The sequence below is a fragment of the Narcine bancroftii genome, chromosome 13, assembly GCF_036971445.1.
Source record: "Narcine bancroftii isolate sNarBan1 chromosome 13, sNarBan1.hap1, whole genome shotgun sequence".
Classification (NCBI taxonomy): Eukaryota; Metazoa; Chordata; class Chondrichthyes; order Torpediniformes; family Narcinidae; genus Narcine; species Narcine bancroftii.
In genome coordinates, this window is record NC_091481.1 from 76899453 (window position 1) to 76971140 (window position 71688).

Sequence of the window (71688 nt, forward strand, 5' to 3'; positions counted from 1 at the left end):
AATTTAGATCAATTTTAATTTAGACATACAGCACGATAACAGGCCCTTCTGGCCCTCGAGCCCATGATGCCCAATTGCACCCAATTGACCTACAAACCCCGTATGTATTTGAAGGGTAGGAGGAATCTGGAGCACCTAGAGGAAACCCACATAGGCACGGGAAGATGTCCTTATAGACAGTGGTGGATTAGAACCTGGGGCGCTGGCGCTTTTATAGAGTTAAGCTAACCGTACTTGTCTGGAAAAAGCTTTCCATGAAGGATAGCTGGCAAACTTCAGCTGACTGGGACATTGCCCAGCAATGGGGCTAGACCCCCCACCCCTGTAGAACCTCAGCACATGGTGACACTTGTTGCCCAATGCTCTGACCAATGAAGGCAAGAATACCACAATTATGTATTAATGATTTATATTATGAAATGAAGGGTTTTGCAGCCGAGTTTGCAGATAATACAATGGTCGGTGGAGGAGCAGAGAGGGTAAAGGAAGCATAGAGACTACAGAAGGTCTTGGACAGATTAGGAGAATGGGCAGAGAGGTGGCAAATTAAATATAATGTTGGAAAGTGTACGGTCATGCACTTTGGTAGAAAAAATAAATGAGCAGACTTTGTTTTAAATGGGGAGAAAATTGAAAATACCCTGACACAACGGGACCTGGGAGGCCTCATGCCTGAAGGTAAACTTGCAGGTTGAGTCGGCGGTGAAGAAGTTAAATGCAACTTATTGGCAGTCATTTCAAGAGGAATAGAATACAAGAGCAAGGATGTGATGTTGAGGCTCTAAATGACACAGGTGCTGACTCATGTATTCCTTAAAAAAAAGTACTAAACCCTCCCTACCCCATAACCCTCTATTTTTCTTTTATCCATGTGCCTGTCGTAGAGCGCGTCGAAAGAATCAAAGGCTTGTTGATCCAAACCAAGGCTTTTATTAACTAGAAGACTGGAGCATATCACATGTAGGTCAACCAGTCCAGAATGACCTGGTCTGGCTAAAAACAACTCTTTAAGACCTGCCAGTAGGCGTGGCTACACTCTCAGCCAATCACAGTCATCCTACACTACAATCTGTACATATACACATTGGTGATAGAATCTGTACTATCACACCTGTTTAAGAGTCTCTTAAATGCTCCTCATGCTTCAGCCTCCACCACCATCTCTGGCAAGTGTGATGCAATATTTGTAGATGTATTTGGGAGATAAATTGGTAAAATTAGAGTAGGTTACATACACATTTTTAAAAAGATCTTATTTGAAATACTGAAGAATTCATATTCAGTGACTTTACAGAAACTATGGAGAATGCTATGCACATTTCACAGGTAGGTGCTAATTGAAAAGGACTGGAAACACGTCGTCTGTGTTGAACATTTTTACAAGACTTCTGACCTTTCTGCAATGTGCTCACTCAAAGGTCACTCCTGGGTTCTTGTTTACCTGAAAACAAAAGATAGGAGCAGAAAGACTAACTCTTAATGTTTTCTGGAGAAGGAGGGGGTTTTGCAAGTGAGAGGGAGAGAGAGAAGGACATGTGGCTGGGAGTGGGAATGGGAGATGGAGAGAGAGAGTCACCGCTGAAACAAGCAGGAGAAGCCTGTTGGAACTGAAACAGAAGCTCCAGAGTGGCGGATGGCTGGAAGTGCTATCTGTCTGATGTTTCTCTTGGAATAAGAAGAACAGAAAGGAACTTGGTGATAGCCTGAAAGAAAGAGGTTATCATCTGGAAAACCCTGATGGGGCAAGTTTCATCAGCGAGGCATTGAGGTGACTAATGGTGGTACCTCAGTTGTGGAAATCCTGGAACAAAAAATCTCTCTCTGCAAACCTACAAAGAACCTTCCTGAACGGTAAACATTTACCTTTTGAGCACCAAAGCCTGGTGAACATTATACATGTTAAATTCTGTACACAGCGAACTTAGAAGAATGAGAAGTGAGATTGAACTGTGAACCAAAGAACTTAAATTTATACACACATTACATACATGTGCGCTTAGAATTAGAAGGGGGTTAAGTTGGGATAGTTAAGTTAATAGAGATAAGTTAAAGTTTGATTCTGTTTTCATGTTTAAAGATAATTAAAAACAACTTTTGTTTAAGTAACTACTTGTCTTGGTGAATGTCTATTGCTACTGGGTTTTGGGGTCCTTTGTGCTAGTAATACAAGGCATTCCAGGAACCCACAAGTCTCTGTGTAAATAACGTATCCCTGATGTCTCCCCTCCCTTCACTTTGTACACGGTTACTATTCTTGCCCTGGAAAATAGGTGTTGCCTGTCCTCCTGTGCCTCTCATAACCTCTATTAAGCCTCCTCTCATCCTTCTACACTCCAAAGAGGAAACCTTGCCTCATAAGACTTGGTGCATTGGGAGCCTTTTTGTTCTCCTCATTTAAGAAAGGATGTGCTGATGTTGGAGAGGGTTCAGAGGAGCTTCACATAGATGGTTCCAGGAATGAAAGGGTGATCATATGAGGAGTGATTGACAGCTCTTGGCCTGCAATCGTTGGAATCTAGGAGAATGAGAGGGGATCTCATTGAAACATTTCAAATGTTGAACAAAATAGAGGTTGCTTTCCATGGTGGGAGAGTCTAGCACGAGAGGGCATCTGCTTAGAGCAGAGGTGCGGAGAAGTTTCTTCAATCAGAGGGTGGTAAATCAGTGGAATTTGTTGCCACAGGGTGATGGAGGAGGCTAGGTCATTGGGTGTATTTAAGGCAGAGATTGATAAGTTCTCGGTTAGCCTGGGGATCAAAGGGAGAAGCCCGGGCAGTGAGGCTGAGTGGGAAAATGGAACAGTTTATGATTGAATGGTGGGGCATGCTCATTGGGCTGAATGGCCTATTTCTGCTCCAACATCTTATGGTCTTACAATGCACCTTCTTTACCAAGGGGCTGTGAATCTGGACCCCAGATCTCTCTGCCCATCAACGTGCAGAATTTGGTTGCTGTGCCTCCTGCGTCACAGAATGTCCACCAGGGCCAGATTCAGACTTGGTAAGGATAAAAGGTGCCATTATTGTCAAGCAATACTACATTTACAATGTAACATACATGAAATTCTTTAACTTTTGTCTACAGGAAGGCAGACAGAGAGTCACCACTTTGACCAGCGCCCCTCGCAGAAACACACAGCACCTGGTGTTCCTAGGCTGCCTCCCCTCCAATCCTGGTTAGCTTCCGAGATCAGACAATCTCAAACGTATTAGATGATGGTCCCAAGCTCTATAAAGTTTCGAGGCCCCTCTCTTTTTTCTATTGAAAAAAATTTCCAACATGTTTTACAGTGTTATGTTTGTTGAACCCTTTCGGGGGAATTAACGTCTACAATTCTGTAGTACCTTTTACATTTTTTTCTTAATTATAACGAATGATAGAGTAACAAAATTTAATGGTATATTAACTATGTTGAATGTAATAAAGAGATTTTGAAAAGAAAGAAAAATTACAATACATATTATTTTCAAATGAATGCATTTACTGATTATATAATTTATCATGTGGTTGGCTTGATCTCAATCATAGATTATTATAGTATAGCCTGGAAACAATACTTAAATGTAATTTTTAAAATAGTTTTAACATACATTAATATAAGTTTGAGGGTTCTGCCGATTGTGAGGCCCTAAGCTGTAGTTTGTTTAATTTATGCCTAAATCCGGCACTGATGTCCACACAAATATCCTTGGGAAAAAGTTTATGAAAAACAAACTCAACTTCATTCAACATCAGTTCCAACCCTCAAACCTCAGGCTGGTCACTTTTGCAACTTTCTATTGGTCCTATCTCACGTCAATCAAACAATCAGGCGGGCATTTGTACGATTGGTAAAGGCAGTGTCCGTCAGGATTAATGGGCGGCGACGGCCGTCCGGATTGGCCCGTGTGGGAAGAGGAGGAGCTGCAGGTTCTGTTTGCCGATTGGAGGAGAGGGACGTCAGTCAGCGGCGGAACGGATGAGGCCTGGTGCAGCTGGGCTGGCAGTGCAGGTAAGGGCGGGGAGGTCGCATTCACTGGGACCCCCCCACCTTGCTCGCATTCACTGGGGACACCCCCACCTTGCTCGCATTCACTGGGGACCCCCCCACCTTGCTCGCATTCACTGGGGACACCCCCACCTTGCTCGCATTCACTGGGACCCCCTCCCACCTTGCTCGCATTCACTGGGGACCCCCCCACCTTGCTCGCATTCACTGGGGACCCCCCCACCTTGCTCGCATTCACTGGGACCCCCTCCCACCTTGCTCGCATTCACTGGGGACCCCTCCCACCTTGCTCGCATTCACTGGGGACCCCCCCACCTTGCTCGCATTCACTGGGACCCCCTCCCACCTTGCTCGCATTCACTGGGGACCCCCCCACCTTGCTCGCATTCACTGGGGACCCCCCCACCTTGCTCGCATTCACTGGGGACCCCCCCACCTTGCTCGCATTCACTGGGGACCCCCCCACCTTGCTCGCATTCACTGGGGACCCCCCCACCTTGCTCGCATTCACTGGGGACCCCCCCACCTTGCTCGCATTCACTGGGACCCCCTCCCACCTTGCTCGCATTCACTGGGGACCCCCCCACCTTGCTCGCATTCACTGGGGACCCCCCCACCTTGCTCGCATTCACTGGGGACCCCCCCACCTTGCTCGCATTCACTGGGGACCCCCCCACCTTGCTCGCATTCACTGGGGACCCCCCCACCTTGCTCGCATTCACTGGGGACCCCCCCCACCTTGCTCGCATTCACTGGGGACCCCCCCACCTTGCTCGCATTCACTGGGGACCCCCCCACCTTGCTCGCATTCACTGGGGACACCCCCACCTTGCTCGCATTCACTGGGGACCCCCCCACCTTGCTCGCATTCACTGGGGACCCCCCCACCTTGCTCGCATTCACTGGGGACCCTCCCACCTTGCTCGCATTCACTGGGGACCCCCCCACCTTGCTCGCATTCACTGGGACCCCTCCCACCTTGCTCGCATTCACTGGGGACCCCCCCACCTTGCTCGCATTCACTGGGGACCCCTCCCACCTTGCTCGCATTCACTGGGGACCCCTCCCACCTTGCTCGCATTCACTGGGGACCCCCCCACCTTGCTCGCATTCACTGGGACCCCTCCCTCCTTGCTCGCATTCACTGGGGACCCCCCCACCTTGCTCGCATTCACTGGGGACCCCCCCACCTTGCTCGCATTCACTGGGGACCCCCCCACCTTGCTCGCATTCACTGGGACCCCCCCCACCTTGCTCGCATTCACTGGGGACCCCCCACCTTGCTCGCATTCACTGGGGACCCCTCCACCTTGCTCGCATTCACTGGGGACCCCTCCACCTTGCTCGCATTCACTGGGGACCCCCCCACCTTGCTCGCATTCACTGGGACCCCTCCCACCTTGCTCGCATTCACTGGGGACCCCCCCACCTTGCTCGCATTCACTGGGACCCCTCCCACCTTGCTCGCATTCACTGGGGACCCTCCCACCTTGCTCGCATTCACTGTGGACCCCCCCCCCACCTTGCTCGCATTCACTGGGCACATTCTCTGACTCCTTTCTAATAAGCGCTTGCTGTTTGCCTACAGAGATGTGGAGTGAGGTAATCGGTGTGCTGCGGGGTGCTGCCCTGGTGGGGAAGGCTTTTGTCGAGACCCAGGGGGATCAGTTGCGGCTGGTTGCCTGCAACTCTATCCTGGGCTCCGGGCTGAAGAAGGTGCAGGTATCCACTGAACAATGCATCAGCTCTCTCCTCGTGGAACAGAAGGTAACAACCTGAATGATCCTTCTCGTGCTTGGCCAAGGCCACTGTAGAGCTGGAATTTCTTGGATTGAGTGTGTAATGCAGCTTCTGTGCCTTTTTTTCCGAGATTTGGATGGTTGTTTAATTATCAAGTTTGACAATCTACAATGGCCCACCCGGTGCAGGATTGAGGGGGCACGTCAGAACTGCTGCACCTCCATCATGATTCACCACTACAAACATCTTTGAACATAAGAAATCGACGCAAGAGCCTGTCGAATCTGCTCCGCCGTTCAATCAAATCATGGCTGATCTAACGATAGGCTCATCTCCACCTCCCTGCCTTTTCCCCATATCCCTTAATTCCACTACTACGTCAAAAATCTATCCAACCTCGTCTCCACTGCTTCAATGGGCAGCAAGTCCCACAGATTCACTACTCTCTTCCCCTCCCCTCTCTGCATTCTGTAGGGACTGCTCCCTCTGTGACTCCTCCGTCCACTTATCCCTTCCCACGAATCGCCCCCTTGGCATCTTCCCCTGTGGCCGCAGGAAGGGCCACACTTACGTCCACACCTCCTCCTTCACCACCATTTGGGACCCCAAGCAGTCCTTCCAAATGAAGCAATACTTCACTTGTGAATCTGCAGGAGCCATCTACTGCATCCGGCGCTCCTGCCGTAGCCTTCTCTACTTTGTAGAGACTGGGCGCAGATTGGGAGATTGCTCTGTTGAGCACCTTTGCTCTGTCGGCATCAATGACAGGGATCTCCCAGTGGTCAATCATTTCAATTCTGCGCCCCACTCCTGCGCTGACATCTCTGCCTGTGCACTGCCAAACCAAGGCCCTCTGGAAATTGGAGGAGAACACATAATTTTCTGTCTGGGTGCTCCCCAACTGGATGGCATTAACATCGACATCTCTGGCCTCTGCTGGCCCACTCCATGTTTTCCCTCCCTTCCCCATCCCTCTGTCTTCTTTCCTCCAGCTCTCCATCCCCTTCCCTCTCCACTCACAGAGCCACCCCCCCCCCCCCCATGTGCCCACCTTCCCTTATCCACCTATTACCTCCTGCCAGTGGGGACTCTGCCCCTTCCCCACCACCCATCGTTTTGTTTGGGTGTTTGCTGACTTTGCTTGTATCTCAAGCCCAAAATGTTGATTCTGTATCTTCACCTTTGCTATATAAGTACACTGTTTGCCCTGCTGAGTTTCTCCAGCATTGTTTTTACTGTCAGAACTGCTCTTGTTTTGATTGAATTCCCTCTGACCATGAATGATTGTGAGGTGACACACATTGATCCCACGGGGAGGCTCCATTGGTGCTGTTGCTTCTCAACACCCTTCTGCCTCAGGTGCTGTGTGAGTGGAGTTTGTACTATCTCCATTTGACCACCTGGCTTCCTCTGGGTGTTCCAGTTCTCTCGGGTTGGTCAAACACAGGGAAATCTGAAGAGTATATGGGGAAAATAAATAAAACTCGAATTCATGTAGTATTAGAGTGAATGAATGGCTAGTTGCCAGCACTGTCTTGGTGGGCCGAAGGGCCTTTTCCAAGCTAGATCTCCCTGACATGGCACTGATTCAAAGTGAAGTAGGGGGCTTTCCTTGGATCTTGAAATCAATATTTAACTTCTTGCACTGATGTGAGCCATTTTAGTCATTATTGCATTGCAGGTGTGAAGCTTTGTGTGATCATCTACTGAGTTTCCTGCATTATAGTGGAAATTGAGCATCGGGTGGTTGTAAAGTGCATAATTAATTAATTTGTAGAGTCAGAAGAAAGTGAGAAAGATTGTTCTGCTAAAACCTGTTCTCCAGCGATTGACCTTAGAACATTCCAGTGCAAAAAAAGAGGCACTTTGACCCTTCTAGTCTGTGCAGAACTATTGTTCACCTAGTCTATAGCCCTCCAACCATGTACCTGTCCAAGATTTTCTTAATGTTAAAAACAGCACGGTTAGCCTAGCGGTTAGCGTAATGCCTTTACAGCACCAGCGAATCCTGCGCTGTCTGTAAGGAGTTTGTACATTCTCCCTGTGTCGGTGTGGGTTTTCTCCGGGGGCTCTGGTTTCCTCCCACCCTTCAAAAATGTACTGGGGTATAAATTGGGTGGTATAGGCTGTTATAGTGCTGGGTCTAAATTTATTCACCACTTCAGCTGGCTGTTCCTCACCACCACCACGATGTATGTAAGGAAATTACCTCTAATGTTCTTAAACTTCTTCCCTTTCATATTTAACCTACCCTCAGTGGAAAAAGCCGACCTGCGTTTACTCTGTCCATCCCTCTCATAATTTTGTATCCCTCTATCAAATTATTTGCTTCAGGGAATAACCTGTTTAACCTTTCCCTGGAACTCAGTGCCTCAAGCCCCAGCAACATTCCAGTAAATCTCCTCTGGACTCTTTTAATCTTGTTTAACATCTTTCCTGTAGTTGGGTAACCAACTAAATTTGGCCTTGCCAATGTCTTGTACAACTTTTCCAAAATCCTATACTCAATACTTTGATTTACGAAGGTCGATGTGCCAAAAGCTCTCTTTACGACCATGTGGCGCCACATTCAGGGAATCGTGTCTCTGTATTCCCAGATCCCTCTGTTCTATTTGCACTCCTCAGTGCCCGACTATTTACTGTGTATGACCCTTCCAAAATGCAACACCTCACACTTGTTTGCATTAAACTCCATCTGCCATTTTGTAGCCCAGTTTTCCAGCTGCAGGCTTTGAAAACCTTCCTCGCTGTCCTCTACACCTACAATCTCCGTGTCTTCTGGAAACTTGCTGATCCAATTTACCACATTATCATCTAGATCAGTGATATAGATGACGGTCCTAGGGGTAAATCTCAAAAATCTGTAGACAACATGGTAACCACTCTGTCTACTGTGATGCTCTGTAGGTTTAATTGGACAGCATGGGTTTGTAGGGCAAAAGGGCCTGCTGCTGTGCTGATAATTTGTAAATGACAAAAAGTGGAATGAACTGTGATCAATATCCAGGGGATGAGTGGCTGAATACTGCTGTTAGTTTCTAACATGGCGTCCCAAATTTTCAGACTATGGTAATGAGTTGTATAAAGGAAAGAGATGAGTCAACATACAGGATGAAGATTGAAAACTTGGTTGAATGGTGCACCAACAACAGCCTTGCATGCAATGTCCACCAAAACTAAAAGGAGCTGATTGTTGACTTCAGGACGGGAAAGCCAGGGGTGTACAATCCAGTGATCATTGGGGGATCAGAGGTGGGGAGGGTGAGCAAATTTAGGTTCTTGGGAGTCACTATCTCGGAGGATCTTTCCTGGACCCTACACACCAATTGCATCTTGAAGAAAGTCCGACAGCACCTTTACTTCCTCAGATGATTGTGGAGGTTTGGTATGACATCAGAAACCCTGGTAGATTTCTAGAGGTGCGGTGGAAAGTGTGCTGACTGGCTGCATCGTGGTCTGGCATGGGAACACCAATACCCCTGAGCAAGCCTTCCCAAAGGTAATGGACGCAGCCCGGGACACCACAGGCAAAACCCTCCCCACTATTGAGTACACCTACAGGGAATGCTGCCGTTGGAGGGCAGGAGCGACCATCAGAGACCCTCACCGCCGAGCACACACTCTGTTCTCGCTGCTGCCATCAGGAAAGAGATAGAGGTGCTGTAAGACTCGAACCACCAGGTTCAGGAACAGCTGCTCCCCCTCCACCATCAGACTCCTCAATGACAAACTCAGTCAGGGACTCACTGAAGGATTCTTACTTGTGCACTTGATTGATTTTCTTTGCTCTCCTTGTATTGCACCGTCAGTTTGTTTACATCTGTTATCTGTTTACAGGTCTTTTATTTGTTTACACGTTTATGCTGTGTACAGTTTATTTTTTTGCAATACCAATAAATGGTGATTGTGCTGTATCCGCAGTTTTTGTGATGTCATGCATGTTCTCTGACAATAAATCTGAACATAGGAACAGGCCCTTTGCTCTTCTGACTGCCCTGACCAACAGCATTCACAGAACATAGAACAGTACAGCACAGGAGCAGACCCTTTGGCCCACAATATCTTGCTGGATATGATGCCAGATTGAACTAAATCTCTGCATATGATCCATCTCCCTCTATTCCACACATATCGAGAGGCCACTTAATTTACTTGCAGTAATCTGACACTAATTCTATTTTATTCTCCTCACATTCTCATCAACTCTTTTCCCCACCACCCCCCCCCCCCCCCCCCCAGCCCCCAGGATTCTTCTGCTCAACTACACATGGCTTTACAGTGGCCATTTAACCCATTGTCTGCACATCTTTGGCATGTAAAGAGGAAATAGGAGCCCCCGGAGGACACGCACACAGTCAGAAGGCAGACAACACCGGAGGTCAGGATTGAACCGGAGTCAAGGTGAGGTAGCAGGCTCTCCTGTAGGGAGCTGCCACTCTGAGGTTGTCAAAGACACTAAGTTGACAAAGTACAAAGCACACACTTTAAAAAAAAAAATGCCTAGGGCCACGATTGTTTAAAAGTTGCCTCAGTGGTGTAGGAACCATCTGCTTGGAGATCGGCATCAGCGTAAGATTAAAACCCAGCCTGAAGGCAGAGAAGCTCACAGTGAAGTCAAGGACAAGGCCTTGCTATGATGCATGCGCCTTGCGTATAAACTATGTAGGAACTACAGGGAGCCCTTGTGTAACCAAAATTTGCCACAAATCACCACTCAAAATTTTGTGATACAGAATAAAATTTGCCCTCGTAAAACTTGTGTGAGAAAAGATAATTAAACAATACTTTAACAAAAGTGGTCAGTGTAACACCGTTGCAGTGACGGGGATTTGAATTCATCGCTATCTTCTGTAAGGAGTTTGCATGTTCTCCCTGTGTCTGTGTGGGTTTTCTCCGGTGTTCTGGTTTCCTCACATTCTTTAAAATGTCCCGTAGGTTGGAGGTCAATTGGGTGTAACTGGGCGGCATGGGCTCATGGGCTGACAGGGGCCTGTTTCATGCTGGGCGTCTAAATTTTTAAAAATTGTGTACTTCATTCTGCTCGCGTTAGCGAATGCTTTGCATACAGAAAATCTCAGTGTGGACCGTTTGCTAGGAATGAAGTCCCCCATAATGCAGCTGCACTCTGCAGGTTACCCTGACCTGGGGAGGATTTACTGGGTTGGCACAGCCTATGTCTGCCTAAGCGTTCTCTTAGGCAGTAGACGAACCTGTCAACGTCGCGTCGTCCAGTCACGCAGGGTCAGGTAACTAAGCTGTGCTCGCCTTTTGTCACATGTCCTGTTTCTCTTAATTTGCAGCAAGGAGTTCGAGAATTTAAAGAGGAGCCTAGTCCAGACGAAGGAGAAGACAGCGCTTCGCAGTGGATCTTTGCGTCGGAAATGGCTCCAGAATATTCTGCCGGAGACGCAGCAGGAAGGCAGCAAGGGCTGTCAGACACTCTTCGGGATGAGAGCTCATCCGGCACTGGGGCTGCACAGAGACCGAATGTCGCCCCTCCCCTAGGCAGAGGATTCAAGGGCAACAGCAGAGACTTGACAGGGCCTGGTGGGGGGCAGACCCGGTCATTCCACGAGGAGACTTCAGTGAGGGGCCTTACAGCGGAAGACATTGCCAAAGCCAGGGACACCAAACAAAGCAGAGAGAAGTGGGGTCAGCGCAGAGGACCAAGGCAAACAGTAAGGCTTCTGTGTAATGGTCCCCATGTTAGAACTGGGTGGTAGCAAGGGAAGGTCCCGGTTCCTAAGGTCATTGAGTAAATACAGTAAAATCCCTGTTATCAAGCAACCGGCAGCCTCAAGCAACTAGCAGGAAAAAAATTGCAGAAAATAAATTCCTGTAGGTAAAAAAAAATTAAAGTTTAAAATTGGCGCGCCTCGTCCTTAGTTCACCAATCTTATAACAGGCAATTTCAGACAACCGGAAAATTCACTTATCCGGCATCTATAGTACATTTCCGATTATCTGAAACGCTTGGGACTGGTTACCTGCATTTTTCAGATAACTGAGAAATGGCTTTAAGTAGCCCAGTAGCATCAGCAAAAGACTTGTATCAGCTGTGGCTGGACCAGCCCAAGAGCCCAAGGGTCCCCCCCCTCCAATCCCCAATGCCTTCCCACCACCATCGCCGATCCTGCCCGGGAGCCTGAGGTCCCTGCTTCTGCCACCATCGCCAATCCCCAAAACCTCCCCACTGCCATCACCAAACCTGCCTGGGAGCCCGAGGTCCCAGCCTAAAACAACAACAAAGAACAAGGGAAGATTTTTCAAGCATGAAATAAAAGTTTAATTCTTACCTTGAGTACACGAGAGCTCCATTGGATTCAAAATGCGTCAAAGTCCCTAACCCTAGGAATCTGGCGCTGTCTGTAAGGAGTTTGTATGTTCTCCCCATGTCTGCGTGTGTTTCCTCCCTCCATTCGAAAAACGTATAGGGTTTGTTGGTTAATGAGTGGCGCGGCCTGGAAGAGTGGCTAAATTTGATTTTTTTTTATAAAATGCAAAGAAAGCCTTGACTGCCTCAGCACCTTCAAAGCAAAAGAAAGTCTCAGAGATAACCAGTGACCAGTGTGTTCAGACTCTTGACCTATTATTATTCTTTCACTGATCTTTATTTAGTTGAGTGAGCGAGCTTGTGAAAGGAAAGTTCCGTCTTCACGAATCGGTCGTCTGGCCAACTTTGGAGGTAAGCCACACGTGTAGTAAGACTGCTGGAGTATTTCAGTCCTGGAGCACTGAACCCAGTCCCTTGTATTCTGCAGAGAACAAGCATCGAGTTACGTCCCTGTGCTTCTTTCGACAGGTTTGGCAGTGAGCTTGGGCATCGGTGCCTTGGCAGAAGTGGCCAGAAATTCATTGAATGGGAGACAGAAGTCGAACGGTGAGCTCGGAGTAAATTGTTGTAGCTGCTGACAAGCAAGTCTCCAGGTCCTCTGGGACTTCATCCTGGATTCGTAGAAATGGCTAGTGAGGTAGCAGATGTACTGCTTTTAATTTTATACCAGTTCTGGACTGGAGAAAGTATTGGAAATCAGCAAATGCTGTTCTATATTTTATGGAGCGAGAGAAACAGAAACCAGGAGGTATTTTCAGGAGGAGTACGTCACTTAGGAAGTTCAGGTTCTCCAGCATTGTGTGTTTACTTCAATCTCTGCTTCTGTAGATTTTCCTGTTAAAGTACGCTCTTTGACTTGTTGAGTTTCTCCAGCATTGTGTTTTTACTTCATTCTGCGTCTGCAGAGTTTCGTGTTTTACGCTTATATAGATAACCGTTTTAAACAATAAAATCATCAGGTGCTGGGCTCTAGAAACTCGCCTTGTCACTCGGGACCAATGCCTGAAGAGGGCGCATAAAATCAGTGAACCGGTGCGGACTCGAAAGGCCAACGTGGCCTGTTTCCGCTCCGTAAATGGTTATATAGTTATATGGGAGCCATATTTTACAGATGTATTGGAGTTCACTTGAGAGGTAACATGAGACATGGATAAATTGAAGGCACTATATTTAGATCTCCAAAGGTATTGATTAAATCAAAGGTTACTGTTCTGCCCTCACCTATGTTCTCAAAGCTTGTAGTGGAGAGGGCATAAAATTGATGTGCAAAGATGACTGGGTGCCTAACAAATTTAAAACAGGTTGTCTTCTGATTGGAAAGGCATAATGGGTGGTACATAGAAAACAGGCCATTCAGCTCTTCTTGTCTGTGCCAAAACATCATTCTGTTTGGTCCAATGACCTGCACCTAGTCCATATCCCTCCAGACCTCTCCCATCCACGTATCTATCCAATTTATTCTTAAAACTTAAGAGTGAGCCTGTGTTTACCACGTCATATGGCAGCTCATTCCAAACTCCTACCACTCTCTGTGAAGAAGTTCCCACTAGGCCTTTCCACTTTCACCTTAAAGCCATGTCCTCTCCTATTTCTCTCTCCTCATCTAAGTGGAAAGAGCCTACTCACACTTACTCTGTCTGTACCTCTCATAATCTTGTCAACCTCTGTCAAATCTCCCCTTATTCTTCTATGCTCCAAGGAATAAAGTCCTAACCTGCTTAATCTTTCCCTGTAACTCAACTCCTGAAGACCCGGCAGCAGCATCCTAGTAAATGCAGTGCCAGAGGATTTGGTGCTGTTTGCATTTTCCGTAATGACTTTGATTGAGGGCACTTGAGGGGTTGTTGCTAAATTTGCTGGCGACACAGATTTGGGTAATTAAGTTGTGAAGAGGACATGAGGTTTTGAAGGAATTGCATCGGTTGCAAGTGGTGAGCAAAGGCCTAGCATATGAAGCATAATGTGGGAACATAGGGACTAGATTTAAAATGCAGCACCATTTGGGTTCTCAGGTGCACGGATTGCCTAAAGGCGAGAATACAAGAGCATAAAGAAAGTTAACAATATTCTTTATTGCTTGGTGAATTGAACATAAAAGTAGAGAGATTGTGCTTCAGGTCTTGGTGAGTACTCACCTGGAGTTCTGTGAACAGTATTGATCTCCTTAATCGTGCTATTGCAGTTCAGAGAATGTTTACCAGACTAGTAGCCAGTCAAGTTTATTGTCGTCTGATTGCACAAATACAACCTGATGAAACCCTGTCCTCCGGTCCTCGGTGCAAAACACGCAGGCACACAACCAGATGTAACACGCGTACATGGGCGGGACCAAGTATTTCATCCGTACCGATAAATAAATATTGTTTCATGAATATGGGAGTCTCTGGAAATCTGGACTGAGGGAAGGCTATGCAGGCTAATGTTGTACTTGACTAAGAGGTGGCCATTGAAGCAGGCAGGACCCTTCCTCAGAGGGCTGAGCCTTTTTGAATATTTTTCAGGTAGAAGGGCGGGGATAGATCGATTAAACAAAGCGCAGAGAGAAATCCCTCCCCTTAGATGGTAGGGAGTCTAGAATTCTCCACCTCTGAGGGTGGAGGCCGGGTCGTTAGATACATTTAGGGTGGAGATGGATAAATGTGTGAAAGATTGAGGGATAGATCATCCATGATCATATTGAATGGCAGGGCAGGCTGGATGGGCCAAGTGGTCAGCTGTTCCTAATTTCTTGTTCTTGTGCAGAGATTTTTCAGCATTTTCTGCTGCTTTTCCAGATTATTATCAATTTGCTGTTTACAAACTTTCCCTTTTCTTTTATCAGGTTTCAGATTTATTATCAGACTACACACATTACATCGTATCACATACAACCCTGAGATTCTTTGGTATTGGTAGTGTGAAAAATCTGACTCAACATACACATGTAAACCATTAAAGAAATGTAAACAAACTGCAATACAGAGAGGATAAAAAAAAGCAATTGCATCTGTAAAATGTGCTGCCTGAGCTCTCCACCCCCTTCCCTCTTCATTCACAGAGGCCCCCCACCCCCCTGTTTGCTGGTGTGCCCTCTGTCCCTTATCCACCTATTGCAACCTACCTGTGGGCCTGTGCCCCTTCCCCCCCCCCCCACCATTTTGTTTGGGTGCCTGCCTACATTTTGCTCATACGTTGATGAAGGGCTCAAACCTGAAACACTGGTGATGTATCTTTATCTTTGCTGCACGATGTGTGACCTGCTGAGTTTCTCCAGCGTTGCTTTTTTTTTACCTGACATTAATCATGAGTTCATTTTAATGGCAGAGGTTTTGTTAGCTGGGGTTTGTAGCATGCCTCTGTGCTTCATTAATCCTCCAAGGTACTTCTGTCACCACAGACAATAAAGCACTCCTGGACTCCAACCCTTTTCTATCAGAAGCAAACACAGAGCGAATTGTCAGTACCCTGTGCAAGGTGCGAGGCGCAGCTCTGAAGGTCGGACAGATGCTGAGCATTCAGGGTAGGCTTGATCTTTGCACGCATCCCCCTCAGCCTCACTGGTTTAGCTATGTACCTGAAATGCCTTCTGTCTAAAGTTGATCCATTTAATTGATTAACTATTGTTTTTAGTTCATTAATAGTGCAGTGGTCCTCAACCTTTCTCTTTCCACTCAGATATCCACATCCTATGCCATAGGTGCTCTGTGGTGAGTAAGAGATTACTTAAGGTGGGTTTTGCGTGGAAAGAGAAAGGTTAAAGGCCACTGGCATAGCGGTTAACAGAATGCTATTGCGTTATCAACGACCCGGGTTCAGATCAGGTGCCGTCTGCAAGGAGCTTGTGCATTCTCCTCGTGTCTGCGTGGGTTTCCCCTGGGCGCTCCAGATTACTCCCACCATTCAAAACGTACAGTTAATTGGTGTATTTGGTGGGCACGGGCTCATGGGCAGGAATGGCCTGTTATGGTGCTGTATGTTAAATTGAAACATTCTGTTTGCACAGACAACAATTTCATCAACCCTCAGCTCCAGAAGATCTTCGAACGTGTGCGACAGAGTGCGGACTTCATGCCCGTTTGGCAGACAATGGTGAGTGTGCACTTCGAAGCTGAGCCAAAGGCGGGCACCTGTAGACCCTGTCGTAAACAAAGCCTTGTTAGTCCTGCAACGATATCGTCTGTGCAGTTTAGGCACAGTTAGTGTAAAGGGTGGCAGGGTTAGTGTAATGGTTAGCGCAGCAGTGTTAAAGCGCCAGCGATCGGGGCCAGGGTTTGAATCTGGCACTGACTGTACACTCTCAACGCAATTTAAAGTGGTCTTAATCATCAGCTTCGATTACAGAAAATGCTGGAGATACTCATAAGGTCGGGCAGTGTCTTGAGGAGGGAGGGAAAGAGTTAAAATTAAGTTCTGGAGGAGTGAGAAACCATGTTTGTTTTAAATGCAGAGATGGGAAGGAAATGATGGCAATAGAGTTGAGACTACCATCCTGGTAACACAATGCTTTTGGTGCCATCTGGTTAATAAAGAGGGCAATGAGGGAGAGGGAAAACAAATTGAAAGGATGTTTAAGCTTCCATATTTATCACAAATTACCAGGTGCAGTGAGAAAGGTTCTGAAAATGGCTTTTGTGCAGCAGGTCCTTGCAGCATGTCATTTCAGTGGTTCTCAACCTTTTTCTTCCCGCTCACGTCCCACTTGAAGTCACCCCAACGCCATCGGTGCTCTGTGATCAGTAAAGGATTGCTTAAAGTGGTCTGTGAGTGGGAAGGAAAGGTTGAGAACCACTGCTCTAGACCCAATTGTTAGGGAAATATTTAGTTGAGAAAAATTGTCATTGGCCCATTTCCTTTTGGAGTTCTGAAACCATGCACAGAACGAGTCCATGAGGGACGATTAAAACAGCAGTTTTCAAATTTATTCTTTCCACCCGCATCCCACCTTAAGCAGTCCCTTACTAATCACTGAGCACCGATGGCACAGGGATTACAAGGGTACATGAGTGGGAAGAAAATGTTTGAAAACCATACCATGGTGGGAGAGTCTAGGACAAGAGGGCACAACCTCAGGATTGAAGGGTGTTTGCTCAGAACAGAGATGCAGAGGAATTTCTGTAGCCAGAAAGTGGTGAGTTTGGGATTTGTTGCCACAAGCTATTGTGGAGACCAGGTCATTGGGTGTATTTAAGACCGAGATTGATAGAATTGAATGTTGAATTGAATATTTTATTTATATAGCACATTTTACACACGACGGAATGTTGCTCCAAAGTGCTTTACACCAATTAATCAAAAAATACACAAAATCAACAAACACTGAACAAGAGGGCCAGAATAGTAATGGGTTGGAGAAACACATGGGCGGAGACAGGCTGCCTAAACACCCTGGCAGGGCCGACCTGTGCCCTGCAGACCCGAACTATCTAGGCAGGCGTCACCGCTACCTAGACAACCATGACAAAAGCGAGGCCAAGATTTTTACCTGAGGACAGTGGAATCAATACAAATTCAAAGCTTATCCATCATTTCTTAAAGCAGAGGAAATGATAATGAGCAGCAGTTTAAAAAAAAAAAGAGGTAACGCTCATCTCATGGGTTGTTGATTAGCTAGGATATCAAGGGTTATGGGGAGAAGGCTGTGCAGTGGGGCTGAATGGGGAAAAGGATCAACTCATGGAAGTCTCGATGGGCTGAATGGCCTATTTCTGCCCCAATGTCTTATGGTCTTTCTGTGCATCTCTAAATATTTATAAATGTTTCTTAAACAATGGTGGAACTGGGAGGAAAAAAAAATACAAGCTGATGGTGAACCTGAGCAGCATCTGTGGTGGGATGGAGTTGTCGACGTTTGGGTCAAGACCCTGCATTCATGCCTTGTACATTGTACGGCTGCCAGCTGTCCGAGGGTGTGTTTCATTCTACTGACTTATTGGCTTTATTCTGAGAGTAGGCCCCGTGTTCTTGCCTTCTATCTTTTTAACTGTATGACTCCGGCTCTTGCCACAGCATGTAGTTTCTTAGCAACTTGGTTTTTGTGACTCAGTGAATTTTTATACACAGAGAGCAACAAAAAGCCTTTCTCTTTCCTTCCCGCAATTGGGCCCCAGCTAAAAAAAAAGAAAATTCCGTCACTGTCAACCTTGAGAACATTGAGGCTCCAAAGCCCTCAAGTAGCTACTTCCAGAACTTTACAATCCTCTGAGCAAAAAAATTCTCGACCTTCTGTCCATTGCTCTAAAATTAGGATGTTTGAGGAAAGATGTGGTCGGATGATGACTTGTTTTAAGCTGCTCTCCCAAACAGAGGGAAGTGGTGAGTTTGAAATTGAAGTTGGGTCAGTCCTCCTGCCCCAAGAGCAACGCTGTCACAGCACCAGCTTCCCGGGTTTGAAGCTGGTGCTGTCTGTAAGGAGTTTGCACCTTCTCCCCGTGTCTCCGTGGGTTTTCTCCGAGAGCCCCAGTTTCCTCCCACCCTTCAAAATGGACCGGGGTTGTAGGTCAGTTGGGTGTAATTGGTCGCCACCGGCTCGTGGGCCAGAAGGGCCTGTGGTTGTGCCCACATGTAAAAACAAAACTTTAAAAGAAGCGGGTGTGCAGAAAGTGCTGGACGATCTCAGCAGGTCGGGCATCATCCATGGAGCGTAATGGGCAGTCAACGTCTCGGGCCTGAGCTGTTATTCAGTGTGTCGAAAATGAGAGCGAGGGGTTAGGGATGCAGAGGAGCACAGGTGACAGGTGGACACAGATAGGGGGAGCTGAGAGGCGATGGGGACAGTGCAAAGGGCTGATGGGAGAAAGTGAGAGAATGGGGGCAGGGTTAAATCGGGGATTACGATAGATGACTTCAAGCTAAGCACATAGATAATTTCAGATTTGCTGCATCACGTAGGAAGTTGGAGAAACATTAAATTGACTTTTATTGAATTTGGCCTGTTTAATCGCGTAATGAATAGGTGCCGACACGTTGCGTTAGTTCAGCTGACCTAAAAATGTTTTGCCGCTGATTTTCATTTGTACTCAGCATCTGATGCCTCTCGTGTCAGTGTCCAGCCGGCATTGATGGATTCCCGTTGCTCTGATACTCTTTTTCCGTGGTCGCAATGTCCCGGTGAAACCTTTCACTGTGCTCATCACCGACTGCACTGAGATCAGCAGGGAAGACGTCCAAGTGTGAATGTGGAAAAGGAATTTTCAATGACATGTTATTCTTCATGGTTTTGTCTGCTTGAAGTATGTAGTCAATCAGCTGGATGCAGTTTGGGTTCTTTAGTTGCTAAGTAAACGGATCGTGATAGGAAAATTTTAAAGTGATTTTCTTGATCAGTAGCCAAAAAAATACACCCAAAGAGTACAGGAAGAAAAATCTTCATTGACCGGTGTTATTTACAGTATGCTTTTTGGTTGGAGTGTGCCAAGTCGGAGTATAGGGTGTTGTACCTCCAATTTACGTGACCTCAAATTGGCGGTACGTGAGGCCATGGACAGATGTGCTAATGGAGAGTGTCCTGCCACGGGGAAGTCCTCGCCACTGAGAATATTTTTCTTTGTACCTCCATTTTAGCTTCTAGGCGTCATTCAGTGAGATTCTGGCTAATTCATGACCTCCTTCCTGCCCAGTATTCATATCCCTGTCCATCTTCACCTGGATCCCCCTCAGTCATTTCATCCACCCCTCTGTGGCAGATTCATATCCTTTGGCAAAAAGAAATTCCCTCTCACCCAGCCCTAATTTGCTGTGTGGGAGTAGAGGGGGGATCTCCAAAGTGTGGGATTTAGGAGAGGAAACCCAAGGGTTTGAGTGCTTTTGATCCATATTATTTCCTTTTCATTTTAAAAGTTTTTTTAATTGGTGTTTGCATTATAAACAATTAAACAGCAGAATTGTATATTGTGCTAAGATTAAAGAGAACAACAATTATTACAAAAAACTTTCATCATGATTTAAAAACAAAATCCATATTAAAGAAATTAAAAAAAAAACCAAAAGAAAATCAAACAAAACAAAGTTTCATTCAAAATCCCCCTTACCACTAAGCAAGGTTAAAAGTTGACATGTCGGAATCAAGTGACAACAACTTGCAATTGGACAGGACAGCACTGACGTGACACAACAATAAGATTATGATAATATTATTTCCTAAATTCAGTGGGGTATTAACTACCACCCGGGCCCTGAGGCTGAGCTTTAGTAAGCCCCCCCCGTCCCAGCCTTTGTTGAATAGAATAAAATGACGTTAAGTTACATTAAAGGGGTCTCCAAAGTGGTCGGTATCGATCCTTGGGGGTCGCTTGAACTTTTGGGGTGAAAAGAATTGTGGAGCCGGGGGCCTGAGGTCCTGCCCGGTGGGGGTGGGAGGGGGGGGAAGGAGCCCGACATTCCCGCTCCTCCTCCCTTCCAGGCCCCCACGCTTAAGCTTACTCAACCTAATGGCTAATCCGTCACTGCCTAAATCCTAAAAACATTTGTGGTGGTTTGTGGAGAATCTTTTACAATGGACATTGTGGATGATCTGCAGTCAAGGGTCTCAGTAGTTAGATTCTGCTGATGGTAGCAGTGTGATTTTGTTTTTAGACACAGGGTCGTCCGGTCTGATGACATCCAATTAACCTTCAACCCCAGTACATTTTGAAGGGTGGGAGGAAACCCACACAGACGTGTTGAGAACGTACGAACTCCCTCCAGATAGCTGTAGATTTGGCACTTTAACACCATGCTGTGAGGCATACTTTGATTGGACTTTATTTGGTGCGTAAGTGGGTGCGGTGAGTTCGTCCACAATCTCCCTCCTGCCTCTGACACCTTGGCTGGAGCTCTGAGGACACATGAGTCTGTTTGGAGAGTGGGGAGATTGCAGTGGCAGGACTGGAAGGGTGGAGAAGGTCAGCTCACCACTGCTGGAATTGAACCCATTTCTTCTTCTCAGAAAGTTCTAGACATGGAGCTGGGCCCGGAATGGCGCAATAAGCTGGCGGTGTTTGAGGAGAGGCCGTTTGCCGCTGCTTCCATTGGCCAGGTGCATCACGGAGAACTGAAAGACGGCCGGGAGGTGGCCATTAAGATCCAGGTACTCCCAGTTCTCCCCTCACCCCAGTTCTCACCCATTTCCACCTCTCATGTAGTTGGGATGAAATTATCTTTTGCATTGGAACTGCAATGCAAGAACCACTGTATTAGCAACAAGTTAGTCCAATCAGCAGACTTGATTCAGGTCTGCCCAGTTTGTGATTTTTAGGTTGTTGGCTTAGAGAATCAACGATCCTTTTCTATTTAAAACAAGCCCCTGAAGTTGAGTGTTGGACTAAATAAACCACCAGGTTCTTTCCCACAGTTATCAGACTCTTGAATAGATCTCACTGTAGCAGAAGCTGATGTACTTGATCTCTCTCTTGTAACTATACTTTTCTCTTTCCCCTGTACTTTTTGTACTTTTCTCCTTGGCTACTGTGATGCAATTCCTTACGATGTTACCTTGTTTATTTATATGTAATTATTGTGCTACCGGCTGTATGAGTGATTTGCCTGGATAGAATGCAAAATAAAGCTGCTTGCTGAACTTGTGATAATAAAACGATTCATTCACGTGCATGCGCATTGAGTCAGAGATATGCTCCCTCTCATATTTCCCAAATTGTTGCAAGAGAGGCCTGGAGGCTGAACCGGCAACAGGCCATTGGATCATTTGCACTTGAATCGACAACAGAGCAGACCCCAGCCTCAAGCTCTGGCCTGAGGCAGTTGTCGGGGGGGGGGGGGGGGGGTGGGGTGGGTGTGCTGAGGAGAGACAACTTTGTGCATTGGGGCGGGTGTGAGGGAGAGAATTCTTTGAGCAATGGGGGGCTGCGAAAGAAAGGCCATTATACAGTGGGGAGTTGTGAAGGGGGAGACCCCTATACAGAGGGTGGGTTGTGGAGGGAAGACCACTATGATCAGAGGGTGGGCTGTGGAGGGGAGACCACTGCGTGCAGTGGGTGGGCTGTGGAGGGGAGACCACTGCGTGCAGTGGGTGGGCTGTGGAGGGGAGACCACTTCGTGCATTCTAACTTGGTTCTGAAAACAGCTTTCTTTTTCTTGAATATTTTTGAGAATTTTCAATCATTGTGCAGTCAAAATGAAGAATAATCAAAAAGTGAAACATCAGAATCCAAATCCATAATATTAACAAAAATGATACAAATCTGGATCTGTGTGTCGATATTAAAGAAAGTGAGAAAAAAAATCAACATGTTTCAATTATTATAAAGAAAAATTACAATAATACTACAAAAATTCTAATTCAATGTCCACGCCGAAACCGAAAGAAGAAAAAGGGAATAGAGAGAACAACAACAAAATTTTTAAAAATTTTCCCTTCTCTCCCCGAAACAAGAAAAGAGAAAGAATAAGAAAAAGAAAAGATTGGCTTCACCTCGGATAAACCCCACTCCCATCAAGGGACAAATTAACTTGACTTATCTAGGGTCCTTGGCGCTGTGAGCACCGGGGGGAAGAGACAGGAGGGGGAATCCGTTAAAAGTGTATCCCGATGGACCTTGAGTATGAATTCCATATTCTTGAAAATACATCCTACCTGTTTCTGAGGTTTTAGGGGATCTTCTCCAGGGGAACACGATGATGCATTCCTACCTTCCAGCAGGGCTACACCTAGTTGGGAATCTGATTTCCAAGTCAGAGCTATGCATTTCCTGGCCACTGCTGAAGTGATCTTAACAAAATTTAATTGATATTTCAACAGCCTCATTTTAGATCTTATGTCTTAATTCCCCAATAAAAATAATTCGGGTGCCCGAGGGTATTGAATTCCAGTAATTTTTTTTCATAGGAGATTACCCAAATCTTCCCAGAAAGACCTCCCTTTAGGGTGTGACCAGGTTGAATGCAAGAAAGTAACTATATCTTGACCACGTCGAAAACTGGTCTGATATATCCGATTTGAATTTATGTCACTTTTGTGGAGTGAGGTATAGCTGGTGCAAGAAGTTGTACTGCACTATCAGATACCTTACAATAATCGTGTTGATCCATTGCTTGCTTTCAACAATAATAGTTTATTTAAAATATATACCCATTTGCAGTGGAGTCTGGAGCCATGGATGTTCTGTCTGCGTCCACACAATGGACACTTCCTTCCCACTTCAGCTCTTCACCCCATTGCTACCCTATCTTCCCTCTCATTACCAGCCGTTCCTGTGGCTCTTTCCCACTCCCCTCTGATTTCCCATTTCCTCTGCTAGCCACCTCCCCATCACAGCTTACCCCAATTAACCTACACCCCCGAAAGTTTTGGGGAGAAACTGGAGCACCCGGAGGAAATCCATGGGGAGAACGTACAAACTCCTTACAGACAGCGCTGGTTTCAAACCCGGGGTCACCGGTGCTATGAGAGCATTGCGTCAGCCTTACCGCCCCACATCAGCTCCCTTCTGTTGGCGCGAGGATCAGTTGGTCTCGGCTACTGGGAATGTGGGGCGTTGCTGTGAGCAGGGTTTGAAACCCCACCAGCATGTGAGGGGATGTTGAAGCGTGACGAGCGGCACAGTTGGCCTAGCAACGGCGTTAACAGCGCCAGCGATTGGGTTTGAATCCCGCGCTGTCCGTAAGGTGTTCTCCCTGCGTCTGTGTGGGTTTCTTCCTGGTGCTCTGGTTTCCTCCAAAACTTACTGGGTTTGTAGGTTAATCGGGTGGCAGGACTTGTGGGCCGAAATGGCCAGTTACTGTGCTCAATGTCTAAAATTTTTTTAAAATTAATTTAAAACTTCACTGCTCGGTTGTTTGCTGTGACTATTTTGCTTGCTTCGTCAGTACCCAGGAATCGCTCGGAGCATCAAGAGTGACGTCGAGAACCTCCTGTCAGTGTTGAAAATGAGCGTCGCGCTGCCTGAAGGTAAATCAGCCAGCAAGACACTCCTGCCTGCTGCCAGGACCCGTTTCCGTGCCTCACTCCCTCGGTCCTTCTCTCTGCAGGCCTGTTTGCTGAGAGTGCCATTGTGGTACTGAGTCGTGAGCTGGAATGGGAATGTGACTACATCCGGGAGGCTGCTTGCGCCAAGAGATTCCGGTACGATTCATCATTGTGTCTGAAAGCGTAGCTCCACAACCATCTTAATAGCAACAGTTCACATTAGTAGCAAGGTGCTGAACGAGAAGTTAGTCGGGCGTTGACAGGAGACCTCTTGAGCACAGGTGTGGTGAAAGGGTCAGTTGTAATAAAGCGGCTAAGGGAGTTATTGCGGAGCTTAGAGCTTTGGCAGCTGATGGCACGGTCACCAGTGAAGTTCACAAAACACAGAGTATATGTTTTTATTTTTCCACTCTAAATTATCGTTAAAATGTCAAATTATATAGACCATTTTTTAATGGTAAATTTATGGGGTTGACATCAGGATTTATTGTCATGAACAAGTCATGAAATTTAGTGTTTCGTGGCTGCATTGTAGTTTATTCATATAAACCACTTTTATAACAATGAATTTTTAAAACACGAAAAGTAAGGCAGCGCCTTTGATCATTGAGGAATCTGATGGCAGGGGGGGGAGGGGGAGAGAAGCCGTCCTTGTGCTCGTCTTTAGGCTCCTGTACCTTCCCGATAGTAGCAGAGTGAAGAGGGGGGGATGGTGGGGTGGGTGGGGGGGGGTGTCTTTGAGGAGAGAGGCTGCTTTTTTAAGACACCGCCTCGTGTAGACGTCCTCGGTGGAGTGAGGTGCCTGTGATGGCGCAGGCCGAGTTTTTTCTTGTCCTGAAATTTGGAGAGTTGACCCATTACATGGGCGCTACTTTTGAAGGGCTGAAATTCACACTAAAATCCAAAATACCGTTCCAGAAGCAGGTCAAAATGATCCCTAAATGAATAAAGAACAAAAGCACAATGAATTGAAGTAAAAAAAAATCGAGTTGCTTGTTCCTCCAGTAGAGGCTGATCTACGACGTGCCGAGGTGGGTGGGTGGTGACGTTGGAAATCGGGTGCAGATTTCAACATTATGCCACAGTCGTGTCAGTGCGACGATTTGATCCCTATAGCATTTGCACCCCCTCAGCTGATTCTGCTCATCCATGTTGTGAAAGTGCATCTCACCGCCTCCTGTTACACGCCCTGCAGCCGGAAATCGTTCCCCTCTTGTTACAAGGATGAACTGCTCCTCCCTTGCTGGCTTGAGCATCAGCAGAAAAGATACTGATGAGATCCTGCAAGGATGTCTGTTAGGACGCAGAAGTGATTTTAAAAGTATAGAAAATAAAATTATCAACATCTACTCATTATACACCCACGACCATGTGGCCAGGCGCAATTCCATTGCTATCTACAAGTTTGCCAAAGGCACCACAGTTGTCGGCAGAATCACAAATGGCAATGAGGAAGCATACAGGAGGGAGATAGATCAGCTTGTTGAATGGTGTAGCGACAACCTTGTGCTCCACGTCGGAAAAACCAAGGAGATGATTGTAGACTTCAGGAGGAAGTCAGGGGAACGCGACCCAGTCCTCATCGAGGGCTCAGTAGTGGAGAGAGCCAAGAACTTCAAATTCCTGGGTGTCAACATCTCCGAAGATCTGTTCTGGAACCTTCACGTTGAAGCAATCACAAAGAAGGCTCGCCAGTGGCTATACTTTGTGAGGTGTCTGAGGCGATTTGATATGTAAACTTCTACAGGTGTACCGTGGAGAGCATTCTGGCTGGTTGCATCACTGCCTGGTATGGAGGTGCCAAATCTCAGGACAAGAAAAATAACTCTAGAGGGTTGTTAACTCGGCCTGCAACATTGCAGGCATAAGACCTCACTCCATTGAGGACATCTACATGATGTCTTAATAAAACCATCCTCTATTCTCAAAGAACCCCACCACCCTGGGAGAGGGGGTGTTGTGTGTTTTAACAGAAACCAGAGAAATTGATATTAATGCCATTTGGTTGGCAGGTGCCCGGACAGAAGATGAGGTGTTGTTCTTTCAGTTGGTAGGTGGTCTCAGACTGGCAGTGCATGAGCCCCACGGACGGAATGAGGAAGGGGAATTGAAATGGGTGGCCATTGGGAGATCCACACTGTTGAGGCAGAGAGAGTGCAGGTGCTCAATGAAGTGGTCTTCCAGTCTGCACCCTGTCTCCGAAGTGGAAGAGACCACAGTGGGAACACTGGATACAGTAGATGACCCCTGCAAATCCAAATGTTGGGGCCCTGAATGGTGGTGAGGGCGCAAGTCAAGCAGCTCTAGTGCTTACAGGGGTAGGTGAAATGGTGGGGAGGGAGGAGTGGTCAAGGGAGTCACGGAGGTAGAGGGGAATATGTGTCTAGGGGTGGGATCACGATATGTGGGAGAGATGGAGGATGAGTGACTATTTTCTCCTGAAACACATTGAAGTTAAAGCAAATAATCGGAAGATTTAAAACGGGCTAAATGTTCACTCCTGCTGCCATCGCATCCACAGTCAGTGATCCCTCCCAACAGTCTCCGAGGGGGGATTTGCATCATTTCCCAGGGGCAGGGGCTGCAAGTCACCACTCCACCACTTGGTGGTGCCAGTGGCTTGATGTACCAGATCCCACATCCAGGTTCTCCTGTGTCTCCCAACGTGCTCCACCCCATTCTCCCGCTTACTCCAGACCTACAATACCTTGACTGCTAAAACTGTTTTCAAATCTTCCAATTTGTATCTATAATCCTCAACCTTGACTTTTTTTGTGTCCAGGCATTTTAATGGGACAAAACATGAAAGTCTGTAGACGCTGTGTTGTAGTAAAAAACACAGAAATACTGGAGGAGCGTCCACAGGAGGTAAACTCTCTCCAGTCCCTATCCAGGCGCCTTCTGGGTTCTTTGCTTGTATCTTGAAGAGCTCAGGCCTGAAACGACAGCAGTACATCTTTACCTCCTATGGATGCTGCAAGACCAGCTGAGTTCCTCCAGTATTTCTGTGTTTTTACCAAGCATTTTGATTCCTAGGAGGAATTGTTAGTGGCTGAAGACAATGGAGCTATATTCCTTGGAGTTTGGAAGAATGGTCTGACCTAAACACTGAGGGGACCTGGCAGGGTAGATGCTGAGATGTTGGGAGAATCTTGGACCAAGGGGCCCTGGTGTAGCTGGGCTTTGTGTATCCAAAACTGAGGTGTGCAGCAACTTCTTGCCTGGGTGGTGAATCGCTCGATCCCAAACACTGGGGGTCGTTAGTGGTGGTATTTAAATGGTTGGCAAACGAGCTGAAACTTGGGTAGGTAGATATATCATTGAAATTTCAAGAAATTGAAGATTTGTTGGAACTGGCACAGAAGAGATGAGGCCAGGGGCAGGTCACCCATGATCACCTTAAACTTTGGGACAGACACAAAGAGCCAAAGGGCCTCCCCTGCTCTTATTTAATTTTTTTAAATGTAGATTTACAGCACGGTAGCAGGCTTTTCTGGCCCTTGGGCCTGTGCCGCCCAATTAACCTACGACCCTGGTACATTTTGAAGGGTGGGAGGAAACCAGAGCACCCGGAGGAAACCCACGCAGGGACTGAGAGAGCGTGCAAACTCCTTACAGACAGCGACGGGTTCAAACCCTGGTCGCTGGCGCTGTAACGGTGTTGCGCTAATCGCACAGCCCTCATTTGCACCACATCTTTTTCCACCTCTTGTCATTAGTCACCTTCAGCTGTTTGCGATTCCGTACCAAACCTTTTCACCTCCCCCACCCTTTAACCTGCACCTTAAAGGCTCCCTTTTAGTCAAAGACAAAATATCATGAACTATGTGCATTTCCATGTTTTGTTTGATAATTGCATGTGTGGCACATCTTGACGCTCGATGGTGTTGAAGAGGTTGGAGAATAGCAGAGTCGCTGTAAAATCTGACTGTCTCGACTGGTTACACTGGACAACAATTTTTTTCCCAGAAAGTTGGCTTCCTGAAAAAGAAATTGGGGATTACGATAGACAAGGTCAAGCTGAACACAAAGATAATTTCAGATTTGCTGTATCACATAGGAATTTGGAGAAACATTAAATTAACTTTTATTGAATTCAACACGTTTAATCCCATAATGACGCGTTAGTTCAACTGACCTAAAAATGTTTTGCTGTTGATGTTCGATCGTACTGGATGCAGTTTAGAGCTCTGTCGTTGCCAAGAAATTCTCAACAATATAAATGCCTTCCAGGCATGCTCAGGCCCAAGACAACATTTGCGTAGCACCTGTTCTGAGTGGATCCCCAGGCACGTTTGGACTGACCAAAACAACTTGCTTTGTGGCCAATAGACTAGTAGTCTTAAAATATGTCAAGAAATCACAAAAATAGATTAAATCTTTTTTTTTTAAAAGTACATGATAGGACAACTTTAAGGCAATTTTCGTGAACAGCAGCCCAAAATCCATAAAATACACCCAAAAGTGTTCAGGAAGCAAAATCTCTTCGTTGTCCAGTGTTATTAATTAGGAGAAGAATTTCCCAGTTATTCCCCCCACCCTGCCTTGGTTTGTATTGAAATAGAAGCAGCCCACGATTGCTGTCAAGAACTGCAGATGCTAGAAATCCGAAATAAAAGCAGAACGTGGTGAGAAACTCTCACCAAGTAGGCGGCATCTGTGGAGAGAGAGGAGTAAGGCAGTCAGTCAAATGGCCTTGCAAGATGAAGGTGTGAGATGCAGCATGGTTGGAGTGGCGATCAGCGCGAGGATGTTACAGCGGTAGCAATCGGGTCAGGGGTTTTAATACCGCGCTGCCTGTAAGGAGTTTGTACGTTTTCTCCCCAGGTCTGCGTGGATTTCCTCCGTGGGCTCCTGTTTCCTCCCACCCTTCAAAATGTACCAGAGGTGTAGGTTAATTTGGTATAATTGAGCGGCACGGGCTTGTGGGCCGAAATTTTTTTTTAAAACCTTTCTTGAACCGTGTCGTTTAGGTGCTCCCACGGTACTGCTGGGGCCGGGAGTTCCAGGATTTAATCCCAGTGCCAATGAAGGATTGGCAATTCTTTTCCCACATGCAGACAGTGCGCGCCTTGGAGGGGATCCTGGAAGGGGGGAATACCTGTTGCCCCTGTCCTTCCCAATGCTCGGAAACTGTGGGTTCCATAGGAGCTAGCACAGCCCCGAGGCCAGTTAATAATAGCAGGCGTGGAGAAAGCTCAATGCTTGAGTTTGTCAAAGGTTGCTGCAGCTGTGTGAGTTAATTTGCAAGTGATTTAATCCTGTGGAGACCATTGGGTTGAAGCAGAACTTGCTTGTGTGAGTAGTGACACCATTGCACGTGCTCTAAGATTGAAGATTATTTTTCTATCATGTAAGTAGTTCCCAGGATCATATGGCCAGTCCTCTTCACGGAGTTCGAGTACTTGATTCTGTGTCTCGGTTTGAATCGCAGGGAGCTCCTGAAGGACGATCCTTTCTTCTACGTTCCAGCAGTGGTCGATGAACTTACAACGAAGCGGGTCCTGACTGCGGAGCTGGTGGCGGGGGTGCCCCTGGACAAGTGCGAAGGGCTAGATCAGTCTACTCGAAATGAGGTTTGCTCACGGATTGCTCTGCTGGTTTTCTCACTTTTGCCTCAGTCATGTACGACTGAAGAATCTGGGTGCAGCTGGTGATGGGCGGCAGGCGTTCTGTCATTGCCTCTCCTTCCAGCTTGCTGAACTCTGCCTCTCGTCATTTTGTAACTGGGGGCCCGGTGTGACCGTATCAATAGCAAAGGGTTTTGAGTTGTAGGCGCAGCCAGGATTTAGTCTGTCCCTACATATAGCCCTTGAGAACTTGTCGGTGAGCTGCCTTTGCAAGGCTCCGCAGTTCATCTGGTTCCATGCTTCATCGCAGCCTGATGCAACTGACTAGCTTACTGGGCCCCTTCAAGGACGCTATAATGCAATGCAGTGGATAATGCTGCTCCTTTGCCACTCCAATGACCCGAGTTCGGTCCTGACTATGGAGTTTGCCTGTGGATTCCCGCTGGATACCTCCCATGCATGTCTCAAGGACTTGCGAGCTGGCAGGTTACAGTGGCATCACATTTAGGGTTGTTAAAGAGAGCTTTTGTCATCCTGGCCTTCGTAAATCAAAGTATTGAGTATCGGAGTTGGATGTTACGTTGAAGACACTGGTGGGGCCAAATTTGGAGCATTGTGTGCAGTTTTGGTCACCTGACTACAGGAAAGGTATCAATAAGATTGAAAGAGGGCAGAGAAAATTTACTAGGATGTTGCCTGGACTTCAAGAACTGAGTTACAGGGAAAGGTTAAACAGGTTAGGACTTTATTCCCTGAAGTGTAAAAGAATGAGGGGGGATTTGATATTTAAAAACAGATAGATGCAAATAGGTTTTTTCCATTGAGGTTAGGTGAGATGCAAACCAGAGGACATGGGTTAAGGGTGAAAGGGGAGAAGTTTCGGGGGAACACGGGGTGGGAGGGGGCAATTCTTCACATTGAGAGTGGTGGGAATGTGGAGCGAGCTGCCAGCTGAAGTGAATGCACGTTCAATTTTAACATTTAGAAGAATTTGGACAGGGGTGGGGGGTGGGGTATGGAGGGCTATAGACTGGGTGCAGGTCAGTGGGACGGCATAGACTAGAGAATAAGTTCAGTGTAAACAGTTACTCAGTCAGTGGAGACACTTAGAACAGTGCCTGATTTCACTTGTCTTGACGTTCTAGCTCTCGGACAACCCTGTTGCCGTGGGTTTGGAATCTCACACAGGATGGTAAATGTCCTTCCCTGAAGGGGATTAATGAACCAGACTGATCATTATAATCCAACATTTACACAGTCATCGTTACTAAAGCTTTTATTCCAGGTTATTTAATTAACTGCTGCTGTGGTGGTTGTCACTGGTTGAAGTCTCTCTGTTAATTTAGCCCCAATACAACTATTCCAGTTGTTGGAAATGTCTCTTGTGCCCCAAGTTCAAAAAACACCTCTGGCTCCCTTCTCCATCTGTGTTTTTAAGATTGTTTAGTTTTGTGGTTAACAGAATGGTGGTGAACTATCCGATTTAAGATTCTTTTGTTGTCATACAATAGTACAGAACATGCAATATTACATAAAATTGCCTTCTGCCTGCCAGAAGGCAGTCAATGAGTCCCCATTAGTGTCGCCCCGCACCCCTTACAGTAAGAGAGAAAGAGAAGCAAGGGAGTCCCTTTAGAGCCGTGGAGTGTCCGTGCATTTGCCTCCAGAGCTCCTGCAGCCCCACAAACCCCTGTTCTATCCGTCGGCAACTCGACCTCCAGATCCTGTCCGTATCATTTTAAAAAAAGAAAGTTAAGTAATTGGATCCTCCACCAAAGCTATCCAGCTCAACAATCGTGTTATTTACAGGTTACAAATCCCTGAGTTAAACTCCGGAAGAAGATCTTTGCAGCCATTACTTGTCAGAATCAGAATTTATTGATGTGAACAAGTCATGAAATTCGGTTTCACAGCAGCATCCGAGAGCGAACGTACATATTATAACCATCTTACAACATTACGAAAAAAAATTAAAATATTAACAATAATTATAGAGGGCAGTGTCTTTGGTTCATTGATTATTCAGGAATCTGATGGCGGAGGGGAAGAGCTGCCCTTGTGCCACTGAATGCTTGACTTGAGGCTCCTGTGCCTTTTTCCCGATGGTAGCAGAGTGAAGAGGGTGTGGTCTGGGTGGTGGGGGTCTTTGAGAATAGAGGCTGGTTTTTTAAGATACCGCCTCATGTGGATGTCCTTGATGGAGTGAAGTCTGGGTGCCCGTGATATCGTATGCTGAGTTAACAACCCTCTGGAGTTTATTCTTGTCTTGAGAGTTGGTGCCTCCTCACCAGGCAGTGATGCAACCAGCCAGAATGCTCTCCACAGTCCACCTGTCGAAGTTTACGAGAGTCTTCGGTAACATAACGAATCTCCTCAGACACCTCACAAAGTATGGCGCTGGCGAGCCCTATCATATTAGAACATTCTGGTCCTTGAGGAATGGGACAAGCACTTACTACCCTCAGCAGTGTCGCGAGTGACCCATGAGGATGCGATGTATTTTTTGTTTTGTGATTGAGTCTCGCTGTGATCAAAGTTTTGTTCTGATTTTTCAGATTTGTTCCAACATACTTGAATTGTGCCTCCGTGAGGTTTTTGAGTTCCGATTCATGCAGACTGACCCAAACTGGTCCAATTTCTTATACAATGCAGAGAAACAGAAGGTGCGTGGCGTTTAATGTTCCTTTGCTTTCTGACGCATTTGTGGCAGCCCAGAGTTTATAGAATATAGAACACTACAGCACAGTACAGGCCCTTCAGCCCATAGTGTTGTGCTTACCTATTTCACAACAATCTAATTTTTCCCTACATTACACCCATAACCCTCTATTTATGGATGCGTGCCTGTGTGGATAGAACCATAGAATGCTACAGCACACAAACATGCTTTTTCGCCCTTCTAGTCTATGCCGACCATCATTCCACTAGTCCGACTGACCTCCTCCTATTCCATAATCCTCCAAACCTCTCCATCCATGTGTTTACCCTTTATTCTTAAAATTTAAGATCGAGCTCACATTCACCACGACAGCTCGTTCTACATTTCCCCCCCCCACTCTGAATGAAGAACTTTCCTCTAATTTTCCCCCTAAACCTTTCCCCTTTCAGCTTAAAACTATGACCTCTTGTATTTATGTCCCCCAATCTAAGTGGAAAAAGCCTATTTGCATCCCCTCTCTATACCTCATAACCTTGTAGACCTCCATCAAATCTCCCCTCATTCTTCTACGCTCCAAAGGAATAAAGTCCTAACCTCTTCAATCTTTCCCTGTAACTCGACTCCTGAAGACCCAGCAACATCCTAGTAAATCTTCTTGGCACGCTTTCAATCTTATTGAAATCCTTCCTGTAGTTGCACATGTGTGGATAGATGCGTGCATATGTACCAGGAGGAAGGATAATGGTGACGTTTTTGAAATGCAACAGAAACTTGCAGTGTGAATTACTTAGTCATGAAGCTTCTAGCTGAGGACAACTGTACGTTATTAGGCTGCGCATTCAAACCCCATTCAGCTCAGATCTAGTGCCACTATGGTGGGAGAGTCGAGCTTCCATCTTTCAGGTGAGGCATTAAACTCGTCTGCCCTCTCAAGACTCAATGACTTTATTGTCATTGAATATTCCAAACAAATAATATTACACAAAATTGCTTTCTGCCTGCCAAAGGCAGACAGAGTCACCATGACTGTTGGTGAAAGCCCCTTACAGTATGAGAGAGTTGTTTCAGAGTCACTGAGCATCCGTGGATTCACCTCAAGCGAAGCTGTCGTGAGACGAACGAGACTGCAGACCTTGGAGTCCGAAGCTCAACGTCAACCTGGTGGAGCAACTCATCGGGTCATTCGGCATCAGTGGGAGAGACAGAACGGTCGAGGTTTTGGGTCGAAGTTCTTCGAGACTGGGATTGCAGGGAAGATAAACAGGACAGGGGCTACTGTGGAATTGGGGAGAGGTGAAGAGTAGCAGATTGGCAGATACGAGGAGAGAGGGGCAAGGTGAACAACGGGATGCGGTGGAGAAAGACCAGTAAAAACTGCCTTCTTATTGTTGAAAACCAGAAGGGGTTTTGACTTTGGAAGCATGCTGTGTGCAAACAGGATGCTGGTGTCCATCCTTCCAAGAACATCCATCCTTAATTGCACCACTCCCCCTGGCATTGCATTCAGGCACCCATTACTGTCTTTGTTTTTAAAAAAAAAACCCAAAAAATTAACCACGATGTCTCCTAAAACTTTCCTCCCCTCACCTATTTCAGATGTCCTCTAGTACTTGCTACTCTTGCCCCAGGGAAAAAGTACTGACTGTCCTCCCCATTTATACCTCTAACAATCTTGTATCACTGTTTTAAGTCTCCTTTCATCCTTCTTTGCTCCAAAGAGAAAAGCCCTAGTTAACCTTATCTCATAAGACACATTTTCCAATCCAGGCAACATCCTGGTAATTCTCCTCTGCTCCCCGGTCCACAGCTCCCCCATTCTTACTGTAATGAGGTGACCAGAACTGAACATAATATTCCAAGTGTGGTCTCACCAGAGTTTTATAGAGCTGCAACTTTACCTCACGACTCTTGAACTCAATCCCCCGACTAATGAAGGCCAGCATATCATAGCCTCTCTATCAGTCTGCATGGTAACCTTGAGAGATCTGTAGATTTTGACCCAAAGGTCCCTCTGTTTTTCCACACTGTTAAGAATCCTGCCATTAACCATTTACTCTGCCTTCAAATTTGACCTTTCAAAATGCATCACCTCACATTTATCTGGATTGAACTCCATCTGCTACTTTTCTTGCCCAACTCTGCATCCTGTCTGTAAGCTACGACAACCTTCTACACTATCCACATCTCCAATCTTTGTATCATCTGCAAGCTTACTGACCCGTCCCCCTACTTCTTTGTCCAGGTCATTTATAAAAATTATAAAGATCAGGGGTCCCAGAACAGATCCCTGCAGAACTCCACAGATCACTGACCTCGGGCAGAATGCATTCCATCTACTACTACCCTCTGCTCTCTCCAGGCAAGCCAATTCTGGATCCACACAGCCAAGGTTCCATCGATCCCATGCCGCATGACTTTTTGAATGAATCTACCATAGGGGACCTTGTCAAAATTCATATACACTACATCTATCACCTTACCTTCATCAATTTATTTTTGTTACTTCCTTGGTTCTTAGCCATATGGAATTTAAACTGGAGGTTGGGGGGGTGAGGGGGGGGGGGGTGCAGTTGGTGTGTGCTTAAGGAGGAGATTTTTGAAGACCTGTCTTAAATTTAATTGGTTCTGGTTGTGTGAGCATTGTAAGGTGAAGATTATTCCATGCTTTAATTCAAGCTTGGGTTCAGTGTAGGATTGATCATTTATAACAAGCTGGCAGTTTAGCATTTTGTAAAAACAGGTCAGGCTGTGCTTCACATCTGTTTTAGAGAGAGCTCCACTTTAATGAATCCAAGAGCTTTTTAACACTCACTTCTCTTCTGCATGTATTTGTGACAAATCGGGCTGCCTGTCTCTGGACTCATTCGATGGGAGTAGTGGTTGTGTTTGTGTGAGGGTCCCACGCAGCTACTGCGTATTCCAAATGTGGTCTGATGGGGATGAGGTACAACTTCTCCTTGACAGAAGTTGAACAATGATGGAAGTTGCATCGCAGAAAATTTCACCGTTGTATGATACGTCTGATCATTTCCAGTGCAGATCGTTCTGGATTTTGATGCCAAGGTATTTATTTGGCTTGTTGGGTTTCATCAAGGGTGATGTTTTGCCTGGTGACATGCATGGTTTCACATTTGGAAGGATTGAGCTGCATGCCCCATTTTGGTGACCATTCTACCATGCTATCAAGATCTTTTTGGAGAGCGTCCTTGTCATCAGCTGACTGAATTGGACGGTGAACCAAACAGTCGTCCGCGAATGTTGCTTGTGACTTTTCCGTGAATGTAGAGTAAAAACAAATGTGGGCCCAACACTGCCCTGGGGTGTACCACTTAACACTGGACGCCATTCAGAGCTTTTTCCATTCACGCACACCCGCTGGAGACATTTCGTCAAGAAATTGGAAATCCCATCTTTTAGTGTTGGAGCAAATACCGTAGTGGTCGAGCTTCTTAAGTAATCATTTGTGGGGAATAACATCAAATGCTTTGGAGAAGTCAAGCACCGATAAATCAGTGGGGTCGCTGTTATCCAAGTTTTTGGCCAGGTCATTTGTTGTCAGGATAAACTGAGACTCGCTTGATCTTTGCTTCCTAAATGCATGTGATTATCAGCAAGAATGTTGTGACTGCAAAGATGTCTCATCTATTATGTGCTCCAGGAGTTTGCAGCAGGTGCTTGTTAATGAATCAGGACGATAATTTGCCGGGTTGGTGGTGGAGCCCTTCTTGAAGAGAGGGGTGATGTTTGCCTTTCTCCAATCCAGGGGAAGGTCACCTGAGTCAAGCAGCTGCTGGAAGATAAACTGCAGAACAGGAGCTGCACTCTTGAGGGCTTGATTCTGAATCTGGACTGGCCCAGTAGCTTTTGCTGTATTGATGTTGAGCAGTAACTTTTTGACACTTTCAATCAATTGTGATAGGAGGCATGTCTCTATATGGGCTGGGAGGTAGAACAGAAAAACTTTAAAAAAAATAAAAACCTCAATTCCGTTCACAAGAAATGTTCTGGTCTGAAACGGTGACCTTTCTTTCTCTCCCACATATCCTGCTTGACCCACTGAGTTCGTCCAGCAGATGGTTTGTTGATCCAGATTCCAGCGTCTGCTGTCTCTCGTGTATGCCGAACTCTCCTGTAGTTTTTGACAGCGGGATTTAACTTTGCATTTTTTTTCCCCCAACAGTTAACTTTGTTGGATTTCGGAGCAAGCAGGGAGTTTGATAAACTATTTACGGATGACTACATTGAGGTATGTGGAAAGTTTCCATGCTAGAATGTAAAACATGTTGGTGTTGGAGGGATGCAAAGTGATTTTTTCAGTCCTCCCAGATGGCCAGTTGCTCCCTGCAACCCATGGTTTTTAAAAAAAGAATTTAGACACACAGCACATTAACAGGCCCTTCCGGCCCAATTAGCCTACAACCCCCGTACATTTTGAAGGGTGGGAGGAAACCCACGCAGACGCAGGGAGAATGTACAAACTAGCCCCGGATTTTAGCCTGGGTCGCTGGTGCTGTAACAGCGTTGAGCTAACTGCTAAGCTAACCGTGCCACCCTAATGCTAATACGAACGTTGGAGGAATGGGGAATAGCTCCACTGTTACTTGAAAGTGGGACTTGCTGTGGGTTCATATTTCCATTTGTGCGAGCAACCGTACACTGAGCACGAGGTGAGGGTCGCGTCGCAGTCCCTTGGAACCCATACAAGCATGCAGTAAACATTGCCCTGACTCGCCCTCTCATCACAGGTGGTGCGTGCGGCTGCTGACGGCGACCGGGCCAAGGTGCTGCAGAAATCCCTGGATTTGAAATTCCTAACGGGCTACGAGACAAAGGCAAGTCAGGGATCAGGTGGTGGTCTGGGAAGTCCAGAAGGAGGGTGTAGTGCGCCCCCCGCCCCCCAACTCCCACGTAGACCAGTCAGGGGGATATTACAGGTAAAGAGGAGAGGAGGAGGAATACTGAACTGAACATGCAGCTGTGCAGCCCACAGGGACAGACTCTTCAGCCCACAATGTCCAAACTAAATCTTGGTTGCTTGCATACGCCACCTGACCCTCTGTTTCCTGGGTATTCCTGTGCCAGGGAGGCCAGGCATTTTCTTCCCCATCCACCGATGACTATTAAGGTCTAAGGGGGCGGAAATCAGTTGCAAATTTGTAAACTGAGACCGCTAACATTGGCTAGGAGTGTTGATCCACAGCACAGTCACGCACCATCAAAACAGTCCCACTGAATCCACCCCAACCCATCCTTTGACTCCCCCTTCCTCCCAGCCCCCCCAAGTTTATCCCTCACCCACACACTAGAGGCAGATTGAAGTGACAAATTAATCGACACCTCTCTGGATGTGGGAAGACACGGGAGCCCGGGCGGTCACGGGGACACCTTGCGAACTCCACACCGTCGGCATGGGCGGTCAGGATTGAACACGGGTGGCTGGTGCTTTGAGGCAGCAATCCTGCCAAATGCTGTGAAGCTGAAGAAAATTTTTAAAAAACATACTGCAGATGATGTAAATCTGAAATAAAGCAGCAGATGGTGGGAACGGTATGTCGAGCAGCATCTGTGGTGGAGAGAGAAACCATGGATGTAACTGTTTCCCTCCACAGATGCTGCCTAACCTACCGTTTTCAGTGATTACTGTTTATAATTGGCAATGGAATCAAGCTGAGCTGTAGATTAGCTCTGACGTAATGTAGTGGCAGAATAAATTCAAGATTGTTGTAATGAAACAAGACAGAAAATGTGATGTTCCACGAAATTTCCTTGAGTCTACCCTACCTACTGAAAGGCAGACAAAGATTTGCTATCGGCAAAAATTTGCTATTGGCAACCTGAGCTCCAGATGCTCACCCTCTGACATGACCTGCACCCTCTCGCATCCCAGTTTCTAGCAGCCCGATGTGAGCCCTTTGACCGCAGTCCTGTGTGGGTACCTCGCCTCAATTCACCAACGGCCCACCTTCTCCCAGCCCTTCGCTGGTCCTGTGGGACGTCTCCATTTCTCCTCAAGCGGGAGGTGGTCTCCCCATTTTCTGGTGCCCTGTGCCAGTGCCCCTACGGGTGCTGCCATCTTGGGCCAGACCCCACGGTTATGGAATTTTAAAATAGGCTCCTTTAACAGGCCATTTAAAGCTGTTTCAGAGCATTTGGCAAGAATAGGCTGCAGGGATTGAATGGGATCACCTCCGATTTGTTGTCAGCTGCTCCTTCAAGCACAGTCTCAGTCAACTGATGGAAATACGCCTAGTTTATGCAGGTGGAGGTGGGGGAAGAGAAGGGAGTCAGCTCTGAGATCAGCCCCCTGTTTCTGCACCTGACCCACTATTCCTAAACCCTGGGATTGTTCCAACCTCCCATGACCTTCCCAAAATGTGGTGTCCAGAACTGGGCCCAAACTCCAGATGACTGATGGTGTTGGAAAGGAAGCCGAAAGAGCAGTGATTAGGTGGTATGTTTTCAGTAAGGGGGAAGAGGTAAAACAGCTCCATCACTGCAAATGGGGAGGAAAAAAACAGATTCGAAAAACAGGTTGTGTCGTCTCGGGTTCAGTAGCTCAGCCTTGACTGAGCCGGCAGTGGCAGAGGGATCAAATGTGGGAATCATCAGGAGCTAGGATTGGAGATCTTGGAGATTTGTAGGGCTGATTAGAGATAAAGAGGAGTGAGACCATGGAGGGAATAAAAAGATTAAAAATTATGTGAAAATTTTCCTATCGGCTGGGCGCTGTTATCTAGGGCCTTCACCATTTGAAAGCAGCAAGGCACGGAACTTCAGTGGGGTGTGACAGTGTAGAAGCGAGCTGAAGGCTTGTGTGCAAGGGAAGGGGTTTGTGCGACTGATGAAAGGCATTCACTGGCTTTGTTCTGAGAGCTGCTTGACTCCTAATGAACTGCAGAGAGAAATAGTATGCTGAAAACTGCCACCTGAGATCTGAGGAGACAGCGAGATGAGCAGCAGCAGACCCGCAAGAGAGGCGGTGAGATCCTGAATGAGATGTCAGGGAACTTCCCGTGGTCTGTCATGAGAGAGGAAAGTGTTGGAAATTTGGAGAGGATTCTGGAGGTTAGATCCCAAGCCACCGAGTGAACAGACAGCAGTCGAGAATCAATTAAAGTGGAGGTCGGAAATGGAGATGAGCAGAGATCGCGATGAGTTGCAGGGCTTGAGAAGATTAAATTAAATTTAGACAGTAGACAGCAGTTCATTATAGTCGCCATTTCGCCCCACAAGCCATGCCCCCCCCCAATCTTTACACCCAATTAACCAACAACTCCTGGTATGTTTTGAATGGTGGGGGGAAACCGGAGCCCCCCCCCCCCGGGAAAGCCCACACAGACACGGGGAGAACTCCTTACAGACAGCGCAGGATTCAAACTCCGGTCACAGATGCTGGCGGTGTAACAGCATTGCACTGACTGCTGCGCCAGACGTGCCGAGACTGAGCTAAAAAGGAAGAGAGAGAGGTCATGGAAGGATTTGAAAGCAAGGATGAGAATTTTAACAATGGGGTACAGGCTGCCATTTTAAATTTAGACATACAGCATGGTAACAGGCCCCTTCAGCCCACAAGTGTGTGCCGCCCATTTGGCCTACAACCCCTCTATGTTGTTGAAGGGTGGGGGGAAACCCATGCAGACAATGGGGAGAATGTACAAACTCCTTATAGACAGTGCTAGATTTGAACCCCGGTCTCTGGCACTGTAACAGCGTTGCACTAACAGTGTTTCCCTCAGAATCCATATTTACAACCGTGCATAAATCAATTTTGTCTGTAATTGGAAAATACACATAATCAACTGTTACGAGTCCAGAGGACCCCAAAACCCAGCAGCAATAGATATGCACCAATACAAAGGGTTACTTAAACAAAAGTTGCTTTTAATTATCTTTGAACATGAAAACAGAATCAAACTTTAACTTATCTCGATTGACTTACTTAACCTACTTAAACCCCCGCTAATTCTAAGCGCACGTGTGTGTAATGTGGGTGCAAGTTCAGAAAAGTTCTTTGATTCACAGTCCAACCTCACTGGTTGCAGGCAATTCTTGTCCTGTGCACAGAAGTTAACATTAATAAAGTTCACCAGGCTTTGGTGCTTAACAGGTAAATGGTTACCACTCAGGAGGGTTCTTGTTGGTTTTCGGAGAGAGAGTTTTCTCTTTCCAGGACATCCGCAACTGATTCCTTTTTAATCAGCCACTCCAGTATCTTGCTGTCGAAACTTTCCCCTTTTCAGGGTTCTCCAGATGATCACCTCTTTCTTTCAGGTCACCACAGAGTTCCTTTCTCTTTCTCCTATTCCAAGGGAAATACTGGACAGCTGGCCCTCTCCTTTGACCAGGCCGTCTTCCAAAGCTTGCCACCTAGTCCCTCTGGAACCTGTGTCTCTCCTCTCTCTCACTCCCTCCCACTCTGAGAGCAAAGTTTGTTCTCCCTCTGCCTGCAAAGATCATATGCTCTTCCAGACAGCAAACTGTTTTCCAGACATAGCTGCTGCTGTAGGTTGCTTTTGCAAACAGCATCCATCATGAGTCTGTGAGCACTCTGCAAAACTCCTGCAAAAAGTCTGTTTTAAAGTGTGTGTGTGTGACCTGCTCTAACAAACCTTTCCCAATTTATCTCCCAAACACCTCCATATACTCTGTCACACAACTCTGTAATAAACATACATCCACAGTATTATAATAAATTGCATTAAAAGTACATAGAACTATGTGGCTCTTTAGCCTACAGGGTGATGCCTGCACCAAGCATGATGCCAGATTAAACTAAACATTTTTTGCTTGAATCTGATACATATCCCTCCATTCCCTGTATATTCCTTACCCCCTTTTAAACAGATGATTAAAGCAGGTATTATCCACCTTTCGAGCGCTTCACCTAGCTGTGTGAACGCATCGAAGGTGGATTGGGAGGGGGGGGGTCTGAACTTACCCGGCTTTAATCTACCAAGGTAGGTGGTGTCAGAGTTGGAGCGGAGCTATATTAACGCACCCATCTCTTTTACTTCGGGAAGCCAGCTTGCTGTATAAAAGGACTCACTGACCTGGCTTTTCTTCTGTTCTACGAGAACAAGCTTCCAGGTACAGGTCGCAGCTTTTCAGCGTATTTTTTTTTAAAAAGGCTCCTGTGTCTGTCAAGAAGCCTCTTAAATGCTGCTGTCAAGTTTGCTTCCACCTCTACTCCTGGCAACCCATGTACGAAAGTCTTGCCCCACATAGCTCCTTTAAACTTCCCCCACCTTCCTCACCTTAAACCCATGTCCTCTGGTATTTTTTTACCATGGGGGAAAGATTCTGGCTGCCTACCCTATCTGGGCTCCTCATGGTTTTATTAACCTGGCTGATAAGAAAGAACAATTCCTGTGAGTGGGAATTTGTAGCAACAAATATATGTATGCATGTCCGATGTATCTTGGCACTCTCAGTTCCAATACCTAATTAACCCCTTCAGCCAGTCTCCAGCAGCCCGCAGCCTGGTGTGAGTCCAGTTTTATTGGAAGCAATAATGTCATGGGATTCCATTTGTCTGTGTGTGGGATGGCCATAAGTTGAGCATTCGTAACCTGGACATAGACTTTTGTCAGACCAGGATGTGATGCCAGCGAAGGGCTAATGTGTCAGTCAGTGCAAGTCGGAGGCTGTGGGTAAGGGAACATGAGTTAAACGGCAAACTGCTGGTGGAACCTGGGTGGGGGGGGGGGGGGGGGGCGGTGTAAACAGCATCAGAGTGGGGCGTAAAGGAAGGCTAACATTTTGGCTCTGGGCCCCTTCATCAAGATGAGGCAGGGTTCCAACCTAAAACGTAGCCCAATCTTCTCAACTCCCGAGTCCCTCCCGCAGAGCGTTTTTGCTTTTGGTGCAAGTTGGAATGTGGGCAAGGAATATTAGGATAAAATCGCAGTGGTGGAGGGTGCAGGATTAAAGGCTGCACATAAAAATTTTGCAGTAAGTGCATCTGGAGCCATTGGTGGCTTGCAGGAGGATTCCAGCAGTGCAAAGCAGGTGTTGGTTTGAGAGAGTGACGGAGAGCAGATTTTGTGATGAAAACACACCAAACTGCTGGAGGAACTCAGCCGGTGTTGGAGTATCCATGGGAGATTTTTTAAAAAGTATCTTTATTATCTCCTAATGACGCTGTGAGACCGGCTAAGTTCCTCCAACATTTTGGTGTGTTTTTACTACAATCACAGCATCCGCAGACTTTTGAGTTTAACTCAGATTTAGTGATGGATTTGATGAGATTGTATTGTGACGGAGCGTATAGAAATGTTTCTGGGAGAAAATTGGGAAAGGTTTGTTCGAGTAGGTCACATGCAAACACTTTAAAACAGATCTTATTTGAACTACTGGAGCTATGCTAGAGATAGTGGCTTCTCACACCTTTTTGCAAGAGCTTTGAAGAATGCTCAAGAGATTTCACTAATGGATTATTGTTTAGCAAAAGTAACAGATGAAAGAGAATGCTGGCGCCACTATTGTCTGCAGGAAAGTTCTGCTGTTGTAAGAGGGTCATGTGGTTTTGCAAGCAGAGAGAGTCAAACAGGCTTTCTCTCAGCCTCAGAGAGAGAAACACACATACAGGGAGCACTTGACAATGTTACAACCAGTAAGAAGTTGCTGGGACTGGAACAGGACAAGCTGGCAAGCTTTTGGAAGACAGCCTGGTCAAAGCCCTTTTGGTTCATGCAAGAGGAGAGGACTGGCTGTCTCATGTTTCACTTGGAATAAGCCTGGTGAACTTTATACATGTTCAATGCTGTGCCCAGTCTAAGAATTGCCTGCAACCCGTGAACTTGGAGGAATGAGAAGTGAGATTGGACTGTGAACTAAAGAACTCTTCTGAACTGACGCACACATTACACACACGTGGGCTTAGAATTAGACGGGGGTTAAGTTGGGTTAGTTAAGTTAATAGTGATGTTAAAGTTTGATTCTGTTTTCATGTTTAAAGATCATTAAAAGTAACTTTTGTTTAAGTAACCATTTGTCGTGGTGAATATCTATTGCTGGTAGATTTTGGGGTCCTCTGGGCTCGTAGCAGTACTTAGACGAAGGACTGCCTGGAGTCACAGATGTTCAGGGAGGGGAGTGCTGTTGAACATTCTGATGAAATCGATTTGTGCCGTTTCCAGGTCTTTCAGGATGCTCACGTCGACGCTGTTATGACCCTCGGGGAGGCATTTGCTCAGTCCCGGCCTTTTGACTTTGGGTCCCAGGACACCACACGGCGGATTCAGAGCCTGATCCCCGTGATGCTGAAGCACCGGTTGACTCCCCCTCCCGAGGAATCCTACTCCCTTCATCGTAAGATGGCCGGCTCCTTCCTCATCTGCTCCAAGCTGCAGGCAGCCATCTCTTGCAAGGGGATGTTTGACCAGATCTACGCCAGATATTTCAACTGATCGGAAGAGGATCGACTTCACCATCGGTAACGCAGGTTCAAGAAAACAGCTTGGTTTTGCACACTGATTGGATATATTCTTTATGGATAATATTTCCATTGATGGGTTCTGGGTTCTGTTAAAAGCGGAATCTGACCATTCAGACAACTTCTTCCATTGAGGTTGGAGCCTGATGGGATGTTTAATGGCTCATCTGTTTATTGCCTCTCTCACCCTGACCGGTCCCCGTTAAATGTGTTGAACACTGAAGCCTGTATCACTAAATGTCAAGTTCATGAGTCTGTGAGGGTTTTTTTTTTAAAAATTAAATATTTATCAAGTAGGTCAGTACACAAAAGTGCTGGAGAAACTCAACAGGTCATTCAGCATCCATTGGAATCTAGGTTTTTTTAAACCAGCGTTTCAGGCCTGAACCCATCGTCAAGTTATGAGCAGAAAACAAGCAGGTGCCTGAATAAAATGGGGGGAGGAGGGAAGAAAAGGCAGGGAGAGCACAGGCTAACGGACAAGAGAGAAAAAAAAAATACTGAAGGGGTGGCTTAGAGGCTTACAGGATTACAGGCATAGATAAGGTGGACGGCCAGCATCCCTTTCCCAGAGCGGGAGTAGCAAACACCAGAGGACGTGTATAGAGCTTAGGGGAGACTTCAGGGGTAAGATTTTTTACACCGAGTTGTGGGTTCCTGGAATGCATTGCCAAGAGTGGGGGTGGTAGTGGAGGCTTGAACAATGGGGGCATTTAAGAGAGACAGGTTCATGGATAGAAGAAAAATGGAGGGTTACGAGGTAAGGAGGGTTACGTTTTTGTATGGTAGGAATATATAGGTCACCACCACATCATGGGCCTGTTCTGTGTTCCAAGTGATGGGGGGGGGGGGGGGGGGGTAGCTCTCATAGAGAGGGAGGAGGAGTTGGATACCGAGAGATTGGGAAAGAGACAAGGGAACGACCACCATCAGCTGCTCAACTGAGAGGTCTCTTCGCGGGATGCGAGCCCTGAAGAAGCTCTCTTCTTTTTTTTTTGTTTTTTTTTTAATTTTTTTTTATTTAAGAAGCTCTCTTCGAAGGAAGTCCCTTCGAATATCTGCAGGGATATTCGTACTCTCTCGGACCCCTGATCAGTTGAGAACGGCAGCTCTGCTGCCAGCGTTGATCTATAGTAAGTATTACCATGACTCAGCTTCAGTGCAGTTTGCACCTTACCCGAGACCCTTCCAAGGGATGTCTGCAGTAGCGACCTGGCATGATGCGGTGTCCGGGGCTAGCACCACAAGGCAGAGGGAGCGAGTGTCCTCTGTGCTGGTGCTAAATACAGGGCTCTAGCCAATAAGGATGCTAGGTGATTTGAATCAGCCAATGGCAAGTTGTGTCTGAGCCCAATCTCAATTGACATTCCACCTGCAATTTGTAACTTTATCCCCTTTTTCACTGGCGTCCCAGATAATTGGCTTTGCAGTGTCCCGGGATAGGAAGCCCTTTGTGCCATTTCCACTGGGCCACCCTGAACTGGAACACTACTTGCTTTCCCACAACTCATCCTGGGGATCGGAGGGTTCTGGAAATGGGTGACTTTCTGCTGTCCCTTTTCCACTGGTTTCATCTGCACGCCAATGTCAACAAATGCCGAGGATATGAGTAGGGGCTGAGGCGGTGAATCCCTGGTGTGAAATCACATAATTTGACGCCTGCGTTCGGACAATGTTCCTTTTCCACTGGAGCCTGTCCCAGTAAGTTCCCAGTTAATTCCTGGGACAGGGTTGCCAGTGGAAAAGAGGCTTTAGTCTATAACTTTGCAACTTCGAGTGAAACAAAAAGTGCTGGCAGGTGATGTGACTTCAGAATGAGTTTCAGGCAGGGAGGCCACGTGACCACCAGCACGAGGTAGGGAGGTCATGCCTTCTCCACACACAACACCCTCCTCCGTCTGTGCGTCCCCATCCCTCGCTCCTCTCCTCCAGCTCCCCACCCCCTTCTCTCCACTCAGAGACCTACCCCCTTCCCCTTGTCAACTCCAATGTTTTTTTTCTCTTTTCCCACCCATATCCACCTAGGACCTCTTGCCTGTTCGCTTGTGTTTCCCCCCTCCCCCCCCACCCCACCCCTTCTTCCTCCATCCTCCCACCTTTTTAATTCTGCTGCTTTCTTTTCATACCTTGACGAAGGGCTCAGGTCCAAAATGTAGGTAATGTCCCTTTGCTCCCTATCGTTGGCATGTGGCCTGCTGAGTTTTTGCAGCACTTTTATGTATTGCACTACAATTACAGCGCCTGTAGACTCGGTTGTTTAACTTTATTAAGTGTGAATTACTGTTAATTTGGCTAATTTGCCAGAGTTATAACCTTGCAATGTCATAATTACAGCTCGTGAAATATTTATTAAAATCACGATCGCTGTAGGAAAAGTGCAGCCAATTTCCCTTTGGACAGACGCCGCCAACAGCACTGGGTTCCTGGCCAGGTTGTCTGCTGCCGCTGATGTTCGGAAAGGACAGCAAAGAGAACTCTGAGGTGCCGGAAACACTCAGCGGGTCAGGCGGTCTCGGAGGAGAACGAAACAGTCGCCATTTCAGGTTAAACGAGAAGTCCGTGGAACTGGAATATTACACAAAACTGTGCTGGAGCGTCTCAGCAGGTCACTCAGCACCCAACAACGGACAGCTGTAACATTTCGGGGATGTGCCCTTCAGTGGGAATGCCAAGCTTGGGCAAGCGCCCAGATGAGAAGGCGGAGAGGTGGGGTGGGGGGGGAGAGGGGAAGGAGCACAGGCTTTAATGCCTCAGGTCGACGATTCTTCATCAGAAACAAAGAGAGACCCCCCTGCGCCACTCTCTTGAGATCTTGACTTGCTACCAGAGATTATGGCCCAAAAGACTGCACTCCCAACATCTCAGACCCCAGGTGGGTGCTATAGTCAGGAAAACGAGGCCATCTCTCTGCATTGGGACCCACTCACTTGCCAGACAAGAATGTTAATTACTGAGCCTTGACTGATAGTGATCCATACAAGATGCAAGTGCAAACACCAGTAACATTTGCTCCCGGAGTGAATTTTATTAACACACTTTTGTGCAGAAACTCAGTGCCCTCTCCGTGTGCACAATATCCCGATTCCCTTCCAGTTAATAAACCTCCCTTTGTCTGCTCGAGATGAAAGCATTGACTTTTTGATTTCCCATTTGCTGTGTTAAGGTGGCATTTAGTTCCTCCAGATTTCACACTTGAGAAAGCAAAATAATTGAAAATCTGATGCAAATAGCAAACCTTGAAAACTCTCAGCAGGTCAGAACAAGATATCATGAAATATTAACACGTTGGCTAAACTGTGGATTAGGACCCCAAACTTTAATTTTACTTTCCATTCAGTACATGCGTGTGCTGTCCTGCTGAGTGTGAGATTGTGTATGGGTCATTCCCGGCCTAATGGATGAACTATGCTGGTTCTTTATCGCCTTCCCATTCAATTCTTTTAATGTTTGGCCTAACTCCACATCCCTTTGCCAACGACGGGGGGAGTTACTGCTTGCTTTGACCCTTCCCAGGCTTGGAAAAAAGCTGCATGTGCTGCGTGCCTCTCTAGCCTTTTTTGGATTTTTGGCAGATGTCATCTGGATTGATCGACAGCGAGGCGCCCACTGCTACTGGAGGCAGGGCCTTTGGCGGAAGCTGGGGCAAATCTGGATCGAATCTGGAGAGGTGTAAATCGGTGTGCGGGGAGCAAGTTTAAGAACACCTTGAGAAACTCCGATTCTTTCTCTGAAAGGCTGTGTTCTGTAAAGTGCTGGTCGTGCCAAGGGCATACAAAACAAAATGTTAAAACCTTTTGACATTTAAACACTTTGATAAAGGCTGTCCTGCCAATAAAGACCTTGGGAGAGCTGCCTTCACAACTTCAAGCTTTTAAACCTCTTTGACATAATGCGACTACCAATTCAGCTCGGACCAGTGGATGTGGTTGGAAATGTCTTATTGCTCGAGTTAAACTGCCAAAGGGACCTCTTAACCCTCATTTTCCGAGTTGCTGCGATTCATTTCCAATGGGCAGTTGAGGTTGGCGGGTAAAGAGGGTGAGGAAGGAATTGGAGGATATGGCTCAGTTATGTACTCGTTTGAAAAAAGAGGGTTTTATAGAAACAATCGTGGTTAATTTGAAAGAGTAAAGTGAGGAGAAACTACAACAAATAATCTGGTGCCATGCATTTAAGATGATTGGGGTCGAAACACAGAAATGCTGAAGAAACTCAGCTGGTATCGCAGCGTCCATAGGAGATAAACATATCTTCACTTCCTAAAGATGCTGTGAGACCAGCTAAAGAGTGGCAGAAAACCCACGCAGGTCACGGGGCGAACGTACAAACTCCTTATGGGCAGTGCCCCATGCTCTCCCCACAGTGCTGTATCAGTCCCCAGCTCTGACAGCCCGTGCCAGCCGCCCCACAGTGTGGAGACTGATACAGGACTGTGGGGAGAGCACGGGGCATTGGGATCAGTGTGGGGACGGCCTGCACCGGCCACCCCACAGTGTAGGGACCGACATGGGGCTATGGGGAGAGAGTCCGCACCAGGGGCAGGGGAAATGGGGAGGGGGCCTGTCAGGTACTCGCCAGCTGATTTCCGTCCCCCTTAGCAGCTGCATTCAGGGGGTGGGGGGGGGGTAAATCTCAGTGCTCCAGAGATTATCCCTCTTTCAAGTGGCCCCCCGACAGCTGCATATGGGCATAATATGTGGTTTACATCAGGGGATTTTGGCCACCTGAAAGTGCCTTATGTCTGTCATCAATCATCTTGGGGACTGAGATGTACCAGCTTTGCAAAAGACTGATGGTTGTGTTATTGAGTGCTGGGCTTTCAACAAAAGGAACCCATTGTCAGATGTTTAACAAGCAGGCTATTGTTGAGTCAGTAAATTCAGCAAATCCAAGCAAACAACTTCGGTGGGGGATAACCAAATACTTGATCTAAATCTGGTTGTTTTCATGGAACCACAGGAAAAACGCCATCTTTCCTCTTGCCTTCATGTCACCATCTAGAACCCTGACAGTCCATCCAGATGGAGTAGCAGTTTGCTTGAACTTCAGACAATGGGTCCCAATCCTGAAGTACGAACTGTTTTTCTCTCTCCATAGATGCTGGACTTTCTGCGGGTCTCCCTACTTGAATCGAGGTACACTGGCTTTGAGGAGTTTAACGGGTTGATTCCAGGAATAAGGGGCTTGCCTATGCGGTGGGGGGGGGCGGGGGTGGCGGGTGGAGAATAGAGGGAGAGAGATTGAGGTACTGTACTTCCTGGAATTTAGAAAAATGAGAGGCGATCATAGATTATGAAAGATTTTCTTTTAAATTTAGACATACAACACAGTAACAGGCCATTTCAGCCCGCAAGCCCGTGCCACCCAATTACTGCCCAATTAACCTACACCCCCTGGTGTGTTTTGAACAGCTAGAAGCAGAGAGGTTGTTTCCACTGGTGGCTTCGTGATTCAGGGGAGTAGACGTTTTTTTTTTAGACATGCAACATGATAACAGGCCCAGGAGCCCATGCCACCCTACCCCCGGTCAGCTTTGAAGGGTGGGAGGAAACCCACGTCCGCGTGGGGAGAACATACATACTCCTTACAGACAGTGCCAGATTCGAACCGTGGTCTCTGGCAGTGTTGCTTTAACCCACCCCACTGACCGTGCTGCTCCCAGACACCGATGAGAAGCAACTGTCTGGGGGGAGGCATGGTTATCCTAGTGGTAGAGTAGTGAATCTGTGGGATTCTTTGTCTAAGGCTGCCTCATAAATATATTTAGCAGATTTAGGAACAGGAGGGGTTATGGGGACAGGTGGGTTGGGTGGGTGGAGCTGGGTCCACAGTCAGATCAGGTGTGACATAAATTTTAAATTTAGACATACGGCACAGTCACAGGGCCTTTTCGGCACGCGCTGCCCAATTTGCACCCATTTAACCTAAAACCCCTCGGTACATTTTGAAGGGTGGGAGGAAAGCGGAGCCCCCTGGGGGAAACCCCACTCAGACACAGAGAGAACATCACGGGATTTGAACCCTGGTCCCGATCACTGGTGCTGTAACAGCGCGGCGATAACCGTGATCTTGTTGAATGGTGGAGCAGGCTCGATGGGTTGCTTAGTCAATTCCTACTCAAAAGTTGCAGAAACTCAGGAGGTCTCGCAGCATCCACGGGTGGGGGTGGAGGAGGGTAGTGAACGATTCCAGCCTGAACCCTTTAGGAGTTGCAAATATGCCTTAATTAAAGCCACTTTGGTATATTATCACATTGCTACCTGTGGGAGCTTCCCGCATTATAACAGGGACTTCAAAATGGTTTCAATTACTTTTGCTAATTGCTTATCAGGGCATCATACACTACAGTCGGTGAGAGATCAGTGTATCGGAGAATGAATGCGTGCCTTCTCTTGTCAATAAGAACTCTCGACATCTAATGATGTCACTCAGTGACAAGACATTCAGAGTCGATAGAAAGCTCCCATGAACTCTCTCTTGATGTGTCTTTTGTTTTTTTCTGCCACATTGTTACAGCTGCCAGTGATTCATTTACTCTCTCTACCTCCCTTGGGTTAATTCTCCCGACCTCTGCAGTAGTTCGCGTTAACGGCCTGGGTAAATGAAATCCACCCTTCCAGTAAATTACCCAGAAAAAGTGCACACTGAGCGATACTGTCAGCACTCCTCCTGTTTGCCAGGCTCTCTGCCTTGTCTCTGTTTACTGGCAGGGGAGGAGAGCTCTGTGGTAAGCTGAGCTTGACACTGGCTTCTCAATCTCTCCCTGTCCTCTTCCAATCCTTCACAGCCCTTGAGTAACAAGTGTCTTGTTTTTTCTAGAACCGGGAGCTCAAAATGTTGGGGTGGGGGGGTTGGTGGGTGCGTGGAATGAAGTCTCAAAAGTAATGAGGTTCTGCAGAGGAGGTTGGAGGCTGAATATGCCCAGCGTGATCCCAACGGCAAGCGTGATGTAGGAGTGGAAAGAAATGGCAAAGTCCAATCGGGAATTGAGTTCTAAATCCGGGGACAACAGAGGATCTGGATCACCCTCCCACACCGGGATGGGGATCGCCTCATCCCTGCATTTTTTTTCCCTGTATCCCTTAATTCCTCAACTATGTAAAAAATCTATCCAACTTTGACTTGAATCTATTTACTGAAGTCATCTCCTCTGCTTCAATGGGCAGCAAATTCTACACATTCACTGCACTCTGGGAAAAGCAGTTCCTCCTCATCTCCGTCCTAAATCTACTCCCCTGGATCTTGAGGCTATGACCCCTGGTTCCAGTCTCTCCTACCAATGGGAGCAACTTACCTCCCTCCCTCCATCTAACTTATCTATGGCTTTCATAATTTTATCCATTTCCATAAGATCCCCTCTCATTCTTCTAAATTCCAGTGAGTACAGCCCCAGACGACTCAATCTCTCCCCATAGGCCAACCCCCTCATCTCTGGAATCAACCTGGTGAACCTCCTCTGCACCGCCTCCAAAGCCAGTCCATCCTTCCTCAAGTAAGGAAACCAGAACTGCACACAGTTCTCCAGATGCCACCTTACAAGCACTGTGTACATTTGTTTCTAAATTCGATCCCTGCCCCTAAATTTAATCCCTCGAGCAAATAAGGCCAACATTCTATTTGCCGCCTTGATCGCCTGCCACACCTACAAACCAACCTTTTGTGATCCATGCACAAGCAAGGCTGGATAATTCTTTATTGTAATTTGCAAAGTAAGATTGAGGTCATACAACGCCTTACTGCCCACATCCTGACTCCCCCACTTGGTCTGGAGTCACGTAAAGGCCAGGACCAAGTTACGATGGCCACCTTGCAGCACTGTGGCCCAGTGGGCAACGTCACCGCCTCACTGTTCTGGTGACCTGGCTTTGATCCTCCCAGTGGCCATCCATTTCAGTTCTGCTCTCCACTCCCACACCAACGTGTCTGTCCACAACCTTGTGTGCTGCCAAACTAAGGGTCTTCCACAAATTGGAAGAGCAGCAACTTTATTCTCCACCTGGGCATTCGCAAATGTCATTAGCATTGACTTCACTGGATTCTGCTAGCCCACTCCCCATTCTCCCTCTCCATTTGTCTTCTTTCCTCCAGCTCTCCACCCCCTTCCTTCTCCATTAACAGAGCCATCACCCCCTCCCCCTGTTTGCTGGTGTGCCCTCCCTCCCTTATCCACCTATTATCTCCCGCCTGTGGGACTGTGCTCCTCCCCCACCCACCATTTTGTTCAGGCGCCTGTCTAAATTTTGCTCATATCGCGACGAAGGGTTCATTGCCAAAACGTTGGTTCTGCCTCTTTATCTTTGCTATAATGCCCTGTTTGACCTGCTGAGTTTCTCCAGCTTTGTGTTTCTACTTCAATCCTGACCTCCGTGCTGTTGGTGTGGAGTTTGCATGATTCCCCCCCCCCCCTCCCCGCCGGATGCAGGAGTCGCCAAATGAATTGGCTGTTGTAAATTGCCCCTAATGTGCAGCTGTGGGGGTGGAATCTTGGCACAGCTAAGGCCACGACTGCCAATGGTGGGTGAGTCCATTCAGAATCAGAATTTATTGCCGTCAACTTGCCATGAAATTCATTGCTTTGTGACGGTGTTGCAGTGCAAACATTGCTACAAATTACATTTCAAAACAAATTAGTGCAAAATAAGAGAAAGTGCGGTAGTGTCTGCGCTTCATTGTCCAAATCTGACGGTGAAGGGGAAGCAGCCATTTCTATACCGTTTTCAGGCTCCTGTACTGTTTTCCTGATGGTAGTGTGAAGAGGGCACGGCCTGGGTGGTGGTGGGTCCTTGAGAATGGAGGCTGCTTTCTTAAGACACCGCCTCTTGTTGATGTCCTCAATGGGGTGAAGACGGGTGCCCGTGATGGTGCTGGCCGAGTTCTCAGGAGATTTTTTTTTTCCTCTCCTGTGCATTGGTGCCTCCAAACAAGACGGTGATGCAACCAGTCAGAATGCTCTCCACAGTACACCTGTAGTAATTTGTAAGTCTTCGGTGAGGGGATGAAAATGTGAAGGGATCGATGCGGAATGAGTGTAAATAGGCAGTTGGTGGCCAGCATTGATAGTGGGCTGAAGGGCCTGTCACCATGCTGTATGAACCTATTCCCTTCCCTGAGTTATTACAATCACTGTGGCTGATATTGATAATTTAGTCCTGGATTTTTATTTAATAAACTGAATTCAAATTACCTTGCAACCTGAGTGAGGGTTTTGAATTCCTGTCTCCAGATCAATGATCCAGGCTTCTAGATACTAATCAGATAATTTAATCAGTATGCTAAAACAATCCAGAGAGCAAAAACGGAGGGAACAAGCCTTTAGATGTGAAATAAAGTATTATTTCATAGAGGAGTGAAACATGAAAGTCTTCAGATGTTGATTGTAGTGAAAACACACAGAAAAGCTGGAGGAACTCTGGCGGTCTCGCTGCATCCAGAGGAGGTAACGCTACATTACCGACGTTTCGAGCCTGAGGCCTTCATGGATAAACAAATATGTAAGCAAAATTATTCCTGTTTTTTTGCTTATAGCTTGAAGAATGGCTTGGGCCCGAAATGTCAGTAATGTAGCGTTACCTCTTTTGGACGCCGCAAGACCGGCTGAGTTCCTCCAGCGTTTACCCTGTGCTTTTATTTTACGGAGAGGCTGGTGGAAATAAGAAGCGTCCGTGCAGAGGCGGTGGATGCGGAGTGGCGAGGTGAGACGTGATGGGGGTGGGGGGGGGGGGAGAGGGAGGCAGGAGTACGAGGTTGTCAGGCTCTGCTGGACTGCAGTTGTGGAGCCGAGCTGCGGGGAATGGAACTGCAGGCAATCTAATTCAACAGCCGATCAAGCCTGAGGAGCGGAACCAGTGAGTGAGTGCCCTTGCCCTCTGATGTTAAATCAGCTTTAAGGTCACTGCAGGATTTAATTGGAAATCAGTGCCCATCAAGTCATTGTCACCCCAAAATGTGTGTTCAATTTAATATTACAGTGTCAGCTGAGTCTAGGACAGGATTTGCAATCTGTTTCTTGGGACCCAGTCTATCAACAATAGTACAAGTAAATCTTCACTGTTGCGTGGCAATCCGAGGTGTTTAACTCTTTCCCTTCCACCCAGGGAAAGGCAGGTTAAATTTCTATGTAGTAAAGGAATTGAGGGACATGGAGAAAAGACAGGGAGGTGGAGATGAGATCAGATCAGCCGTGATCACACTGAATGACGAAGCAGGCTCGATGGGCTAGGATGGCCTATTACCTGAGGGTTGGTGAGCTTGCTCATACAGGAGTCATTGAATTCAAGTTTACTGTCATCTGATTGCACAGGTACAACTTGACGAAACGGTGTTCTCCAGTCCTCGCCGCAAAACACGCAGGCAGACAAACTACATATACAGGACAAGTATTCATATATAAAAACGAATCAGTGTTGTTTCGTAAATATGAGATCCTTAGAGGGTCAGTCCGAGCAGTTCCTTTGGTCGTTCAGCATTCTCACTGAGGGTGGGAAAAAGCAGTTCCTCGGCCTGTTGGCGCTGGCTCTGATCCTCCTGTATCTCTTCCCCGATGTGAACAGCTCAAAGATGTCGTGGAAGGGGTCCTCAAAGGTTTTGCTCGCCCTCTTCAGGCAACGATCCCGGTAGATCATGTCAATGGGTGGGGTGGGAAGAGAGAGAGACTCCAGTGATTCTCTCAGCTGTTCTTGTGCTCCTCCCTCTCCCAGCTCCATGCCTCTGTGCTCCCACACGTCCAGGAAATCTTGGGTTTGAATCGTCCAATCTTCTTCAATTATTCCAAATAACATTCCAAATGCTGAAATTAAACAGAAGCTGTAGAATGGAATAAGCCTTTGCTCCCAAGAATTTTAAATGTGATCTTAATTTCACTGGAAGTTACTAAAGCACCATCTTGCAATCGCTCTGACCCCTTTTCACGGGGCTTTTCGTTAAGGATGAAACAATGATGAGTCACATTAAAGAGAAAAGGTGGGAAATCTTGTGATTCGGTGCAAAGGTAACAACCTGAATCTCAATGAGGACTTCAGGATGACCAGGCACGACCACCCAAAGTTCACATCAACAACTCTGTAGTGGATAGTACCATGCTCCTTGGTGTGTGGGTAACAAGTCAGGAAGGTGCAAGAGCGACCGCGCTTCTTGAGAAGCCTGACGCGGGCCAGGCTACCGGCCACCATCATGTCAACCTTCTACAGGTGCTCAATCAAGAGCGTGCTGGCTGGCTGGATCGCAGTGTGGTGTGGTTGCTGCAGAGAAATGGATCGGATGTCAATTCAGGACCATAGGGGTGGCAGAGAGGATCACTGTAGTCTTTCTCGCCCCCATCGACGTGATTGATCAGGATCATTATTTGAAGAGGACATGCAAAATCATTGCGGACCCCTTCCACCCCACTCGCAGCATCTTTCAGCTACTCCTGTCGGGAGAGAGATCCAGGAGGATCAGAGCCAGCACCACCAGGCTGAGGATCAGCTTTTCCCCATGGGAAGTGAGGACGACCAAAGGATCGGCTCACACTCACTACCCGAGACCCTCTTATTCCTTAAACTATTAATTTATTTGTACATATGAATGCTTGTCTTGCATATGTGTCGTTATATAATTTTTTTTAATTTAGACATACAGTGTGGTAACAGGCCATTTCAACCCATGAATTTGTGCCTCCCAATTACACCCAATTAACCTGCACCCCTGGTAAGTTTGAACGACGGGAGGAAATCGGAGCCCCCCGGAGAAAACCCACGCAGACCTGGGGAGAACGTACAAACTCCTTACAGACAGCGCAGGATTCGAACCCCAGTCAGCGTTGCGCTGACCACTACGCCATCTATGCTGCCCAGTGTTAGGTCTGGTTGTGTGTCCGCGTTTTGGGCAGAGGGCCAGTGAAAGCTGTTTTGTTGTGTACAATCTGATGACCGTAAACTTGACTTGATTGAACTTGAATGCAATGCCCCCTGGAGTGAGAGAGCTAACCAACCCTCAGGGCACAGCCCCATTGAGAGAGTTCTCAGTGCAGGGGCACTGAGCTGGGATCTCCCAGGTACTTACACTGAGAGAGAAAGAAAGTGCTCCTCTCTGTACAATGTGAACTATTTACTTTGCATCTAAATGAAATACTTGCATTTTTATGCGCCTTTCATTGTTAAATGAGAATGCTAGCATTATTGGAGCAGGGGAGGCCATTCAGGCCCTCGCCTATCCCACCATTCATTAATATCCTGACTGATCTGTCCCAAGCCTCAACTCCTCTTCTGCTCCCCATGGCCCTCAAATTCCTGATCTGTCAACCATGAATCTACTACCTCTTTAAATATGGTACAACTCAGATTATCCAAAATTGGATTCTCCAAAATCCTCATTTATCAAAAATTTTTTTTAATGTTTGGATAAATGAGGATATCTGAAACAAATCAGAAATCCACATTTATCCTAAATTTTTTTTGGAGCCAAACTGACCTCAAAGGTGGAAAAAAAATTCACTCGACATAAAATTAGAACGACTGTCCTCATTTCAGGTAACTCCCTCCCTTCCATTTCGCTTTTTTACCTACCCCTATTGACTTTTCTCTCCAACTCTCCCTCTCAAACTGCGTGTCACTGTCTCATGGCCGCAAGCGGTCAGAAGAATCCCTCGTCCCAGTGTCATCAAGGAGAACAGCCTGCCAGGCAGGAGCAGGACCTCGACCTCAGTGGTGTTCCCTCCCTTGCCCTTCCCTCCTATCCCATTCCCTCCTTCCCTCCTTGGCACCCTGGAGCTCACCGACTCACCAGTGAGTGTTCCTCCTGCCTGGGAAACCTCCCCAGGGATCAACGGCAACAGTGGGGTCGTGCCGGGGATCAGCGGCAGTGGTTGGATGGAAGGTGTCAGAGAGTAGTGGTAGAAAATTGTCCAATTGGAGGCCGGTGACTAGTGGAGTTCCTCAGGGTTCGGTCCTGGGTCCACTATTATTTGTTATATATATTAACGATCTGGATGTAGGGGTAGAAAATTGGATAAGCAAGTTTGCGGATGACACAAAGATTTTTGGTGTTGTGGACAGTGAGGTTGATTACCGTAGATTAAAAGGTGATTTAGGAAGGCTGGAGGTGTGGGCTGAGAAATGGCTGATGGAATTTAATACAGATAAATGTGAGGTGCTGCATTTTGGAAAGGCAAATTTAAATAGGTCACATACATTGAATGGTAGACAATTGAGGAGTGCAGAGCAACAAAGGGATTTAGGAGTTATGCTGAATAGTACCCTCAAGGCTGATACTCAGGTAGATGATGTGGTGAAGAAGGCATTTGGAATGTTGGCCTTCATAAATCGGAGTATTGAATTCAAGAGTAGGGAGGTTATGATGAAATTGTACAAGGCATTGGTGAGGCCAAATTTGGAATACTGTGTGCAGTTTTGGTCACCGAATTATAGGAAAGATATAAACAAAATAGCGAGAGTGCAGAGAAGGTTCACGAGAACGTTGGCAGGATTTCAGGGTCTGAGTTACAGGGAAAGGTTGTGCAGACTGGGGCTTTTTTCTCTGGAGCGTAGAAGATTGAGAGGGGACTTGATAGAGGTGTTTAAGATTTTAAAAGGGACAGACAGAGTAAATGTGGATAGGCTTTTTCAATTAAGAAAGGGGGAGATTCAAACTAGAGGACATGGTTTAAGATTGAAGGGGGAAAATTATAAGGGGAACATGAGGGGAAATTTCTTTACGCAGAGGGTGGTGGGGATGTGGAATGAGCTTCCGGCAGACGTGGTCGAGGCGGGATCATTGGTTACATTTAAGGAAAGACTGGATCGTTACATGGATAGGAGGGGACTGGAGGGGTATGGACCAGGTGCTGGTCAGTGGGACTAGGAGGGTGGGGATTTGCTACGGCATGGACTAGTAGGACCGAACTGGCCTGTTCTGTGCTGTAAGTGGTTATATGGTTCAGTAGTCTTGGTGGTGTTGCAGCCAGCATTTTTTTTAGTGAGAATTAAACATTTTAATGCTTAAAAAGCCTTTCCTTGTTGTTTGTTGTTGTTTAAACATTGATATAAGTGATTTGCTGTTGCTCCTGGGCTGTTTTTAAAAAATGACCAGTTATCCGAAAAAAATATTTATCTGGCATTTTGGATAATCGGAGTTGTTCTATATTCCTAATATCCCAGCCTCCACAGCCCCGATTGCTCAAGATTCACCACCCTTAAAGAGCACACGTCCCAAGCACAAGAAATAAATTGGGAGCAAATCACCCTAAATTCCTTGATATTAAAACTCCCTCAAGATTTGGAATTAAATATATTTGAAAAGGAAAAAGTATGTATCATGGTTAATGTGGTTTATGGTGTGAAAAATAAAAAATTAAATAAAAAAAAAATTTGGAATTAAAGATGATAGAAAAATTTATAATCTTAAACTGAATACTAAAAGGTTGTGATCAGTTCTCTCTGAGTTATTATTAATGTCTAGTGGTGATTCCCTGGACAAGACTAAGAAATGATGGGAACAAGATTTTTAACAAGAATTTTCTGATCCCATCTTGAAATTGGTTGTCATCTTCTCTACGTAGCTGACATTCGTTATTACAATTTAAAGTATTACATTGAGCTGACTTTTCCAAAGTTCAATTGGCTAAATTTTATTCTAATTTCTTGACAAAGTGAGAGATTTAAGACTGAAGGTTCATGATCTCATATGTATTGGTCGTGTTCCTCGCTTTCCAGTTATTGGGAAAGTATCTTCTGTCATTTGTCTGTGGTTCTTAATGTTAATTTGGCCCCTCGTCCCTTTCTTGCCCTATTTGGAGTAAGTAAGTCAACTGATTTAAATTGGTCTGGGCTACAATCCCACGTCGTTACCTTTGCTCCTGTTACTGCCAGAAGAGCTGGACTTGTGCGATGGAAGGATGCTGTCCCTCCAACTCACACTCAGTGGTTCTCTGATGTGATGGCAGTGCTGTGTTGGGGATGCGGGCCCCTATTCTGCCTTAGCCATCTGACCGCCGGTTCATCTGCTGGGCCCAGTGGCACTGTGCGGTCTGCTGGCCCTAGGTTGCGCTCAGTACTCAGAGCACTTTTCATGCATTTGTAGTGGCATGCCGCAGTGGCAATCGGATCGGCGCTCTGAGCAGTGAGCGCAACCTAGGACCAGCAGACCGCTCAGCAGCAATGGGCCCAGCAGATAAACTGGCGGTCGAACGGCTAAGGTAGCATAGGAGCCAGCATCCCCAACACGGTGCTGGCCCCTGCTGCACATCCAACAGAGAGAGACAAGCGCACAGGGAAGAGGGCATTATCATGTAGGAATGTGCCCGCATGCGGGAGTACTAATGTCGTTATGCGAGCGGTGACAGGAAACTGGGACAAAAGGCGGGAACAGAAACCGTATAAAAGTTGGGCTTTCAACCCTAATAAAATAGACCTTTACCTGACTACACTTGTGCGTGTCTTCGAGTAGTGTGCGGCTACACATTAATGGAACACATATGTTCAATCATAACATCACAAGGGAAGGGTTAGATTATTAAAGTAGTTTTTGTTTTATGTACATTTTTCTCTCATAAATGTTTACAGTGATTTGTAAATATATATTTATGTTCTCTTATTACCTATCTACGAGCATAAAACTCGATGTAATATTGGAAAGAACCCACTGACTAGTTGCCGTCCAGAACCACAGAAGGCTGGTGTTGGGATGTACCGCCCTCTGCAGTGGAGTGAGCTGTGAACACATGGAAAGGCTATAGCCTGACGTTCAGAGGAAGGTTGCTGAATGTATCCTTGCCCTGGTCAGAGAGAGTGAGGAAGTTGTAGACAGGAGTTACAGGCAGGTGGTCACACCAGGGCCACGGGAGGAAGATAAGTGGGTTACGGTTAGGAGGGAGAAAGGGAAAGTGCTAGAGAGGACCCCTGTGACTGTAACCCTCAACAATCAGTACTCCTCCTTGAGTACTGTTGGGGGTGACAGTCAGGCTGGGGAAAGCATCAGTGGCTGTACCCCTGGCACAAGGTCGGCCTCTGTAGCCCAGAAGGCTCGGGAAAGGAAGAGGAGGGCAGTAGTTATAGGGGATTCAGTAGTTAGGAGGAGAGAGAGGGGATTCTGTGGGCATGCTAAGGAGAACCGGATGGTGGTCTGCCTCCCTGGGCCAGTGTCCGAGACATCCTATGGTGCGAGGGAAATGAGCCAAGGTCATGGTACATGTTGGTACCAACGACATAGGGAGGAAGAGTCTAGAGGTCCTAAAAAATGAGTATAGAGAGTTAGGTAGGAAGCTGAAAAGAAGGATCGCAAAGGTGGTGATCTCTGGATTACTTCTGGTGCCACGTGTCAGTGAGGGCAGGAATAGTACAGGTGGAAGATGAAGGCATGGCTGAAGAGGTGGAGCAAGGGGCAGGGATCACCGGGACCTTTTTTGGGGGAGGTGCGACCTGTACTGAATGGATGGGTTGCATCTTGAATCCCAGAGGGACCAGGATCCTGGTGGTGGCTTTTGCTGGGGCTACTCAGGAGGCTTTAAACTAGAATGATTGGGGGAAGGGAACCAAATGAAGGAGAACAGGAAGGAAAAGGTTAGACTGCAAGCAGAGATGGCTTGTAGACAAAGTTTGAGGGTGGATAGACAGGTTGATAGAGAAGGAACATAATTAGTACAGTGATGGAGGGACAAACAGAGAGAAAGATGTGAGAAATCTCTGAAATGCACTTACTTTAATGCTAGGAGTATTGTCAGGAAGGTGGACGAGCTGAAAGTGTTCATAGACACTTGGCAGTATGACATGGTAGCAATGAATGAAACATGGTTGGAGGAGGGATGTGACTGGCAGCTAAATATTCCTTGATTTTGCTGCTTTTGGTGTGATAGAATTGGAGGGGCAAGAGGGGGTGGTGTAGCATTGTTTGTCAGGGAAAATATTACAGCGGTGCTTAGGCGAGATAAATTGGAGGTCTGGTCAAGGGAGGCTGTATGGGTGGAATTGAGAAATGGGAAAGGGGTAGTCGCACTTATAGGGGCGTATTATAGTCCACCTAATGGGGAGCGAGAACTAGAGGAGAAAATTTGTAAGGAAATAGCATATATTTGTATTAAGCACAGGGTTGTGTTAGTGGGGGATTTTAATTTTCCTAATATAGATTGGGAAACCCATTCTGTGAAAGGGCTGGATGGATTAGAATTTGTAAAATGTGTGCAGGATAGTTTTTTGCAGCAATGCGTTGAGGTACCGACTAGAGAAGGGGCAACGTTGGATCTACCAATGTTGGGAAATGAAATAGGTCGGGTGATGTGTTGGGGAGCACTTCGGACTCTGATCATTAGTTTCAATATAATTATGGAAAGGGATAGGTCTGTCCAAAGATTGAGGTCCAAAGAGAGTGGAAAAGCCAGATTTGAAGAGATGAGAAAGGACTTGTGAGGAGTGGATTGGAATAATTTGTTTTATGGCAAGGAAGTAGAAGAGAATTGGAGGTCTTTCAAAGGTGAGATTTTGAGAGTACAGAATCTTTGTTCCTTTTAGGATAAAAGTCAGGGCCAAAAGTTCAAGAGAACCATGGTTTTAAAAAGATGTTAGAAATTTGGTTTGAATAAAGTCTACATTAAATACAAGAAACAAGGTGTAAATGAGTTGCTTGGAAAATTCATTGATTGTAAAAATAATCTTAAGAAATTAGGGAAGCGAAAAGAAGGGTGGTGGCTATAGCAAACAGGGTGAAAATAAATCCAAAGGGTTTTTACAAGTATGTAAATAGCAAAAGGAGAGTGAAGGATAAAATTGGTCCTTTAGAGAATCAGTGCGGATGACTGTGTACGGAGCCAGATGAGGTGGGGGAGATATTGAACAAGTTCTTCTGTATTCAGTGGGAAGGATATTGAATTGTGCAGGATAGGGGGAGCAAAAGGGGTAATTATGGAAAAAGTAGGGATTAGGAAAGAGGGGGTATTGGAGCGTTTGAAGAATATAAAGGTGGATAAGTCTCCAGCTCGCGACGGGATTTTCCACAGGTCCTTGAGAGAAGTTAGTGAGGAAATAGCAGAGGTTCTGACAGTGATTTTTCAAATGTCATTGGAGACGGGTATAGTGTCGGAGGATTGGCGTGTTGCTAATGTGGTTCCTTTGTTTAAAAAGGGTTCAAGGAGAAAGCCGGCAACTGTAGGCCTGTAAGTTTGTCAGTGCTCGGTAAGCTAATGGAAAGTATTCTTAGAGATAATATGTATAAGTATCTAGAGGGGCATGGATTGATCAGGAACATGCAACATGGGTTGTGTGGGGAAGATCATGTTTGGCAAATCTTGTTGAATTTTTTGAGGAGGTGACTAGGAATGTTGATGAGAGTAGAGCAGTGGATGTTGTCCATATGGATTTCAGTAAGGCCTTCGATAGGGCTCCACTTGGAAGGTTGGTGAGGAGGAATGTTCAGGTGCTAGGTATTAATTTTGAGATAGTTAAATGGGTTCAACAGTGGTTAGAAAGTAGATGCCAGAGAATCATGGTGGATAATTCTGTCAGGATGGAGGCCGGTGATGAACGGTGTGCCTCAGGGATCGTTGTTGGGTACCTTGTTATTTGTCATTTACATTAATGATTTGGATGATGGAGTGGTAAACTGGATTAGTAAATATGCGGATGATACAAAAATAGGTGGAGTGTGGATAGTGAAGGTTTTCAGAGATTGCAGAGGGATTTGGACTGTTTAGAAGAGTGGGCTGAAAGATGGCAGATGGAGTTTAATTCCGATAAGTGTGAGGTGCTTCATTTTGGGAAGAATAATCAAAACAGGACGTATGCAGTGAAGGGGAGGGCATTGAGGAATGCAGCAGGACAGAAAGATCTAGGAATAACGGTTCATCGTTCATTGTAGGTGTCTGGAGTGGTGAAGAAAGTTTTTGGTATGCTGGCCTTTATAAATCAAAGCATAGAATATAGATAGGAAGTAATGTTGAGACTATTCAAGACATTGGTGAGGCCAAATTTAGAATACTATGTAAAGTTCTGGTCACCAAATTATAGAAAGGATATTAATAAGATAGAGAGGGTGCAGAGATTTACTAAAATGTTGCCAGGATTTCAGAATCTAGATTACAAAGAAAGATTGAGTAGATTAGGTCTTTATTCCTTGGAGCGGAGAAGGTTGAGGGGGGATTTGATAGAGGTGATGTGAATAGGCTCTTCCCCTTGAGGGTAGGGGAGATTCAAACAAGAGGTCACAAGTTGAGAGTTAGGGGGCAAAAGTTTAGAAGTAACATGAGAGGGAACTTCTTCACTCAGAGAGTGGTGGCTGAGTGGAATGACCTTCCACTCAGGTGGTTACAGTGAAGTCAATTTTGCCATTTAAGGAAAGGTTGGCTAGGTATATGGATTGGGGGGGTTATGGGCAAAGTGCAGGAAGGTGGAACTAGAGGAGATCACTTAGATCAGTACGGACTAGAGGGGCCGAGATGGCCTATTTCCGTATTGTAACTGTTATATGGTGATAGGTACAGTCTTTATCGTACTTTGGAGTACAGGCACCTGGATACATCTGTCAGGAAACTGGCCCAATTTGGGACCAGATCTTGCATTGTTGTCAGCAACTCTGCTCCATTTGAGAGTGGCCTGTTTAAAGCTGAGGGCAGCAGAGTGAAGAGGGCATGGCCTGGGTTGTATGAGTCCTTGAGGACAGAGAGTGCTCTCTTGAGATACCACCTCTTGTAGATGTCCTTAATGGAGTGAAACCTGGTGCCCATGAAGATGCTGGCTGAGTTCCCAACTCTCTGCAAATGCTCTTGACCTGTGAACCAGGGCAAAGATAGATGGAAGCAATCATAAGGAGAAAGGGCCATTTTTTGTTTCCGTTTCTCACTCAGCGCCGCGCAAAAAGTCCTGACCTTGCACTCAGTATTAGGAGAACTGATTGTGGACTTCAGGATGGCGAAACCAGGAGAACACAATCCATTCCTCATCGAGGGGTTAAATTCCGGGGTGCCATCATCTTTGAAGATCTATCCTGGGGCCTCCATTTAGAAGGAGGCTCGCCAGCAGCTCTACTTTGTAACGAGTTTGAGGAGATTTAGTTTCCCACCAAAGACTCTGGCAAATTACTCCAGGTGTACCACTGACTGGTACAGTGTCAGGAAAAGCCTAAAGGGAGTTTTGACACTCAGCTAGCGACCGGCACCAGTCTCCACTCCATCGAGGACATCTACAAGAAGCCGTGTCTCAAGAAATCACCCTCTGTCCTCAAGGACCCTCACCATCTAGCCCATGCCCTCTTCACACTGCTACTGTCGGAAAGGAGGTACAGGAGCCTGAAGATGAGCACCCAGTGGTCGTCAAAATCCACCTTCGGATTCCTGAATGGACAGTAGACCACGGACACTACCTCACTTTCACTTCTTTCACACCAATTTATTTTTTTTAATGTAACGTATAACAGTTTTGCATCTGTAATGCTGTTGCAAAATAAATTTTATGACACATTAATGACAATAAATTCTGATTCTGATGTCTGTACCATCTCGGGCCAAGCAAGTCTGTACCAAGAGGCACTGGTTTTTAGTCTCCTCACTCAAATGCAATATTTAATCTCCTCTTTCTCATTATCTCCTCACTCTCTCTCCCCCCTCTCTCTCTTCCTCCTCTCTTTCCCTCTTTCACCGTCTCTCTCCCTCTCTCTAATCTTTCCTTCTTTCACCTCTCTCTCCCCTCTCCCTCTCCTCTAATCTTTCCCTTTCACCCTCTCTCCCCTTCCCCATCTCTCTCTTCCCCTCTCTCTCTCTGCCCCTCTCTTCCTCTCACCCCTCTCTCTCCTCCCCATCTCCCTCTAATCTTTCCCTTTTTCCCCATCTCCCTCTAATCTTTCCCTTTTTCCCCATCTCTTTCTCTCCCCCCCCCCCCCCCCCTGCTCTCTACCTCCCCATCTCCCTCTCGAGTCTCTCCACCCTTTCCCCTCCCAGCTCGATCCACCCCCTCTGCCCTGGGAACATTCTGACTGCCACAATCTAAGAGGGATGCACTTTTCCTGTAGGAGTGGTTGAGAAACACAGCCTTACCCACTGCAATGGCAAGAAGCAGAGCAGGACCAGCTGCTCCAAGCACCAGTCGGATGTGGTTGCCAGGCAACCTGACGTCAGGTCCCCCTGAAATAAACCCTCTTCCCCCCCCTCTCCCTGGATGCCATTGAGAACAACCTTCCCCTCCTTCAGAGAGACAAGTTGGCACTGGGTGGGAGCTGCCCAGCTTGCACGTGGCCTGCCCCACAGCCGCTTCACAACTGCTGCAGTCGTGGCTGCTGTACAAACTGTGACCTTCACTACACACGGTAATACAGCTCGGATTCTCTGCTGCCTAACTCCCCCCACACTGAGAGGGGGGTGGGGGGTGGGGGGTCGGGAGTGGGTGTGCATTGGAGCAAATGAAATGAGAATTTGTGCATGCAACTGTGCTCGATTTTGTGTATTTATTGAAGAATTTCTCATTTAATTCCATTATAGAGAGTGCCTTTGATCTGTGTTTTCTGAGCAGGACTTTGGCTGTTAAACCCTGCTCATAATTTTAAAAAATAAAGAAATACAAGAGTATCTTAGATGTAAAGGTTGCCACTTTTTAACATTTTTATTTTCTTCATCCCACCATCGTTTGGAATGGTTGGATGAGAGAAGGCGTGCCTGCACGGCTCTCCATCTCTTCTGAGTCCACAGTGGATTTTGTCCCTTCAGGTTGGATCTCGCCGCTAACGGGCCAAGTAGACAGGTAGATCCTGTTCCCAGCAGTTCCTTCTCAGCTTGTTGTTCAGAAGCTGTGATGATGCCTCTGTTCAGTGTTTAACAAGGCGTCTTCCTCCTGACCTCCACCCCCCACTCCCCAGACCTCAGCTGAAACGCTTTCATAACCTCCGGCCCTCACTCGTGCAGATACAAACACTCAACGCCTGCAAGTCGTATCCCGAAAGCAGTGTTTAAAAGTGGCTTGCATTAGTGGGCACTGTCCCTTTAAAGGGCCTACTGTGAAGCAGGTGATCTGAGTTGGGATGTAAGAACTTCACAGATCACAGGAGATGGTGCGTAATGAATAGCTGACCTTAGAGACCAAGATCTTTGTGCTTCAAATTGGCAGGGCCGAGATTAACAGATAAGCAGGTAGTTAAAAGGTGATGTAACCCTTATGGGGGGGGGGGATTGAGTTGAAATACATGTCTGGCTCAATTGCACTGGCTGTTTGGACAGGCCTGACTGACTTCCCATTTCCAGCAACATGGAAGGAGGGCAGTAGTAACACTGGACAACAAAGAATTAGCTTCCTGAACACTTTTGGGTGTATTTTATGGATTTTGGACTGCTGGTCATGAAAATCTCCTTTAAAATATTCCTATCACGTACTGTTTTTGTGATTTTCTGTCATATTTTAAGTCAAGTCAAATTTATTGTACAAGTACAACCCGGCAAAACAGTGTTCTCTGGTCCTCAGTGCAAAGTACAGACACACAGCCAGGCATACATAGGCAAATTATATATATCTATATCTATATATAGAGATATATATATAATATATGTCTCTATATATAGATAGATATATATATAAATAAATGTTGTTTCATGAATATGAGAGTCTCGCTGGTTGGTGTGAGCCGTTCCTTTGGTCGTTCAGCAATCCCACTCATTACCCATTCTGTAAGTTGTTTTGGTCAGTCAAGCATGCCTGGGCATGCACTCAGTTCAAGTGCTATGCAAATGTCTGAGACTTAGGTCTGGGCATGCTTATTCAGGATAGATGCAGACAAGCTATAAATGCAGCTCACATATACAGATGCTGTGCATTACATTGATTATAGATTGAACACATGTTGATGCACATGTTCTTCGGGGAGTGTACTGAACAATAGCATTTATTGCATTCGCACCTGGACTCCTTCCTGGCCGATCTTGGTGCGGTCGGTGATGAAGACAGTGAAAGGTTTCACCAGGATATTGCAACCATGGAAAAATGGTATCAGGGCAACTGGAATCCATCGGTGCTGGCAGACTATTGTTTTACACTGACGTGAGGGGCATCAGATGCTGAGTACAAACAAAATCAGCTGCAAAGATTTTTAAGTCATTTGAACGAACAAAATGTGACAGCATCGTTATGCGATTAAACAGGCTAAATTCAATAAAAGTTAATTTAATGTTTCTCCAGCTTCCCACGTGATACATCAAATCTGAAATTATATTTGCACTCAGCTTGAAGTTATCTATCGTAATCCCCAATGTTTTTTCCAGGAAGCAAACCTTTTGGAACTTTTTGTTTTTCATTGGAATCGGACTTTCTCTGTAAAACCATGTCAATCAGGGTTTATGGTAGGGCATTAGATTGGCCCTTGAGGGAAAGTGGTGCATGGCTCTGGGGAAGGAACAGGGAAACGGAGTGGAATAGTTTGCTTTACCGATGCCTGACGCAGAGTTGATGGGGTCAAAACGAAAAGATGGAGGAAGTCAGCAGGTCAAACTGTGTACTTTATATAATAGCAAAGATAACCAATATTTTGGGCTTGAGCCCTTCATCAAGGTATGAGCAAAATGTAGGCAGGCGCCCAAACAAAATGGTGGGGCAGGGAGAGATTCACAGGCCCACAGGCAGGAGGTAATAGATGGATAAGGGAGGGAGGGGGGGTGGAGAGCTGGGGGTAAGAAGACAGAGGGATGGGGGAGGGAGGGAGAATGGGGAGCGGAAACTGGAGAAGTCATTGTTAATGGCATCCAGTTGGAGAGTGTTGTTCCTCCAATTTATGGGTGGCCTTTGTAGGATTGGATATGAGGACATGGACAGACATGAGCACTGAAGTGGTTGGTCACTGGGAGATTCCTGTCACTGATGTGGATGGAGCGAAGGTGTTTAGCGAAGCATCTCCCAGTCTGTGCCCAGTCACTCCAATGTAGAGATGGCTTGAAAGGGAGACCTGGTGCAGAACGTAACCCCCGTGGACGTAGGAGTGAAGTGTTGCTTCATTTGGAAGGACTGTTTGATGCTCCAAATGGTGGCGAGGGAGGAGGTATGACACTTCCTGCAGTAATAGGGGAAGGTGCCAGGGAGTGATTAGCAGAGAGGGATGAGCAGGCAAGGGAGTCTCAGAAGGAGCAGCCCCTACAGAAGGCGGAGAGGGGAAGGAGTGTCATGGGATTTTGCAGGTGGTGTAAATTATGGAGGATAATTTGTTGGATGTGGATGCTGGCGGGGTGGTAGGTGAGGACAAGGGGAATCCCATTTCTGCTGCGTCTCGGGACGGAGGGGGCCAGGGCGGATGAGTGGGAAATGGAGGAGATGTGGGTAAGGTGATGATGGTGGAGGGGATGCCACACTTGTGGAAGAAGGCAGATGTTTCAGATGATCTGAACTGGAAGGCCTCATCTTGGGAACAGGGGTTGCGGAGACGGAGAAATTGCAAGAAAGGATTAGCATCCTTGCAGGCGACTGGGTATGACGAAGTGTCATCGAGCTAGTTGTGGGAGTTGGGTTTGTCAAATAGGTTGGAAGAAAGCTTGTCTCCCGAGATGGAGACAGAGAGATCCAGAAAGGGGAGAATTGGGAGTTAGTGGGTTTGTAAAATGTCTTTGGAAAGCATGTCTCCTGCGATGGTTCAAGAAAGGAGAGAGCGTTGCCGGAGATGGATGGTTTCCTGGGCTGTAATGCTTCTCGTGATCGAGAGACCGCGAAAGCTTCAGTTAGTGCCCCGGGCATTGGGTTCAGAGGAGGTTTCTTTGTTAACGTGAGCTGATCTTCCGCCCTGGCATTTCAGGTGACGTTTGCCACGACTCCGTCAGTATGTCCAGGGAGCAGCGAGAGCCCAGACCAGGAAGAGTGGATGGCCGACCCTCCAGGCTGACTTGTAAGTTCAACATGGGGAGTCTGTTGGAGAGTGTGGGGTCACGGGTTGCAAAGGGGCATCAATAGGTCAATGTTTAACCCTCGTCTAAAATAATTGTTTTTTTGCAAGAGAAAATTGAATTTTCGCAAGAATCAAGTGGAAATCTTGTTTTGTGCATTATCTAATCAAGTGAACCTCTAAGGTATAAAATTTCAAAATAAACAAGTATAGAGTATAGTTTTAAAGAGAAAAAGTATAGTTAAACAGTGTAAGGCATCATCGTACATCATTGGGAAGTCCACACAGGAGTCGGATCGAATCAAGTTTACGGTCAGCTGATTGCACAAGTACAACCCGACAAAACAGTGTTCTCCGGTCCACGGTACAAAACACACATATAGACAATATATACGGAGGACCAGTATTCAAATGTACAAATAAATAACTATTGTTTCTAAATATGAGAATCTCAGATGGTTAGTGTTTGGCCGTTCAGCGATCTCACTGCCCGTGGGAAGAAGCTGATCCTCAGCCTGGTGGCGCTGGCTCTGATCCTCCTGGATCTCTTCCCCGACGGGAGCAGCTCAAAGATGCCGTGGAAGGGGTCCTTAATGATTTTGGTCTTCAGACAGATCATGTCAAAAGGTTGGGTGAGGGGGGGAATGTAGACTCCAGTGATCCTCTCTGGAACCATCCTTGAATCTGGTGGTTTCAAACTCCTGTATCTTCTGCCTGGAGTGGGGGAAGAGAGTGTGTGACCAGGGTGGGATGCCTCCTTTAATTATGTTGCCAGCTCTCCCGAGGTGGTGGGAGGTGAAGATAGAGTTCGTGGAGTGGTGGGGGCCGGGGGGTGGAGTGATTTTTGTGTAATGGCATGTGCTGCATTCACAACTCTCTGCAGTTTCCTACAGTCTAGGGGCAGAGCAGTCCCCAAACCAAAGTGCATCAGGACAGGACGTTTCCTACAGTGCATCTATAAAAGATATCTGGGGAAGAAGAGGTATTGGAAGAGGGTTTCTTGGCCCTAGCGTCAATGTGAAGGCAAATTGACTGCACACAATATGACGACAAAATTGCTGGTGAGATACTTTGAAGCTGCAGCCACTGTGGTCTTTTGGTGAAATGAAGGAGTAACTGGAGAGATCAAGGAGTAACAGTGTGAAGACATTGAATTGGGAATGAAACCACCAAAAGTGGTGCAGTTGCTTTTCTCAGCCCATTACCACAGATCAAAGGGGATTGTCCAGAAGTGAGATTGGACAAGGTATTGTTATTCACTGTTATGTCATCAGAGATCATTGTTTCCCAGAGTGAAATGGAATTTATGAGGCTTGGTGCAGCCAACGTGAAGGCGCTGTGGGGAAGATCCACAGTCTAGAGTCAGAGTTCATGACACGCGAACGCTGCGTGGCAAGACTGAGGCAGATAAGAAGTCCTTCTGCCACTCTTTTGAAGAAGAGTGAGAAAGAAACGTAATGTTCTGGGGACCAATGTTTATCCTTCATTTAATGGTACTAAAACAGGTCACAAACCACATCGCTGATTGTGGGATCTTTTGGATATTCTGTTCCTGAGGTGAAGATGCTTCAGGAATTCACATGTGGATTTACCAAAAGGATTAACTGCTGCAAACCTTCTTCAGAATCAGAATTTATTGTCAAGAACACGTCACGAATTTGTTGTTTTGCCGCAGCATTGCAGTGTGAATATTTTGCTATAAATTACGGATAAAAAATAAATTAGTGCGAAGAGGAGAAAGTGAGATAGTGTCTGTGTTTCACTGTCCGTTTGAAAATCTGATGGCGGCGGTGAAGAAGCTGCTTTTGTATCATTAGGCACTTTCAGGTGGCCAAAATACCCCGATGTAAAGCTGCATATTCTACCCCTGTGCAGTTGTCGGGAGGCCAACTGAAAGTGGAGAACCCAGCCAGGAGGAGCACTTACCTAACCCTCCTCCTGTAGGTATAATCTCCGGCTCAAAGAATCCCCCGTTGCACCTGAAAGCAGCAGTGGGACTATGACCACAGTCCACAGGAGCCGCCGTTCGGTCGGATGCAGCTCTCCTTCAGCCGGCATGTTCAGGTGACAGAAAGGCACCTTCTCTGCACCCACCTGAATGTCCCAGCTGCACTCCCCCAGCCCTGTCTGCCAGCCCATTATCTGCGTCCGAGCACCTGAAAGCAGCTATTGGATGTTTGTCTTCAGGCTCCTGTACCTCCTCCCTGATGGCAGCTGTGTGAGGATGGAATGGCCTGAGGGGTGGTGAGGATCGTTGAGGATAGAAGCTGCTTTCTTGATATTGCCTCTTGTAGATGTCCTCAATGGACTGATGCCTAGGATGGCACTGGCCGAGTTCACAACTCTCTGTAGCGTTATCCTGTCCTAGGCATTGGCACCTCCACGCCAAACAGTGACGCAACCAGACAGAGTGCTCACCACGGTACACCTGTAGAAATTTGCAAGAGTCTTTGATGACACACCGAATCTCCTCAAACTCCAAATGAAGTGTAGCCTTTGGTGGGCCTTCTTCATGATTGCATCGACAAGGAGGTCAAATCTTCATAGATGTTGACGCCCAGGAACCTTGAAGGTTATTTCCAGGTTATCTGCACCAATACTGCAAGGTGAACTTGGTATCTCCGGAAATTGAACATCAGTCTCACGCATACCCCAGTAGACAATCAGAAGAGTCTAAGGAGCTGGTGTGGTGCAGAACGCTTTGTGAAGCAGTGTTTCCAACATTATAACAAAGTCTATACTTCAAAGCCATTTCAGAGGTTATGAAAGGACATTGAAATGTATCCAAGATATGCTGCCACAGATGTTTACAGCACAGAAAGAGGCCATTCAACCCATTCCTTCCCTGCCAGCTCGTGGGCTGTTGAGACCAATCAGACCACTGAGTTCTTGGTCATTTGCTTTGCAGGCTACGAGCTGCAAGAGCTTTGTGAATCCTGGTTCCACGGCTCTGACCAGCAGGGACTTGCAAACCCATGCCAGCCTCATCGTTACCTCCTTCAGTGCCCACGCGAAGCACCTTTCCCTTGTGCCCCTGAATGTACTTGGTTTTTAAGTGGCCTCGTCAGAAAACAAATGTTTGGCCAAATGTTCCGACAGGTGGGGCCAGGACTGGCCCATCTGGTATCACACACATCAAAAGCTCTCCGCTTCGTTCCCCCCCGCAGTCACTGTTCTGCGGAACCATCTGGCACCAAATGTTGCTCTGGATGGCAGCCCACAAATACATTGGTAAGGTCCCTGCAGTGTTACAGAGAACGGTGCATGTTAACTGCTGCAGTCTCCGC

General features: G+C 46.7%; 1 protein-coding gene across 2 annotated transcripts; it reads left to right on the plus strand.

Moving 5' to 3' along the window:
* Window positions 1-3929: 3929 nt before the first annotated feature.
* Window positions 3930-43858, plus strand: coq8b (coenzyme Q8B). Of its 2 annotated transcripts, XM_069910039.1 has the most exons (15): window positions 3930-3991; window positions 5577-5755; window positions 11029-11406; window positions 12347-12413; window positions 12531-12608; window positions 15439-15561; window positions 16045-16130; window positions 20965-21105; window positions 23841-23922; window positions 24003-24096; window positions 29375-29516; window positions 32066-32173; window positions 36350-36415; window positions 36915-37001; window positions 43308-43858. In XM_069910039.1, exons 2-15 carry the CDS (start codon window positions 5579-5581, stop codon window positions 43575-43577), a joined length of 1899 nt encoding a protein of 632 aa, XP_069766140.1. In that variant the 5' UTR covers window positions 3930-3991; window positions 5577-5578; the 3' UTR covers window positions 43578-43858. The 2 variants fall into 2 exon arrangements, with proteins under 2 accessions (XP_069766140.1, XP_069766141.1); XM_069910040.1 differs by lacking the exon at window positions 32066-32173.
* Window positions 43859-71688: the final 27830 nt, after the last annotated feature.

Excerpts from the sequence above, each read along its gene's own strand:
- coq8b (XM_069910039.1), top strand. The coding sequence starts at position 5,579 with ATGTGGAGTGAGGTAATCGGTGTGCTGCGGGGTGCTGCCCTGGTGGGG. Across the intron at positions 11,407-12,346 it reads GCAGAGGACCAAGGCAAACA|TTGAGTGAGCGAGCTTGTGA; the intron begins GTAAGGCTTCTG and ends ATCTTTATTTAG. Across the intron at positions 21,106-23,840 it reads AGGTGGCCATTAAGATCCAG|TACCCAGGAATCGCTCGGAG; the intron begins GTACTCCCAGTT and ends TTGCTTCGTCAG.